Source organism: Peromyscus californicus, unplaced genomic scaffold (assembly GCF_007827085.1).
Source record: "Peromyscus californicus insignis strain IS unplaced genomic scaffold, ASM782708v3 Scaffold_12__1_contigs__length_115047231, whole genome shotgun sequence".
Lineage (NCBI taxonomy): Eukaryota > Metazoa > Chordata > Mammalia > Rodentia > Cricetidae > Peromyscus > Peromyscus californicus.
The window spans coordinates 108,149,822-108,221,910 of record NW_026294413.1 but is presented as its reverse complement, the minus strand read 5'-3'; positions in this window follow the sequence as shown (position 1 = coordinate 108,221,910).

Sequence of the window (72,089 nt, the reverse complement as noted above, 5' to 3'; positions counted from 1 at the left end):
CTTATAGTAATTCTCAACCAGTTAAAAGATTTCAATGAAGGGTCTTACCACAGGGAATGTTGAATAGCCCAATCCTGTGCCAATATTTTGTACAACAGCCATTGGAAGTGATACGTAAAAAATTTCCTAAATCTATAATTTATCATTATATGGATGATATTTTACTAGCTGACTCAAATGCAGATACAAATCAGATGAAAAGATACAAAGAGGAGATACTATTAATTATTTAGGATATAAAATAGAGCTACAAAAAATTAGACCCCAAAAGGTACAAATTAGGAGAGATCGACTACAGACTCTTAATGACTTTCAAAGATTATTTGGAGACATTTCTCATCTACGAACTATTGTTGGGGTAAAAAATGATGAACTGAATAATTTGTTCAAAACCTTAGAATGTGGCAAGGACTTAAATAGTCCAAGAGAATTATAATCTGAAGCTGAGAAAGAATTGGCCTTGGTAGAAAAGAAAGTACATGAAGGACACGTGGATGGTATTGATCCAAAGCTGGAATGCATTTTGGTTATTTTACCTTCTAGGCATTCTTCTACAGGATTATTAATGCAGAGGGAAGATATTATATTGGAATGGATATTTTTACCAAATAAACTAAATAAAAAATTAAAAATTTATGGGGAAAAAATCTCTGACTTGATTTTTAAAGGAAAATTGAGACTTCATCTATTAGCAGGAATAGACCCAGCAGAAATTGTTGTGCCTTTAACTAAAGAGGACATTGAAAATTATGGACAGAGAGTGAACCTTGGCAAAGAACTTGCAGTAATTTTTTGGGAGAAATTAACAGCAAATATCCCAAAAGCGATAGAATTGATCTTATAAAGAGAGCTGATTGGATCTTACCTTGAATTGCACGGGAAAAACCCATATCTGGAGTTCATACATTTTATACAGATGCCAACAAAGAAGGAAAGGCAGGTTACAAATCCGAAAATTTAAGTAAAGTGGTTCAAAGTCCTTATAATTCAGTTCAAAAAATCAGAATTGTATGTTATTCTGTTGGTATTTATGGATTTTTCAGAACCTCTCAACATAGTAACTGACTCTGAGTATGCTGAAAGAGTGGTATTACATATTGAGACTGCAGAATTTATCCCTGATGCTTCAGAATTAACTTCACTATTTATTCAATTACAAGATACAATCAGGAAAAAGAGTCATCCTTTATATATAACTCACATCTGATCCCATACTGGTCTGCCAGGCCCTCTAGCACAAGGCAATGATGAGATTGATAAATTATTGATAGGAAATGTGCTGGAGGCCTCAGAATTTCATAAAAAAACATCATGTCAATAGTAAAGGTTTAAAAAAGGATTTTTCCATAACCTGGCAACAAGCCAAAGAAATACTAAAGAAATGTCCTACTTGTTCCTTCTACAATCAAACGCCATTACCAGCAGGATATAACCCAAAGAGTATTCAGAGGAATGAAATCTGGCAGATGGATGTGTTTCACTTTGCAGAATTTGGAAAATTGAAATATGTACACCATACCATCAATACTTATTCAAGATTTCAATGGGCAACTGCTTTGAGTTCTGAAAAAGCTGATTCTGTAATCACTCATTTGCTAGAAGTTATGGCCATCATGGGCATACCTGCGCAAATCAAAACTGACAATGCTCCATCATATGTCTCTGTTAAAATGAAACAGTTTTTTGCTTATTACAATATAAAGCATATTACAGGCATACCACATAATCCTACAGGTCAAGCAGTTATAGAAAGATCAAATAGAACTCTAAAGGATATGCTAAATAAACAGAAAGGGGTAACAAAACCCCCCGAAACAGACTGCATAATGCTCTATTAACTTTGAATTTTCTCAATGTCAATGAGAAAGGAACAACAGCTGCAGAGAGACTTTGGATAATAGAAAAAAACTACAGAATTAAATCAGCCTATATACTTTAAGAATGTGCTGACCTCAGAATGGAAACCAGGATATGTGTTATGTTGGGGATGAGGTTTTGCTTTTGTTTCTACAGGAAAAGATAAGCTGTGGGTACCATTAAAATTGATAAAGGTTCGATTTGAACAAGAGAGACCTCTTAATTAGAGGAGGTGATAGTTCATCAACCAGCATGAACATCCAATTTAAGCTAACTTATACCAGTAACACATGCCTTTTCATTTAATCAGATAATAACTTGCCAAAAAGGAACATCCCCAAAATTAGTCTTGGGGAAAGGTTTTTGTTTTTGTCTTTTAGGAGAATGAAGGTTAAGGAATCTGAAGAACACTGGACAAATGAGACAACTGAAGAAAAGGGGCAAATCATCTATCCCAGGAAACAGAGTGAAATGGCATATGGGTATATCATCTAAAAATTTTATAAGTCCTCCTAAATGTTTGTTTCTGCTCTTCTCTAAAGACATTTAACAGTTTTGGTCTTCTAATAGTCCCAGTTCAATTAAAATTTAAAGCTGACTTTGGAGTTGGACAAAGGCTCTCTCCTTCTTTAAACTCAAGCATGTTGTTAAAAGGAAAATGCAAACTCCCTGTATGATGCCAGAAGAAAAGAGCCATCTTCTGCTATGGGACAGGAGAAAAGTCAAATTAATTAAGGGACTATTCTATTACTAATCTCAACTCTTTGATTCTATTCTGATTCTTTAAACTTTTCTTAAGGTATAAATTTTATATCAAGATTTACAAGATTAATATATTTATATACATTTTAAACTTTGTTAAGATATGAATGGTCATATAGAATACTAATTCTAGGAAAAAGGCTTCAATTAGCTGCATATATATGTCTTTGTGTTCAAGTCTCTTATCAGTTTCCTGCAGGAAATCACGGCCAGGCCTAACATCAACTGAAGTCTCCAGGAAGAAGATGGGGCTCCACAACAACAACAATTCCACGTGGACAATAATAACATCACTAAGCTGACAAACATCATCTACAGATCAGCTTTGAACTACAAAGTGCTCAGAGCAATTTTGAGAGGGCTAGCTGAGATGATCCAGTTTCAAAGACTACTTGAATAAGGACTTGAGATAAATCCTGAACTTTGGCATTATACACAGACTGGATAACAAAGGATATACTTACTTTTTCTAGAATTTGACAATTAACCTAAAATTTTTCCTTTCAGGATAAAGATACCTTCACCCATACCCAGCAGGAAGCAATTTTAAGAATACGATGCCCACATTCCCAAAGAGGTGATGTGGGGCAGGGGTTTTTTCGTCTTTTAATGGGTTTTGGGTCTGGGATAATTTTCATTGTTTAGGGGGGTTGGTTACAAGTTGTTGTCAAGGGTTAGGAAAAAGGCTAAGCAAAGGAGGTTAGATTTAAGGTTCTTGTTAAAAAGAAAAGAAAAAGACAATTACTAGTTTTAAATACTTTATATTGGATTGGATTGTACAAATTATATATATTGAAACTGATATTGTTAGAAAATGCTATATGTATATTTCTAATTGTACTTATACTGTTCATTTAACAATGTAATACAATTTGTTGATCCTTGAATGTTATTATTACCAACTATTAGGATATAAAGAAATGAAAGTTAGTAGTTAGACATTACAATCGAACTTGTAGTCATATTAGGTATGTTTTTAAGATTGAGCCAGATATATTTTAGATAGACAGGTCGTCTTCAAACCCTTCAGAGATCTACAGAATATGGCATTTAAAATGTTTTAATAACTTAGAAAAATTTTCTTTTTTGTTATGACTATGAGACATGTCGGCCGCTGGCAGTACCAATCTACTTCAGAGAAAATATGGGCATTGAAGAAACTGCATATGGAGTTAACTTTCATTGTGGCAAAAGTTAGCCACTGGACAACAAAGTATCCTCGAATCAACTGCTGACAAACAGGACAGACAGGACATGAAACAAAGGACTACCAATTCTTGCCAAAACAAGTGTGGTTATGACTTTATCAAAAGGCATCTTCTGAGGCCAGGACAATATGGCACCATCCCTGAAGTGGCCTTCACAATCTGGAAAAGGTACAGTGTCCTTTTCTTCAAAGGCAGCTGAACAGGCAATGGGCCCATGGCTTCTGATGTGCAGTGGAACAACAGCTGAAACAGTTATTCTTGAAGAGTAACTAAACTCACACCTCTCAATAGTAGACTGGCATTTAATAGAAGGATATGGAGAAGAACAGGATGCTGAGATGAAGCCACACACACATATACACATAGCCAAGAAGAATGGACAGCTGAATTAAAAAAACATCAACAATTTCCAGAATTTAAAATCCTGAATCATGACATGACACTAGTGGAATTCAGGTGTTTCTGGTACATGGACTGCTCTCACCCAATGTGAGATCGAACTATTGACCTTGTGTACATCCTACTTCACAAATGAGTCTGTCAGATACTCTAAGCCTATAGGCTGAAGATAATGCCCCAACACTGCAGAGAAACCTCAGATGACTGTCCAGGCAGCTGGCTGTTTCTGTCAACTCACATTTTTTTTTTGGAGGCTGCTTGCATGCACTTCCTTTTTTTATTTTTTATTAGGTAATATTATTTCCTTCTTGGGTCTCTGAGGGAGTTGAAGATTAGTTAGTTATAGCTGAAGATTAGTTAGTTATAGTTGAAGATTAGTTAGTTATAGTTGAAGATTAATTAGGATAGAAAGTGAATTAGATACATTTTGGACTTACCAAAATAGGATAGATAATGGAGTTATTTTCTCTGAATTTGTCAAATACAAATGGACTAGACATTGTTTAGGTATTTATTACTTGTATATATTGTATATAGTTATTGTACTTTTGTATATAGTGTTTCTTATGTTAGTTATAACCTTTTTCCTTTTTTCTTTTTATTAAAATAGAAAAGGGGAAATATAGTGATATTTTATTTGTACTGAAATGTGATTTGTATGTTAATAAATAAAGTTGCCCGGGAGTCAGAGCTATTAGCAAGCCATGGCGAAAGCTGGGTGGTGGTGGTGCACGCCTTTAATCCCAGTACTTGGTAGGCAGATCTAGGTAGATCTCTGTGTGTTTAAGGATACAGTCAGCATTGGAGACACATGCCTTTCATCTCAATACCAACCATAGAAGACCTGGAGGTCTGTACAGACAGGCAGTGACTAGGAGGTCATGTGGTTGGGTTTACAACCAATGAGAAGGCAAAACAGAAACTCTATAAAAAAAGACAGACACAGGAAGTAACTCTCTTTTGGAGAGGTATAGCGACAGTGAAGGGTAAGGTTTTTAGCTCTTAGCTATTGCTCTGACCTCTTGGCTTTCATCTCTGTATTGGCTCTGTGTTTCTTATTTAATAAGACGGTTGGTTATTTCTACACTTACATGCATTTTTAAGCACACTATAACCTGATTAGAGGGTTTTTTGTGGGGTGGGGGGTCTGGACCTGATTTACAGTGCACCTGTAGCATTCTCTGACCATGTGAGCCAAACCTTAAACTTGCCATGTTGCTTTGCACTGGGAGCTAGCTCCGCCCTGCTTGCGTTCATGACAGCTGAGCTTTATGCCATGGGCCTGGCTGAGAGTTGTGTTTAAATGGGAGCTGCATTTAACTGTCCCAGTTCTGGGAAGTTGGTGCCCACACTGTGGCAGGTGTTTTTACTTAGCTTGTTGTTTCTACTTAATGTGCCAGCCACTCAAGTGCTTGCTGTATGGCAGAGCTGTACCTCTGTACACTAGGAGAACTGGGCTACTAGGAAGCTATGTTGGTTTTTTCTTTCTTTTTCTTTCTTCCCCTGGTTTCTCAAGCCCTACTTAGAAATATGTGCCCCACATAGGGCACTATAACCTCAATTCCTAACTCTTAGTCTTGACACTCTAATCACAACCCTAAATCCTAATACTTTAACTTTATACCCTAAATCAAACTGCTAACCCAAACCTAGCCTTCTAACTACTAACCCTAAACCCTACCACTAACCTTAAGCAACCACAGCCCTAACCTTAACCTTAAATAAGTTAACCCTAACACCTACCTCTCAAATCATCTAACAGAACCCTAGCAATACCCTAACCATAGTGCCTAAACATAAATGTAAACTCTATACCTAAACCTTGCTCTAATCCTGTGAGTAACCATAAGAAACTCATTAATTCATCAAGTGAGTCTTCCATGTGATCATTATTTTGGTGCCAAATTTGGGGCCAACATTTTTTGATATTTCCACAAAGAAAACCCATATACACTTGGTGCCTGAACAGGGACCAACAGAACCAATGATGATTTGGGGGAAATCAATTACATCATCCTAGTACCTTATTGCTTCTTGCAGCTTAGACAGGACAAATGGTAAAGAAATACAAATTAACTCTGTGCAAAAGTGTCCTCCCTAGATTCCAAAAATTTGCAAAATCTGGCTATAATCAGAGCAAAGACTAGAACTTGGTAAAGGTGATAGAAAATACCCCTCAGACCCAACCTTTAATTGAGCAAAAAGGAAATTCTGATCCAGCATGCAGACGGGAGCCTTAAAAGTGAACCAATACAACAGAATCTGATAATCATGGGTATTCAGCACCTGGGATGCTTGAGTTGGAAAGATTTTTCAATAAGCAATGATATAGCCTATTACAACTTAGTTTGTGATATAAGAGAAAATAGGATCAGTCTGAACACTGTAGAACATAGTAAAAGAGCTATCTGTTCCTCCTTAGGAGAAAGGCTGTGTAACCTGAGTCAATACAGTGGAAAGCAGTCACTGGTAGACTGCTCATACAAGTCAGTAGGAATACTTGGTTAACATGACTGAAGTCCCCAAAAATATCAGGATATAGAAAACATTAGAAGAAGAACAGGCATTGAAGGAACAAGAAATAAAACAGATAATATACGAGTCTCAGTGCATGGGGCCAAACAGAACTATATTCAGAGGAGCAGTCTTTTGTTTGTTTGTTTTTAAGTTGATTTAACAGGAACTTTGAGACTGGTATTGGGTTTTAGTGGCTTTCCTGAGTCCCATAGTGTGGCATGATATTTACAAGTAGGAGAGGGTTTGACAGACCTGAACTATTTAGACTGGTGCTGGGGGATGTCTTTCTGTACACTGTGAATATATATTGTTCCCATTGGTTAAGAAATAAGCTGCTTTGGCCTGTGGTGAGGCAGCTTAGAGACAGGCAGGAAATCCAAGGAGAGAGACAGGAAAGAAAAAGGCAGAGTTGAGAGAGACACCAGCCACCACTGAAGGAGCAGCAAGACGCCAGCATACCAGTAATGCCATGGCCACATGGCAACTTATAGATTAATAGAAATGGGTTAATTTATAAGAGCTAACTAGCAAGAAGCCTGCCATAGGCCATGCAATTGGTAATTAATACAAGCCTCTGAATGATTATTTTACAAGTGGCCATGGGATGACAGACTGTCGTTTAAATTGAGTTCATAAAGTTCTAAAGCACTCAGAAGATGAGAGAGAAAACAGAGAATGGGTCCTGTCTGAAATACTCAAAATCACTATGGTTCATCTGGAGTCCCTGGGGGGAAATAATTAAAAGTCTAATGCTGTGTTTGTAAGTCTTGAGAAGGCTTTAGGGCCTGATCTGAAGGAATGGAGGAAACAAAAGACAAGGCGGTGCAACTGACCCCATCATACCTTCTGCTATGGAAGGAGATGTTCTAGGGTGGAAACCACCCAAGCTTCTCCTCTGATGGGTTGGCCAAGGTCACCTGTAAGTGAAAGCCACAAATACTTTATTGAATTACAGATTCATCAACATGCTATTAAGATCTAAAATACTGGAACTTTGGTAGACACTGGAGCCTAGGTTACCTTAATTCATGGGTACCCCAAGAAGCACCAGGGGCAAGGGAAACAGCAAACAAACATGGAAATAAAATCATACAGAAAAAAAGGACCAATGCTATCTTAGGGTTGGGCAATTATCCCATCCAAGAGTCTACAGGATGCATTTTCCACTGCAAGAGAACATTCCAGGAATGGATAGTTTGCTTAGGCAAACTATATATCACCATTTGGAAGTTGTGCCTCAGGATACAAATTATGAAGGCAATCATTTGTGATTGATCAAAATGAGAACCTGTAAAGCTTCCAGTAAGGTGAGGAATATCAAGAGACTTCATGCATGTGTAGAAAAGTAAACTCCCTGAGGCCATAAAGGTGGTTAAATAAAAATCCCAGTGCAAAGAATAAGATGCCTCCCATGACCTGTCAGCCAGGGAGGCTCTTTATACCACAAACCATAAAAAAATAAAGCTGTATGGAAATAGACCTTCCCTCATTATTGGCTGGCTTTTATTGTGCCAGAAAATGCTATGTGGGTTGCTGGAGAATTGTCATCAACAGCCTGTTCAACTATGGACCCTGCATCTTATACTACCACACACTATGTGACTCCTGGTGCAATAGTGGCCTGACTTTCCAATTAGACATAATGCTCATTCCACAAGAAGGAATTCACATCTGGTACTGTATTCTAGGACAAAACTCTGTGCTTGGGGTTATCATGGGCCTCATTAGAAATCACTGCTATCATTTCATTAAATTGTGTAATATGTCTGTCAAATTGCAAACTGCCATGTAAACATTTATGCTTATGCACACAGGTCTCTATTGCAGGCACCCACAGTCATTCAAGAAAATTTCTTCTTGCAATATATGATGTACCTGCAAATACAGGTGATGATTAATTTTTCTGAAAACTGAAACTGAGATATGGTTACTACTGCTGTGATGAAACACCATGATCAAAACAAGTTGGAGTGTTAAGGGTTATTTCACTCACAGTTCCATGTAACAGTTCACCATCAAAAGCAGTGAGGAAAAGAACTCAAGCAGGACAGGAACCTGGAGGCAGAAGCTGAAGCAGAGGCCATGAGGGATGCTGCTTACTGGCTTGCTTCCCTTGGCTTGCTCTGTTGTCTTTCTTAAAGAACCCAGGACCACCAGTCCAAGGATGACACCACCCACAATGGTCTGGGTCCTTCTACATCAATCACCAATTAAGAAAATGCCCTACAGTCAGATCTTATGGAGGCGTTTTCTCAATTGAGGTTGCCTCCTTTCATATAATTCTAGCTTGTGTCAATTTGACAAAACTATCCAGCACAGTGGCCCAATACCTAGCCATAGATAAACACTTGATCATCCCCTTCAATGCTCAAAAAAAAAAGCCACTAGTGGAGTGCTTATGTGAGCCAATACAAGGTTAACTGCACAAGAGCAAGCCAATCAAAACTCCAGCATGAATTAGGTGAGGAGCCAGGAGGCTGAAACCTGCCTATATTGGAGGAGCTACTAGCAGGTGATGGCACTAAGGGAGAAACAGTCACTCTTCTTTGAGGATGTGCCCACTGGTGCATTGCTCATGACCCAGTGGATGGCAACACACCCATGTGCATATGAGCAGCACTAATTAGACTCAGAGAGTTACTAATCATAAAAGGGGAGGACATGAGGCTGGGAGAGACATGGGTGAGGGAAGTTGGGAGGAGATGGTGGTGGGTGGCTAGATCAATATACTGAACTGCAGCACTCCCTGCAAGTTATGCAGAAAGCTCCAGGGTTTCAACTTTTATTTGTTTTCACTTGGGCTGGGGTGGGCATGCTGGCTAGTTTTAGATCACTATGACACAAGCTAATGTCATCTGAGAGGATGGAACCTCAAATAAGAAAATGCCTCCATAAAATTTAGCTGTAAGACATTTCCTTAATTTGTGATTGATGGGAGAGGGCCTAGCTTATTGTTGGCAATGCCATCACTGGGATGGTGGTCCAACATTCTATAAGAAAACAGGCAGAGCAAGCTAGGGGGAGCAAGCTATTAAGCAACACCCCTCCATGGCCTCTGCATTGGTGCTACCTCCAGGTTCCAGCCCAGTTCCTATCCCAATTTCCTCCAGTGATGGACTACAATATGGAAGTGTAAGCCAAATAAACCCTTTTCTCTTCAGCTTGCTTTTGGTCATGGTGTTTCATCATAGCAATAGTAACTCTAACTAGGACAGAAATTTGTACCAGAAGTGGGGTATTGCTTATACAGACCTGACCATGTTGTTTTGTGGAGAATTGTGAAAGGACTTTGGAACTTTGGGCTGGAAAAGCCATTTTGTGTTCAAAGCTTGTTGAGCTGTTCTGTGGGGGCTTGGAAGATAAGAGTGTTAAGAGAAATGCAGACCATGGAGGCCTGGCTTGTGGGTTCCAGAGGGAAGTCTATGAATGATAAGACTCTACTGGGGATGTTGCATATTTTGAATTAAAAATCCATGGTTCTGGTTAACTGGGGGTGAAGAATTGGATATGATTAAAAGAGATCAGACCACTGAATTAAAACTTTTGCTTTACTGGGACAATTGATGCTGGTCAGCTGGAGCTAGAAATTAGCAGCGATTAAGAGGAGAAGAGCATCACTGAGGTGAAATCTTCTGGGAAGTGTTTCCTCAGAGTCAGCACACAGAAGCTGTTTTCTAGAAGTGGCCAAGGTTGAACATGGCACTGTCAGTTCAACTTGGTAATTTGCAAGAGTCACCCAGGCAGGTGGTACTGGATTTGAAGACATAAAGATGTCATGAAGAGGAGCTGAGGCTTGGCACTGTGAGAGGCCAGAATAGGCCATTAAAAAGGAAGCAGCCTCACTAGACGTTAAAGCCCCAGAACTGAAGGGGTCATGGAGAAAAGTTAAGGCTTGGCACCATGAAGAGAGCCTATTGGTTAAAAGCGCAGCCTAGTTGCTTCAGAAGTCCCCAGCATTTTGGAGATTACCATACCATGAGATGAACAATAAGAAGAGCAGCAGCAGTGGAGTGGAATCAGCCAGAGGCTAGAAGGCAATCTATGTGTGCTATAGAGGGCAGAGCCAGAGAAGTGACTCAAGCCTTTTGGAGGAGCCCAGAAAACAGTGAGGGGATCCCAGATGTTAAACATTGAGTTATTTATAAACTTGGGAGTTTGGTTTTGCTTTGACTTGAATGTGACTGGGCCCTGGTTCTTTTTTCTTTAAGTAAGAGACTAACTTATTTTTGATTTTACAGGAATCCACAGTTGAGAAACTTTGAACTTTTAAAGAGATTTCATAATTCTACAAAGATTTTGGATTTTTAAAGAAACTGAATAATTTAAAAAGACTGGATGTTTACATGCTTGAATTTTTAAACACAGTGGAACTTTCAAAATCTGAAATGTTTATATTGCAATATTAACATTTATATGTCATCTTGTAGATGAACAAGAAAGGAAAGGTTATAGATTTAACAATGATATGGTTGTTGTCATGTTGGCAAGAGGCCAATTGTGCTGGCTAGTTTTATGTCAACTTGACACAAGCTAGAATTATCTAAAAGGAGGGAACCTCAATGCCTCCATAAGATCTGGCTGTAGACAAGCCTGTAGGGCATTTTCTTAATTAGCAAATGATGAGAAAAGGCCTAGCTCATTGTGGGTGATGCCATCCTTGGGCTAGTGGCCCTGGGTGCTATATGAAAGCAGGTTGAACAAGCCATGAAGAGCAATCCAGTAGGCACCACCCCTCCATGGCCTCCGCATCAGCTCCTACCTCCAGGTTGCAGTCCTGTTCTGTGCTGACTTCCTTAGTAAAGGACTACCAAATAAACCTTTTCTTCCCCAACTTGTTTAGGTCATGGTATTTCATCATAGCAACAGTAACCCTAACTAGGAAAAGTGAGACTTTTGCTGATACATGCCTCTGAGTCATTCTTGCTTCTGTATGTAACCCCTTACCCACATTTTGTAACTGATAAATTCACTAGTTTGCCAAACTAGACATTGGTATAATTATTACTATTGTTGGTCAACAATGTCCTATATGGTATGACTAGATATTTCTTCACATCTCCCCAGGAAAAAAGCCTCACCTCTAGCCCTAACCATAACCATAACCATAACTAAAACCTAACACCTAACACTGACCTTAATCCCTAGCCTCTCAAGGTCCCATACAAGACACTTAACTCTGTGCTATATGTGGGTATGGTGGTTTGAATGAGAAAAGTCCAAAGGCTCAGGCATTTGAAGACTTGGTCCTCAGTTGGTGTTGTTTGGGGAAGTTTAAGGGTGGAGCCTTGCTAGAGGAAGTGCATCACTGAGTTTCAAGTCTGTGCCACTGCCTCACTGCTCTCTTGGCTTCCTGCTTGCTGTGGAGGATGTGAGTTCCCAGCTTCCTACCGTGTTTTTTTCCTATCCTGATGCAATCTTACCCTCTGGAACCACATAGACTCTTTCCTAAGTTCCTTTGGTTATGATGTTTTATCCAGCAACAGAAAAACAATATAGTCGGTTAAATGCAAGAACACTGGCACTTATTATCAGTGGATAAGTGTGCAGGCCACTGGAACCAGAGGTCACAGCTCATGACACACCCCAGGTTCAAGCACAGGGTCCCACTGTGAGAAGTTCCTTCCTCAGGGTGACAGTCCCTGCTGCTCCAAACTGAGAATTCTCTCCTTGGTCTTTCAAGCTGGGCCCTACAAGCCCCCAGAGGCAAGTCCCCTCCTGAGAATGGTGAGAGGCCATGGGAGCACTATGGCAGGCATGTCCCAGCCCCAGCCTCCACTAGGCCTGAGTTTCAGTCAAGTTTCAGTTTGTTTAGGTCTCAGTTTCTGTTTCAGTTTTGGTTTCTGATAAGGCAGGTGGGGGAGATACTGCATACCAGGCATGATTCAGCATTTAGAGCCCCAGCCAATCAAAAACATGTTAGTGTGGCTGCTGCTCCCTTGGCCAATCATGTTTAGGATAACCTAATCCCCTCCTGGTTGTCTATCATAGGAGCATGCAAGTTTCTCTGGGGCTTGTCATTTTGTTGTGTGGCTGACCCCTGCATACAGGAATTCTTCTCTTGAGAAATAAATGCTTTTGCATACATGAGTAGTGGTCTTTTGTGGGGTAATCTGTGGACCCTAACATTTAGGGGCTCATCCAGGATCACCTCCCTGAGACCCTTGACACATTGAGCATTTAAGAAACCTGACCAGTAAGTGGGAGCTCTCTGTCTTTGTTCATCTCTGTTTGTTGTATGTGACTCTGTAAGGCTTGAGCCAATCCTGAAGGCCTGGGTGAGCCAGGTGGATAGGCTAGTGCCACCCGCACCAGGTGGGTTGAGAGACATCTCAGACACAGCAGAGGGGGACTGGGTCCCATTGGAAATTAAGGCGGGACAGAGCAGGTCCCTCCTGCCAGATGGGGCTCGCTTATAGTGGGAGAAGTCATCTGCCAGATGGGGCTTGCTTACGGAGAGAGAGGCCATCATCTCAATTTTGGTTCCTTTTTTGTATGCCATACTGGTACATTGTCTGGTGTGTTGTGTTGTCCTGTGTTTTTGTCTTGTAATCACTTTGATTCTTTTAGAGGAAATGGGGCAGACAATCTCAAAACCTTTGAAATTTTTGCTGAACCAAGGACTTCCAGACTCAGGCCACTAACCTGGGACTTGTTGCCTGGATAGGAAAGCTCCCTATCTCTTGCAGGAATGAGTGACTGACTCTCAATGTAGGATGGCCTGAGGAAGGGGTATTCAATCTCCCCACTATCTACTGGGTGAAGGACATAGGCTTTGGGTCATCAAGGCACCTGGATCAGGTTCCTTATATCACTACTTGGCAAATGTTGGTAGAAAAGCCCCCTAAATGGCTAAAATCTTTTCTGCCACCACCCCAGGTAATAGTTGCAGTGGCAACAGAAAAGAAACTGAAACCGGATAGGGAATCCAACCCTCAGCCCCTCCCTACACTGTCTTACCCTCTCAGGAGGAGACCTGGAGGAGGAAATTTTGTCAATACCACCCCCATCAACCTTAGGGACATGAGGGGGAGGCTGGTGGAGCCCCAAGAGGGGCCAGGAGTCCTCCTCACATGTGTGCCCATTTGCAGAGGAAGGAACCACTGGTGGAGGCTGATTCAAGAGCACTTCCACTGCTAACAGTGCCCCCCCATGCAGATGGCAGGCAGCAGCTGGTCCACTGGCCCTTCACCACTAGCAACCTCTACAATTAGAAGTTATAGATCCCTAAGTTCTCTGAGAAGCCTGCCAAACTAATTGACATGTTAGATTCTGTCCTCTTTACCTATCATCCAACATGGGATGACTGTTACCAGTTACTCCAGGTCCTCTTCACCACAGAGGAAAGGAAATGAATACTGGCCAAGACCTGAAAATTGGTGCTGGGTACCAACAGGAGACTCACCATGAACCTAGAACTTATCAATGCCGGGTTTCCCCTCACTCACCTGAATGGGACTTCAACACTGAGGAAGGTAGGGAGAGGTTGAAGGTCTACCACCAAACTCTAATAGGGGGTCTCTGGGCAGCCACAAGGTGACCCACAAATTTGTCCCAAGTAGATATGTCAGGGACCAAAGGAGTCACCAGGGGCCTTTCTGGAAAGACTTATGGAGGCTTATTGGACCTATACACCCTTGGATCCAGAGGCACCAGAGAACTGGTCTGCACTTAGTCTGGCATTTGTCCGCCAGTTGGCTCCAGACATCTGCCATAAATTACAGAGGCTGGAGGGATTCAAGGTTAATAGACTGGCAGAACTCATAGCCATGGCTGAGAAAGTAAACAATAATAGAGACATTCCTGAAGATAGGCAGACTCAGGGGCTGGCTAAGATCCTGCTAGCAGCTTCAGCCAACCCTGAAGCAAAAATATGGGATCTAAGGAAACTGGATTTTGGGGATCCAGCATGTAGTGGGAGGAACATGAAGCAGAGACAGGGAAATAGGTCTTGTCTACAAAAAGAACAACATGCCTACTGCAAAAAGCTGGGGCAGTGAAAGAGTGAATGCTCTGAACAACAGGGCTTGGGGACCAAGGTGCCAGAGCTGAGAGAACTGAGTGATTGATGGGCACCCTCCCTAAGCCTTGGGTAACCCTAAGAGTGGAGGTGAGGCCCATTGACCTCCTGGTGGACACAGGAGTACAATACTCCATCCTAAAAAGTACCTGTTGGCCAAATATCCCCAAAGCTATCATGGGTACAAGGGACCACAGGAATGAACCAATATTCATGGACTATCCAAAGATTGATGGACATAGGGAAGGGACAGGTAACCCATTTCTTCATGGTTGATGCCCATACGCCTTGCTGGGGAAGGACCTGCTGACCAAAATGGTAGCCCACATCCACTTTGACCAGGCTGGAATCATGGTGACTGACCAAAAAGGGGAACCCCTACGTGTCCTCACTCTGGCCCTCATAGACAAGTACAAGCTGTTCACAGATCTCCAAGAGTGGGAAAGAGATGGGGAGGTAAGGAGCTTGCTACAATAATGGCTCCAGGAAATTCCCCAAGCCTGATTGGAGACTGGAAAAGATTGGAGGGTCAGGACTGGCCAAACAGTGGTTCCCCCCCATGGTGGCACAACTGAAGGCCAATGCTATGCCAGCTTGCATCAGACAATACCCAATACCCAGAGACACTAAGCAAGGGATTGCCTTGCACATCAGACACCTGAAGGATGTAGGCATCCTTGTCCCCTGTCAGTCCACCTGGAATACACCCCTGCTGCTGGTCAAAAAGCTCAACTCCACTGACTATAGACTTGTCCAGGACCTCAGAGAAGTAAACAAGTGAATAGAGGACATTTATCCCACTGTCCCCAACCCATATACCCTTTTTAGCACCCTGCCACCTAAGCAGGTTGTCTATACAGTGCTAGACCTCAAGGATGCCTTCTTCAGCTTTCCTTTGGCACCAGCTAGTCAATACCTGTTTGCCTTCGAATGGTTGGTTCCAGATGACAGGTTCATGGACAACTGACCTGGACAAGGCTTCCCCAAGGATTCAAGAATTCCCCCCACTATCTTCAATGAAGCCCTCCATAAGGATTTGGGTGAGTACAGACAGGTCCACCTCAGTGTCAGTCTGTTACAGTACATGGATAACTTGATGATTGTCACAGACTCTCCAGAGGCCTGTTAGACTGCTACTGAGGTACCATGTATCTGCAAGGAAAGCTCAACTCCACCAGACTGAGGTAATCTACCTGGGATACATACTCAAGTCGGGTAGAAGATGGCTTTTAAAGGCAAGAAAAGAGATCATTCTAAGAATTCCCTGGCCCACAAACTTTTGAAAGGTGAGGAAGTTCTTGGAGTCAGTCAGATTCTGTATATACTTCTGGGGGGGTGGGTCCCTAGAATGAACTGAGCAAATGGAAAGGGCCTTCAATAAAATCAAAACAGCCCTGCTAGAGGCCCCGGCATTGGCCTTGTAGGATGTCACAAAGCCATTTTACCTATATGTGGACGAAAAGAAAGGAGTAGCCAAGGGAGTAATAACCCAGACTCCAGGACCCTGGAGGAGGCCAGTAGCCTATTTGTCAAAGAAGCTATATCCAGTGGCAATGGGATGGCCCCCATCCCTTCACATAATAGCTGCCACAGCCTTGCTGGTTAGTGACTCAGGCAAACTGACTCTTGGCCAGGCCCTCATAGTAACCATACCACATGCTGTAGAAGGGGTCCTCAAACATCCACCTGATAGATGGCCGACTAATGCCAGGCTGACTCACTACCAGTCTTTGCTCTTAAATTCCCCTCGAGTCCAATTTACCTCAAGAAGTGCTCTCAACCCAGCTACCCTGCTCCCAGGCTCAGATCTGGGTGGCCCTCTACATGACTGCAAAGAAATATTGAGCCACTTACAGGCAAAAAGGCTGGGCCTTGGTGACTCACTTTTAAAGGAGGCCTATGTGACCTGATACATGGATGGCAGTAGCTTCATCAAGGATGGCACCAGGTATGTAGGGCAGCAATGACTACAGAAGAGGCAATCATCTGGGCAGAAGCCCTACCCCCAGGTACCATGGTCCAAAGGGCTGAACTAATAGCCCTAACCAAGGCCTTACTGATGGGGCAAGGGAAGAGACTCAACATATATACAGAGAGTCAATGTGCCTTTGCCACTGTACATGTCCATGGTGCCATCGACAAGGAAAGTGGCCTCCTGATGGTAGAAGGAAGGACTATCAAGAACAAGCAGGAGATCCTGAATCTCCTGCAACCCTTATGGCTGCCCCCAAAAAAACAGCTGTCATGCACTGTCTGGGACATCAAAAAGGAGAGGACCCTGTTTCTATGGGAAACAAGAGGGCAGATGCAGCCACTCAAGAAGCAGCCCTCCAGGTGGTAGCCACCCTGATGGTCAACCTGCCTAAACTAGCAGCCCCAACCTTGCCTGAAACCGCCCCCATACCAAGAAGGAACTTCAGAGGGTTCGAACTTGCACCAATGCCTACAGAAAGGATAGATGGTATAGGATTCCTGACGGGTGGATTATCCTCCCTTCAGACTTTGCCAGCCAATTAGTCTGACAGATACATCAGAGTACCCATTTGGGGGAGAGGAAAAATATAAGACCTACTAAGAAGAACACACCTCAATGTGTTTGACCTGAGACAAAAAGGAGGAAGCTATAGTCCACTGCCCAAACATGTCATCTGGTGAACACCAAATCAGGCACAGGAGTATCAATAGGAGCAGAGAAAGAGGAGCATGGCCTGGAGTCATTTGGAAAATTGATTTCACTGAGGTAAGACCTGGACTCCATGGCTACATGTACCTATTGATCTTTATAGATACCTTTCAGTATGGACTGAAGCTTACCCTACCAAGATTGAGATAGCCACTGTTGTGGCCAAGAAAACTCTAGAAGATATCATCTCCAGGTATGAACTTTCTGCCTTATTAGGTTCAGACAGTGGACCTGTCTTCATCTCTCAGGTAACCCAAAAACTAGTTAAGGTCATAAGGGCAAATTGGAAGCTTCATTGTGTCTATCACTTCCAAAGTTCAGGCTATGTAGAAAGAATAAATTGGACCCTAAAGGAGACCTTAACTAAATTAACCCTTAAGACTGGCACTGACTGAGTACCTCTCCTTCCTGTCACTCTTTTTCAGGTTTACAATTCTCCTTATACCCTGAACTTAAACTTGTTTAGATAATGTGGGCCAGACCCCCACCCTTATTTTCCAACCTTAAGGCAGAATTGTTAGTTGAATTTGATGACCAAAGATTTCTTTCCTCCCTACAAGTCTTATTCCAAGAGCAGAAACAACTTTGGCCCCAAATATGTGCTGTCTATGAGAAGGCACCTCCACCTGCTCCTCATGGGTTCCAGCTGGGGGACTTGGCGATCATCAAAAGACACCAAAAGGAGACCTTGGAGCCTGGCTGGAAGGGACCCTACATTGTCATCCTGACAACAGCCAGGGCTGTCAAAGTAGATGGGGTCCCCGCCTGGATACACCACTCCCACATGAAGCCCGTAGATCCACACTCGGCTCCTGGACTGTGGAGGACCCTCACACACCCACAGGACGCTCTCAAATTAAGAATCCAGAAAGTCATTGAACAATCTAAGTGGTTTTCTTGGTTTGTTTCTGCTAGGGTTTTCTAACCAGGCCACCACAGAGCATCAACTCCCATTAGCCCGTTAACCTGACTTGATAGGTCATCAATACAAATTCAGGGGAGGTCCTAAATCAGACCTCCCATTCTGCCCCATTAGGGACCTGGTTTCCTGATCTGTACTTGGGGCCACTTTTCACTGAAATGGTGAACCAGGTGTTGCATGGGTGCATCTGCACTGACTCCTTTATTCAAAAATACTATTTCCATTTCTATGTTTGCCCTGGACATGATAGAACTAAGGCCCAGGAAAGGACCTGTTGGGGAGCAAGTGCCTATTTCTGTGCCTCATGGAGTTATGTATCCATGGGTCACCCCCGTGGGAGGCCCCCATTATCAGAGTAAAAAGGGCATATGAACGCTAAATCTAAACCCTAAACCCTAAACCCTAAATATGGCTATAGATGCTGATGTTGGTTTTAAATGTGGTGCTTTTACTCTGCGAGGAAAATGACAAAACCCAGTATCAGAGCTTTATTAGCAGCAGGGAAGGGACAGAAGAGAGTGTGGCCAGGCCTGTTGGAAAAAACACATGAGAAGGGAGAGATGGGGGATGGGGAGAGAACAGAAGAGAGAGGGGAGGAACCTGTGACCAGCTTTTTAAGATTCCCATGCACATGTGGCTTACGGAGCCATGCCATGCATGTGCAGATTGCATGACCACACTGCACACATTGCACAATCATGCAGCGCACAGATTATGTAGGACAGAAGACCCCTTGCTTGGCTAGTGAACTGTGCATATGCAGTCATATAGCTGGAGGAGTGGCCGGAACCCTAACAGCTTACACAGCCACTCTAGAAAAATCTACCACTCACCTAGAAGAGTCTCTCTCTTCCTTGGCAGAGGTAGTACTTCAGAATAGAAGGGGACTAGACTTGCTGTTCCTACAACAAGGAGGTCTCTGGGAGAACAATGTTGTTTCTACACCAACCACTCAGGTGTTATCCAAGACTCTATAACCCTCCTCAGGAAAAGACTACATGATAGACAGCTAGAAAAGCAATGAAATGAGTGGTGGTACTAGTCGCTCTTCAACTGGTCACCCTGGCTAAGGACTCTGGTATCTGCCTTAGTCAGTCCCTTGGTTCCTCTGATGCTGACCCTAACTTGTGGACCCTGTATAATCAATGTTCTGGTAAAGTTTGTTAAAAGCCAGATCTCCACAGTGCAGCTGCTGATCCTAAGACAGCAGTACAAACCACTAGGTCAGGACTCTGACACAGAGACGACATCTCTAGGAATTGAGGTGAACCACTACTCAAGGGACGGGAATGAGAGGCCACGGGAGCGCTATGGTGGGCTTCTCTCTGCCCCAGCCTCTTAGTTTTAGTTTCAGTTTCTGATGAGGCAGGTGGGAGAGATATTGCATACTAGGCATGATGCAGCACTTACAGCCCCAGCCAATCAGAAGCTTATTAATGGGGCTGCTGCTCCCTTAGCCAATCATGTTTAGGATGACCTAATTCCCTGCTGGTTATCTATGAAAAGAACCTGCCAGCTTCTCTGGGGGTCATCGTTTTGTTGTGCAGCTGACTCCTACTTACAGGAACTCTTCTCTTGAGAAACAAATGCTTTTGCATACGTGAGTGGTGGTCTTTTGTGGGGTGATCTGTGGATCCTAACAAATGGTAGTTCCCTATTGTATCTGAGCTCTGGTGAGGAGCTGGAGGAAGGCACCAGGACTTCAGGCCCAGCCCTACCCTGTGGATGCTGGACAGGGCAAGAGACATCACTTTTTTTTAAGTAATAATGAGTCTGTGTAGCCTTTGGCTAAGATTGAAGCAGAACTCTAGGCAGATACCGAACTGCAGCTGCCACCAAACAGGAAACTGGTCACTGACCCTAAAGACCTGGCATGTACTAGAGATGTCTACGGGGCTTCTTCTGGCCACCACGATGAGCAAGGGCTTCAAGCTGCAGCAGTGGTACAGACTGGAGCTGGTGATGGGCCACAGGTGGTGACTGGCTGCAGGTGTGACTAGTCCAGGCTGCAGGAAGTGGCAAGTGCTTGCAGTCTTGGAGATTCCTGACCAAACCGGTCCTACCTGTCAGGACTTTAGAGTCTGGGGCAGTCCACTTCGCTGAACTCACAAGCGTTTCTTGACCTTTAAAGGCTCTGACAGTGGTGGCATTAGAGCCTTGCCAGGGTGGAAACTAGGGAAAAGCAAAGCGCTTTTCTTTTACAGCCACAAGAACAGGTCTTCGAGTTTAGAAAGTAAAGTGTAAACAATTAGTTTCAAACTGTTAGTTTTTGTTTCGTCTTATAAAAACTAGTAGCTTTCATAGCATAGTTAGGGTTATGGTATTGGCCTACGGAGTTGAACATGTTTGGGGATGGTCCTTTGCAGAGTAAGTCAGCCGACCCATTGCCCTGGCCTTCCCTGGGCTATTTGCTTCCATGCTGCCTTTGCAGGGCTGGGTGAGCTTGACTTCTATTAAGGTTTCTTTTTTCAGTGCTATCAATAGCTGATCTTTAAACAGCATGGGTAGTGACCTAAGGAGACTTTATAATTCAATCTTTTCAAAACCCTTTTCAAATCATCAAGTCAGATGATTTTATTATCCTCATTCAGAAGAAAAAAATTGGACTGAAAATGGTTATTAGATAAAAAATACATATGCCTAGAGTCATTAAACTGTATATCCTCTGCCCTCTTTGGGAAGATTGGGAATTAGAAATGTTTCGGGCCATGTTGTGGAATTCTTCTGTACATCTACCTTTGTGCACAATGTTTTACAGATCCCAGCACTATGGGCCATACAAAGATGAATCTGTCATAGGGCCCTGCCTTGTAGGAACTTTCTGTTGGACAGGTGGGACAAGCCTGTGTCAGCTAATATCAGGAAATAAGGAGTATTGACTGTTGTCCTGGTTAATCATCTGTGTCTGCATGGAACCATTGGATTGGCTTTAGGGCCTCTTCTAAAAGTAGGAAGAGTGGTAGTTGTAAGTTGTCTTATGGAACCTGGCCTTAAAAAGGTGTCTATGTGGTGTGTGTGTGTGTGTGTGTGTGTGTGTGTGTGTGTGTGTGTGTGTGTGTAAATAAAAATATATGTGTAGTAAGAGTATTGAGGGTGTAGAAGTTCACATCTACTTGTTTCCATCCCTGGGCAAGTGACTAAATATTTAAATATTATCTTGTTGAGCTATACATGGGCTCACACCTGTAATCCCAGTGCTCAGAGCATCATTGTGAATTAGAGCCCTGTCTGAGCTACAGAGTGAGCTCTAGGTCTGTCCAGTATATAAGACACTGACTCTAAATAATAATATTGACAACAACACCCTGTTACTCTTCTCCAGAATTTATTAGCCTATAAAGTATTGAAGGAGATGCCGGGGACAGTTTCTGTCCTCTTTCCTCCTTCCCTTTCTTCTCCTCCATGACAATTTACTAGAGCTAAATTTTCATTTAGTTTATTCCAGGAAGTGAAATTTTATGGGCTGAGAGAAAACTTAACCTCAAATTCCTTTTGCCTTGGCTTTATTATGTGGACACTTGTCTCTATCCCATTAATTGTTCCATGGTCCTTAGACTAAAAGTTAAATCACATTATCATTATTTAAAAGATCCCATTACTTGGCAAGACAGAGAAAAGTTGCTCAAGCTTCTAAGATTCATGTGGAAATTGTATCCTGCAGCCCAGAGCTGGGGCTTGCTTTTGGTGTTTTGGTAGCATATTTTATAAAACTAATTAAATCAGAAGGTACATCCATAAATTGATCATGGCCATTAAGTGAGTTAAGTTGTTCTTTGAGTTAAGTTGTTCATTAAGTGAGCGTACATTTTCCCCACAAATGTTACTGTTTCTTTTCTCACTCAAGCAGCTATGTGCTGGCCTTGGCAATGCAAAGCAAATGTCTCCTTAGACTAGACAGAAAAGAATGGCTGTTGCTTCCAGATGCTGAGGGTGCCTTTGTGGCTTTGAACACAAGATGGCAGACATTCACCTTTGTAGACTTGCTGGACTGCAGAGGAGAGGGACTTCCTGCTGACAGCATTGAAGAGTTACATTAATTATACTAATCAAGATGCATGACACTTTGGCCAGTTTTGAGTCTCTGTGTTAATAACCATTTACTGAAAATAGAAGCATCTCACAGGAGGGTTGAGAAATGCCTTAATCTATGTGCATAACAGTAAGTCATTACGAGGCAGTTTAATATTATGTCCGTTGAACAGAATAATAGTGGTAGGTTATCCCCTGTGGCCTTTGACCAGTGTAACCACAGGTTCTTGGCCCAGTAATGGTACCATGTATGGGTTTCATCTTGTAGAGTAGATATAAATCCAATCAGAAAGCAGTTGATGTGAAGATCACAGCCTATGAGTTGTAAGGCTTTTGGCAATTAAGATGTCCACAAAAGATTTGTCTTTTGGATACACTCACTTTATTCACACAAACATTCCTTAAAGTATCATGCTAATATAAACAGACATCTCACCAAGCAGGGAACAGTTGTTTGGGCAGAAATTCTGCTACAGGGTTCGACTGGGGAATCTCCTCTGGTGAGGACATTTCAGAAACTTGCAGACTTGATCCATGTCTCAGATGAAGTCCTTCAGCTGTGGCAGGTAGGAGGATGGCACTGGTGGAGGACCAGAAGGTCCTTGAGAGTGTTGGCCAGTGGCTGTCACTGACAAGCAGGCCTGTGTGGGCCCAGCGACAGTGCTACAAGTTCAGTGGCCACTGAGGCCAGGGCTACGCACAGTCTCCAGTCCTGCCCATGGGAATTAACACTGAGGCTGTAGAAGCTGCATCTTAGGAGTATGGCAGTGCAATCCTAGATCACCCTCGAAGTCCCAACTTTTGTATCATTTTCATTGGACATTCATGCCGCTGTAATCATGGCTCACAGCTTGGAGCTGACTCACTAGCAATCAACAACACCTTGAGGGTAATTCATTAACATATTAATAGCCAGGTTGCCAGGTGTCCTGCAGGGTTTGCTTCTAAGACCTAGCTCTTATCAGAGCTGCCTAGTGGCAAAGTTAGGCATGGTATGATTTCACGTCATACAAAATGGATTTTTAAGTTCACAAAATGGTCTTTTACTTATGTTCCTGACACTTGGTTGCTCCTGTGATGTTCATGTCACTAATATACCAGTGGGCATCTTGTCAGGCCAGTCATTACTGAAGCTGACAGAGTTCACAGCTGGATAAAATTGATTACTTTTCTCCTGCAGTTGTGTGCACAGCATCTGCCAGCACTGTGAAAGCTAGCCAGTAGATGAAGCTTTCAGATCACTGCCATCTAGGTTTCTCCATGCTCTAGGACTGTGGTGTCTTCAGCAATAGGGTCCTATGGCCATCTTCCGGAGGGTGATCCATAGCACTCACCATAGCCTGTAATGTGTGGAGGTCTATGGAACCTCACTTGTCAACAACTCCAAAAGAGGTAAGCCATTCCTGGCACTGGGATTTTTATTGGCTAGCCTGTGGTGTCTAATGGGGCATTGTTTGTGTGAACTGAGGATCTGGAGTCACCTTGGTGGGGGGGCAAACCTACAGGCACACTTGTCAGGAATTATTTAGCCTCTGGACTTGGCTGTGAAGGATCATGTTGATTAGATTAATTGAAGTGGAAAGACCTACATTAAGAGTGGGCAGCCCCATTCCTGGTCTTGGGTCCCAGAGTGTATAAAATGGAAAGACTGATAAACACAAGCATGCATTACTTTCTGCTTCCTGATGTGGATGTCGTGTGACCAGGGCCCGCTGCTGTGACATACACCATGGTGAACTATGAACCAGAATGAACACTTTCCCCCTTAAGTTCATGTTAGAGCAGAGGCAGTTGAGATCGAGTATAAGGCATTGTTTTCTTCTCTAGAACTAAAGCGTTTCAGAGGAAAATTTATAAGAAAAGCAAAAATCTTGGAGACCAAATGTCCCATGCATTTTCATTTGCAGTCAGCATGAGCTGTAGACCCCAGGTACCTCTGCCATTTGAATGCATGTAGCACTTTCGAGACTGTAATTTGTTCTGAGACCCTGCTTCTCAGAACCTGCTTCTTGCTTTCTGGTGCCCAGTCCCACACCTTCACCCATTTAAAGACAGAGTTATGGGGAGAAATAGTTTTCCTCACAGTGAGTTCCTCATGAAGCAAGGGAAGATTCAGGGAATACACACTTCCGGGTAGAGTTTTAGATGATCTATAAACATCACTTGAAGCTGCTTATGTATACTTTGGAAAACTTGAGAGCCTGAGGAACCAGGCAAGACATTAACTTTTGTCCCTTCAGGGTACATCCTTCCAAAGGTTTCGAGCTAAGTCTAGAGAACAACTGTTTCTCTGGGTACTGCTTATTTCACAGAAGGTAAGCAACACAGACAAGATCAAAGTATGGAGGCAGAAAGATCCTGAGCTTCTCCATAGTTCCTACTGCACACTGTAATGTAAGAACAGATTTCCTCTAAACCTGAGAATGCTGATGCAAGATAGCCCACAGGCAAGGGGAGGCAGAGTGAGGAGCATGTGCAAAGAACTGCTGTGGCTTGGTGCATTATATGTACCCAGGCTAGCCACTCTGTTAGTGGTTGTGACCATCTACCAAAAGGAGATATGTTAGATTCCAATTGTGATGTCAGCCACTGCAGAAATCCCTCCCTCCAAGAACCTTTAGAAACCATTATTCTAATTATTATTGCATATAATTTATTTATTGTTATTATTATAATTTTTCCAGTATTGAGGATCAAACCCATGCATGTTGAATAAAAGCTCACAATGAGCTCCATTCCTACCCCTTTATGTTAATGTTTGTTTAAATTTGAAACTCACTCTGAAGTTCAGGCTGGCCTTGATCTTGTAGCTTCCCCTCCTCAGCCTCCCAGGTAGCTGAAATTATAGGCAGAAAGCACCATAAGATTTTAAAAAAGATTGTTTTCTCCTTTGGTGAAATCCACCACTACCCTTCTATTGAAAATAGATTATTTTCTCATTCAATGTATACTGATTATAGTTTCCCCTCCCCCTACTCCTCCCAATTCCTCCACACCTCCCCTCCATTCTGGATCCACTCTCTTTTGTCTCTCATTAGAAAAGAACAGGCGGGCTGGAGAGAGGGCTCAGAGGTTAAGAGCACTGACAGCTCTTCCAGAGGTCCCGAGTTCAATTCCCAGCAACCACATGGTGGCTCACAACCATCTGTAATGAGATCTGGCACCCTCTTCTGGCCTGCAGACATACATGCAGGCAGATCATTGTATGTATAATAAATAAATAAATCTTAAAAAAAAAAAAAGAAAAAAAGAAAAGAACAGGCTTCTAAGGGATAACAACAAAATATAACAAAAAATATATATGATAAATAAAAAAAATCACATCAAAGTTAGACAAAAGCATACCAACAGAAGAAAAAGAGCCCAAGAGCAGGCACAAGAATCAGAGACCCACTAGTTCCATAAAAATACTAAACTGAAAGCCGCAATACATGCAGAATACCTGGTGCAGACTCGTGCAGGCCCTGCTTCAGTCTCTGTGAGTACGCATTAGCTTTGCTGGTTGATTTGAAGGGTCTTGTTCTCCTGGTGTTCCCTGTCCCCTCTGGCTCTTACACTCTTTCTGCCTCCTCTTCTGCAGGGTTCCCTAAGCTCAGATGGGAGGGATTTGATGAAGACATCCCATTTAGAGCTGTATGTCCCAAAGTCTCTCTCTCTGAGTAAGTCTGCTGGCCTGTGACTCTCTGTATTTGTTCCCATCTTCTACAGGAGGAAGCTTCTCTGATTATGACTGCATAAGGCACTGATCTATGAATATAGTGGAACAACATTAGGAGTCATTTTATCACTATTTTTCTTAAGACCAGTAGTATTTGGTTATACCCTAGGTCTCTGAGCTATTTTGTCTCTGGTTCTTGGTCACTCAAGCAGTTTTGTGTATGGTTCCACCTTGTGGAGTGGGCCTTAAGTCAAATCAGAGGTTGGTTGGTTACTCACACAAGCTTTGTGCCACCATTGCCCTAGGATATTTTGTGGGCAGGACAGCATTGTAGATCAAAGGGTTTCTGGCTGGGTTGGTGTTTATATTTCTCTTTTGGTAGCCCGTAGAGTACCTTCCCACACCAAAGACTTTAGATCATAGACGAAGGTTCTATGTAGGCATCAGCTCAACCTCTCCATGTTCAATGACTTGTGTGGGTATTTTCTTCACAAGTGTGGCCTCGATGATGGTGAAATTCTTTAATCTGAGTTTAATATACATTGCCTCCCTTGTATAACTTTTGACTCCCATCAATCACACGAGCTAGAAGAAAGGGAAGAGAAGTGCTTGGCTCCCATTTGTTAGGTCATCATCAAATACAAAACCTCGTAAGAAAAGGGGAAGGTAAGGAATGGGGAAAGCTTGGTCAATAAGGTTGAAGCTGCATCTACTTGGGAGTATGAAGTTCCAGTGTGACACTGTGTGGGTGGGTGACTTTTAAAGAGCAATTCTGTATGGTTCACCTCAAAATACAGGAAGAAAATATTTTAAATGTGTTACAATAAAAATTAATGTTTTTATTTTATTATTAATTAAATTTATTCACTTTTTTTTACATCCCAACTGCAGTTTCCCCTCTGTCCTCTCCTCCTGTTCCTTTCCTCCACCCCCTCCCCCAATCCACTCCTCCTCTGCTTCTGTTCAGAAAGGGGCAGGCCTCTCATGAGCGTCAACAAAGCATGGCATATCAAGTTGAGGTAGGACTAAGCTCCTCTCCTTGTGTTAAGGCTGGGTAAGGCAACCCAGCATTAGGAACAGGTTCCTGGAAACCAGCATTAGGGACAGGCCCTGTTTCCACCACTAAGAGCCCCACAAGTAGATTAAGCTACACAACTGTCATACATATGCAGAGGGCCTAGGTCTGTCCTATGTAGGCTCCCTAAACTGTTGGTCCAGAGTCTGTGAGCTCCTATGAGCCCAAGTTAGTTGTTTCTGTGGGTTCCCTTGTGATGACCTTTACCTCCTCCACTCCACCCCCCTCCAAGGCTGGAAATGTGGTACATTTACACAATGGAGTATTACTCAGTTGTTAAAAACAATGGCATCGGGAAATTTGCTGGCAAATGGATGGAACTAGAAAAAACATACTGAGTGAGGTAACCCAGACCCAGTAAGACCAACATGGTTTGTACTTACTCATAAACAAATATTAGCTATAAAGTAAAGGATAATCATGCTACAATCCACAGCCCCAGAGAGGCTAGGTAACAAGGAGGGCTCAAAGGGAGGATGCATGGATCTCCCTGGGAAGTGGAAATGGAAAAGATCTCCTGGGTAGACTGGGAGCTAGCGCGGATGGGAATTGAAGGGATGGAGGAGGAGAGTACTGAAAGAGATATCTCGATGTGGGAGGTATTTTGGGGTCAGGTAGAAAGCTGGTGCAAGGGGAACTCCCACGGATCTACAAGGATGACCCCAGCTAAGACTCCTAACAATAGTGGATGGGTAGCCTGAACTGGCCTTCTCCTGTGATCAGATTGATGACTACATTAATTGTCGTCAGAGAGCCTTCACCGGTAACTGATGGAATCAGATGCAGAGACCCACAGCCAAGCACTGGGCTGAGCTCCAGGAATCCTGTTGAAGAAAGGGAAGAAGGATTTTAAAAAGTAATGTTTTTAAGAGCTTTATCTGTTTAACCTGACTACACAATGAGTGTATCTCTTGAGACATATCACTAGGTGCTCTATTCATGTTTACAATTTTTCCATTTTTATGTACCAGTTAAAAATTTTGATTGGAAACAAACAAACAAATAAGGGACAGGGCAGATAACTTGTCTCCATGAGCCCCCACTTCTCTGCCCTTTCCCTGGTGTCTTGGCATGAAAGTGTGATGGGGCAGAGGTCAGAGAATTGTTGGTGCCTGAGGAGGTAAACCAGGGCCTGAGTCATTTTCATTGCTATTAATATTCCCATCCACCTCGGGCTTGCTCCTTTCAACTCCTCTGCAGTTGATGTAAGGGTTTGTGCCTGAGGGAACCCGTGTCTCTGCTCTGACATGTACTCAGGATGCAGCAGAAATGCACCGCGGTTGAACTTCAGGAGGAGCTGGCAGCACATGTCCCAGTTTCTGTCAGTTACTCAGCCTGTCTCACTTTCTCCTCAGCATGAGTCGAACTCCTCACTCCTCTTTTTTCCAGGCAGGACTGGGTGAGCAATCCCAGAAAGGCTGTCTCTGTACCCATTTCATCACAAACGTGTAACAAACTTGGTTATGAGACTTGTCCTCGACCAAGTGGGGATTTGAAGGCAGCACACAGCTCATTCTGACACTGACTCAAATGGGAAGGCATGTTTGGGGTATGTGTAAAGGTTGGGCTGAAGCTGTATGTACGTGTTAGTTACTTGTTGAGGGTAGACATAATACAAACAAACAAACAAATGTGCAAATGAACAAAAACAAAACTGTACCTCAGAGAGGGTACCCTCAGTGATCATTTGTGGATACCCTATCTCCTCAGCATACTGAGAAAAACAGTGCATTGGGTGGCCCCTCATCTTGAGATCTGCTACCATAACCATGCAGAGAAGGGAGAGATTGTCTTAGTTAGGGTTTCTATTGCTCTGGTGAAACACCGTGACCAAAAGCAACTTGAGCAGGAAGGGCTAAAGTGGTTTATAGGTTACAGTCCATCATCAGGGGACACCAAGGTAGGAACTCAAGGCAGGAGGAAGAACTAAAGCAGAGACCACAGGGGGGGGGGCACTGCTTGCTGGCTTGCTCCCTATAACTTACTCAGCCTGCTTTCTATACAACCCAGGGCTACTTGCCTAGAAGGGGAATGGCTCCCACTGGGCTGGCTCCTCCCACAACAATCATCAGTCAAGAAAATGTCCCCATAGACTTGCCTCTAGGGAATCTGATGGAAGCCTTTTCCCAGCTGAGGCTCCACTTCCCAGACAACTCTAGCTTGCATCAATTTGACAAAAACACACACACACACACACAAAAAAAAAACAACAAAAAAAAAAAACAGTAAAGATCTGAATGTTTTTGAAACAAACAAGTAAGGATAAGAATTAACAATTGATAAATGTCTTAAAAATTCAGATGAGGAAGGTTTTAACTGAAGCTGGATGGTGGTGGTACACACCTTTAATCCCAGCACTCAGAAGGCAGTGGCAGGCGGATTTCTGAGTTCAAGGCCAGCTTTCTCTACAGAGCAAGTTCCAGGATAGCCTAGTCTACACAAGAACCCCTGTCTTGAAAAACAAGATAAAAAACAAACAATATTTTATCTGACCTTTGTGAAAAGGACTCAGTCTGTGGACCAGGCTAGCCTGGAACTTAGAGATTCGCCTGTCTCTGCTTCCTGAGTGCTGAGATAAAAGGCGTTCACCACCACTGCCCAGCCCTTTGTGAGAAGGAAGCAGGATTCAGTTGACTGGTGAGGAATGACCTAGGGTACCACAAATTTTGATAATTACCTCTGGGTTGTGTATGAGGATTGCCTAATATTTTGTTAGTATACTTCCAAGTAGCTACAGGCACCTCTTTAATTCTAGTACAGCCTTTACCTGATGGATATGAGACCCTCTAACAACTGCCCCAACATAGCTTCAACCAGCAGTGCTAGGGCTGCTGCAGCTTTTGGACAGAGGCTCTACTCTGATGCAACAATATCTTTGAAAAAATAGGTTGCAGGCCTCAGTTCTGTCCCTAGACACTGAGTCAACACCCTGAGGATAAGACCTTGCTTTCTGCCACCAATAACAAGAAGGGTTTTTCAAGACTGGGAATGCCCAGTTCTGGGGTTCTGTGAGAGCCTGCTTCACTTGGTTAAAGGACTGTACCTGTTGACCTTCTATCTTAGTTAATTTTCTATTGCTTTGATCACATGATGACCAAAAGAACTTATATAAGGAAGGGTTCATTTAGCTTACAGTTCCAAAGAGAGAAGAGTCTGTCATGGCCAGGAGACATGGCTGCAAACAGCAGGCTCGGCAGCTGGAGCAGAAGCTGAAAGCCCACATCTTGAACTGCAAGCACCAAGCAGAGAGGATGAACTCAAATGGACATGAGCTTTTAAACTCTTGAAGCCCACCTCCAGTGACATGCTTCCCCCATCAAAGTCACACCTCCTAAACCTCTCCAACAGCACCATCCATTGGAGACCATTAAGTGTTCAAATGCCCGAGACTACGGGGGATATCTGATTCAAACCATCACACCATCCCACTTAGGGACTCAGAGTTTGGGTCCTAGATGGCTCATTGAAAAAAAAAAAAAAGAAAAGAAAAAAAAGAAAACGCAAAGCCTGAACTATAGTTCTGCCAGTTGTGGAGAAGAGAAGACCATGAAGGACTTTGGCTTTTTTGTTTGAAATCACCACTTCAGTTAAAAGTCCATGACGGTGGCCCTCTGACCTCACCCCTTCTTTGCTCTAATGCTCAAGGTGCTCTCTGCCTGTGCTGAGGGCATCTCCACAATCGCATGGGCCCACCCACCATCAGGACACGAATTCCCCTGGGATCCATGCATCTCACAGATTAAATGTGCAGTTACCCAGCAGCAGCTTCCCTATTTTGCATTTCTCAGAGGGCCAGGCACACTCTCTTCTCCTAGCCATGGGGCACTGCAAGCCTGAAAGAGGAAAGAAAGAGATTGGATCTGATTTCCCTAGGCCATAACCAACCCCCTTTCAGAAATCGCTTCCCCCCCATTTCCAAGTACTCGGGGAAAGGAGAAATCTTAGCACCCGTGGTGCCCACCTCATGCTTGCCCTTCTCCTGTCTGTCTCACCAAAATGACATGGGCATGGATTTGAGCGTGGAGGTAGCTGCTGGGGTTTCCAGGTGTTTGTGCCTCTTCATATCGAGTTGCATAGAGACATATGAATAGTTACAGGAAAGTAATTCATTAAAGAAGAGATATAGATGATGGGAACTCAGATGAGACCAGGACCATGACCCAGCTCCAAGACAAGAAGGGGCAGGCTCTCATGACATTTTATGCCTCATTTACATACATCTGAGGCCTATACCTGAGATTTCTTCACTTGGCTGCACCCCACTCTGATGTTTCCTATTCATGTATTTAAAATGTCTTGATTCATGACTTCCTTTGCTCTGTTAATATAAAAACTTCATGAAACAACTTGCACATTGGCACATGGAATTTAGAGCAATCGAAGTCCATGTTCCCGGGTCATGGTCACTCATATTTGGCTCTAGAAAAATGATCTCTTATCCTCTTGGAGGTGAGAACTGTAGCTCTCTTGCATTGACAGTTGTGCCACATGTGGTGTTCCAAAAATAACCCACTTATCACCAGAGGGGTCACCTGGGGGAAGGAGAGGTACTGGCATGGACACATTGAGTCCATGCCTTCTAGTGTGGATGTCTATTTGCTCAGGTGAATTGTGGTGAGCTCCTTCTAGCTCCTTCTAGGCTCTCACAGACCTCCTCGCTTGGTCCCTGCTCCATTTATTTATTCTGAGCTGGTTATTTCAGGGTCCTATCTGGTAGATACCTTTCTGGTTTGGGTTTGTTTTTAGAGTTTTCATTGTAAGGTATGTTTTATTTGTTTCCTTTTGAAGTATTTTGGTCTAGACATGTGGTTAGTCTTTTGTTTGCTTGCCTGCTTTCAGAACTCTGAAGGCATTCCTGATCCAGTCTGCTCAGCTAGTGTTCAGTGTTTGCTCACTTTTAGACCTTTGAAGGCATTTTAGTTTCTGTTTGGTTTGTCTTGGTTTTTGCTGTTGTTGCTGTTGTTTTGTATTTTGCCTTTGAAATTTTTTGATTTATCACCATTTGACCTTTGTCTCCAGACACTCCTCAGATAACCAATTTTTGTTTTTTATGTGGCTTCCCTTGTTTATTGCAATCTTGCCAAGCCTTTTGCTTAGGAATTTTATGAGTTCCTAATGATAAAGACAGCACTTGTTCCTCTTAGGAAAACACAACAAACATACACTATTCATAGGTCAAAAGGAACTTTATTGGCTCATCCAGGAAGACATGTATAAGGATTTGATCACCCAATGTCTTGAACATCTTCATGTTTCCACAAACATGCAGGATCACCCTGAGACCCATTGGGAGAAGATGGTTTCAGGATGAAAACTGAAAAGTCAATCCCCAAAGAAGCACATAGACCTGATGTAAAACACATATCCCTAGCTGATAGAGAGTGGCTTACACATTTTCAGGGGGAAGAATGAGAAGCAAGGTTTTCAGAAAGGAGAAAGTGTTCAGAGATTAAGTACCACCCACATTCCTGGCAGCTTTATATGGTGATTAGAAATGGTGAACCTTTATTACTACAGCTCTGTAGTAGTGCTTGAAATCAGGGATGGTGATTCCTCCAGAAGATCTTATATTTTTCAGGATTGTTTTAGCTATCCTGGATTTTTGTTTTTCTATATGAAATTGAGTATTGTCCTTTCAAGGTCTATAAAGAATTGTGCTGGAATTTTGATAAAGATTTTGTTGAATTTGTAGATTGCTTTTAGTAAGATGGACATTTTTACTATATTAATTTTACTGATCCATGAGTATAGGAGATCTTTCCATCTTCCAATATCTTCTTCAATTTCTTTCTTCTATTGGCATAAAAACAGACAGGTGGATCATTGGAATTGAGTCAAAGACCAGGCATAAACCCACACACCTATGGACACCTGATTTTTTGATAAAGAAGGCAGAAATATACAATGGGAAAAAGACAGCATCTTCAACAAATGGTGCTGGTCTAACTGTATGTCAGCATGTAGAGGAATGAAAATAGAACCACATTTATCACCCTGAACAAAACTCAAGTCCAGGTGGATCAAAGACCTCAACATAAAACCAGACACACTGAATCTAATAGAAGAGAATGCGGGAAATAGCTTTGAACACATTGGCACAAGAGACAACTTCCTAAACAGAACAGCAATAGCACAGGCAATAAGACCGACAATAAATGGGACCCCATCCCAGCGATATAACCTTCAACCCACAACCTGTCCTGCCTGCAAGATATGCTGGGGCAATGATAGCTCAGAGCTTGTGAAAGTGGCCAGCCAATGACTGATCTAACTTGAGGCCCAAGCCATAAGAGGAAAGCCATGTCTGACACTGTCCAGATGTCCAGGAACCAGAAGCCGGAGGGCTCAGAAACCTAGGGTAGAGAATAATACCACAATTTTCAGCCAAATTTGAAGCAAGCTTGATTGTATTGAGGTGTACCCAAGAGCTGGCCAGTGACTGCCTCCTAAATTGGGTTAAAGAGAGCAGCCTTGAATCCATTTCTTGGGACCCTTTTAAGTAGTAAAGTCATAATTAGTTGCAAAGCAGTTTTACAGAAGAGAGACAATGGACACTACAGAAACACAGAAAAATCTCAAAAACACCATGTGGTTGCCACGCACCACCAGGGAGGGTGACTAGGGGAGAGGCTAGGGAGGATCAGGCCATTTTCCTTTGGGAAGCTGCATTCACACTTGGATATACCTTATATATGTTTCTTGAGTGGGTCTTTTTTTCCACATGAAAATATGTTTATTATATTAGCTAGTCCTAAAATTCCTGTCAGCATTGAAGCCATGACTCCTATTTGGCTAGGTTCCCAAAATGTAGAGATCTCCTCCTGTGATGCTGTCTCCATTCCCTTGCTGCTGATACTTCTGGGTTACTGAGATCATCGTAAAGCATTGCTGGTGGGCTGTCTGTTGCTTGCCTTAGTTGTTATGCTGAGCATGGTTTTCACATTATTTTGTATTTTTTTGCTTCTGCTTTTCTAACCAGAGACCACTAAATGTTTGCATGCCACTGGCCCCAAAACTACACATCCCCTAGACCAGTGGTTCTCAACCTGTGGGTCGTGACCCCTTTGGAGTTGCATATCAGATATTTACATTATGATTCATAACAGTAGCAAAATTACAGTTATGAAATAGCAATGAAATAATTTTATCTTTGGGGTCACCACAACATGAGGAACTGTGTTAAAGGGTCACAGCATTAGAAAGGTTGAGAAGCACTGCCCTAGGCACATCTGTACTCTGTTCTTGGGTCAGATGGAACAGTGTGTGGCTTTTCCAGGGAACATCACCAGAACTGATCCCCTAGATGTCACATGAAAGTTTCTTACCTCCAAGAGAGCATCCTGTGACACTGGAGGACCACTTCCCAAAAGCAGTGGTTCCCACCTCTCCTGCCTGTCACCTGCAACCTTACACAGTGGGGAGACAGCTGGCTTCCTTCTCCTGACAGGTTACAAGGGCTGACTTTTAAAGTCAAAATAGAAACATTTAGACTCCACATTATTACCACGCACTGAGAGGTTTAAAAAGCAGTTATGGTGTGTATCTATGTCTTTAAACTTTACTCTGGACAGAAGCATTTCTGACCCAATAACCTCTAGGGCTGCCTTAGAGGGGAAAGAAGCCACGTGAGTATTAACAATGACCAAATGCTGGGTACAGGACTGTATGAGACAGGCCAGTGCTGTCTGATCCAAGAGACAGACAAGCATTACCAGATCTAGGAGGAGAATTCCAGTCCAGATTGACAATAGGTCAGTAGATGATGCTTGCTGAACAGAACACACACACACACACACACACACACACACACACACACACACACACACACACACACATACCACACATGCACACACACATGAGCACACATATGTGCACACAAGCACACACACACACACACAAAATACAAACATAACCTTTGGCCTAAAGTAATACCAGGAAACACACTCTCATGAATAAATGCACCTCCTCAGTTGCTTTGTTCTTTTAAAGAGGAAAAAATGATGTTACCTTTAGTCTACAGGATAAACTTCAGATTTTGATCTTTATGCTATTATGCCTTTATCTTAAAGAGATGGAAATATAAAATTTCTACCTTTTCTCTAAATGGGTGCACCTAGATTCATATAATTGTGTCATGTGTAGCTAATATATCATAAGTGTTTCCACATGTTGCTTGTGCCAAAAAAATTAACAAAATGTGGGCATTTCAGTTTTAATTTCATTTTTTATTATGTGCTAAAATTGTTTTAGTTTTTGATATGCCCAATTAAAATGCAATTCACAGTTTTACAAATGTGAATGTTTCCATGATATATTAAGAGGCCTTATTAGTACATACTGCCTTATAAATTTGGATGCTCTGACCATTTTAAAATCTATTAAAATTATTTCTTTTGAGTCTATTAAATGTTTCATAAAACCTTAGAATGCTGTTTATATAAAATAATTTTCATTAGAATCATAAAGATAGCAATTTCATTAAGCTATAAATTTTGATTCATAGATTTTGTAAAGACTTTCTTCCAAACCAGGTTCTAAATAAATATATATTAATTGACATTTTATTTCATTTGTAAAATGTCATGGATAATGTAACAGGCCCTCACACATTAGCACAACTGACTCCATGATGGCACTCAGGCCGTAAAACTCAGCACATAGACAGCACTATCTGCCAACTTTGCACATTAGAGGCTACCTATCTTGGCTACCAGTTGAGGGGAGGCAAAAGAGGCCTGTCTCAGAGGATTGCTGACGTCCTTCAGATCCCAACTCCAAAGACTAAGAGACAGGTTCACGAGGTCCTGGGTGCAGCCAGGTATTGCCGCCTCTGGACACCAGAGTTTATGGAAACAGCAAGTCTTCTATACACCAGCACACAGTGGGACTCTGAACTGAGACTAAACAAAAGGCATTTGAGGCTTTACAGCCTAAGGTGGGATGTCTCTGCCAGATTCCAGAGTCGATCTGGAATGAGACTTTTGTGCTCAAGTCCAAACCAGAGGGCCCTTATCCAAGAAAGTGTCACAATGAGAGACCAATACTCTGGTGAACTCTGGGAAAACTGACTTCATCAAGATCTGGCCTGCTAGGGGAAGATACAAGTGCTTGCTAACTTTTATAGATACTTTTCCAATGGATGGAAGTGTTCCCCATCTGGACTGAAATTGCTCAAATGGTAGCTTAAAAGCTCCTCCAGAAACTGGTCCCCTGATTTGGCCTTCTCCTAGAAAAGGGGTCTGACAATGGCCTTTCATAGACAAAACTTCTCAATTAACAGAAATTTATTGTGCATATAAAACACAGAGTTCTGGGCAGGTAGAAAAAATAAACAGGATGTTTAAAAACAAAACAAAACAAAAAAACTCTTAACAAAAGTCTCATTGGAGTTCAGCAAGGGGTGGATAGACCTCCTTCCTTTGCTTTGCTTTGGACCTGCTGCACCCCATATAGGGAGGGATTTACCCACTATGGGATTAAGTTTGGAAGACCTCTTCCACTGCTGCCTTGGCTCAGAGATCAGCAATAGCCAGAACTCTCTAACCACTCCATTCTCAAGTCACTAATAGGCCCTTCAGTCCTCCACAAAGGCTAGTCATTATATTTCCCAAAAGACCCAGCTGACCTCTGAGTCCACCACCAGTTTCCCTTTGTTCAAGTCTCATGACACCATCTAGGTCAAGCAGGTAGCCAAGGGGTGCTGAAACCCACTTGAAAAGGACCCTACAAGGTGACTTTCTTCACTCTTATGCTGTGAAGGTAGCCAGCATTATACCATTGATCAACCACACCCAGGCCAAGAACGTAGAAGCCATGGATGATGATGCCAAATGGACTGTGTCATAGACTGTGGACCCATTAAGGTTTCATCAGGGCTCAGGCCCTTCTGCTCCCTGCCCTTCTACTTCCTCCTGAGTTTTATGTTTGATATAAATACAGGATCAAGGTTCAACCCCCACTGCCTTCAGGCCTGGATCTGGGAACTGAGAAAGACAGATACAGGAGAGGTTATAGTTAATATGGCTACAGACCAACAACCCATACTCCATCTTGACCTTTGCTCACTGATGCCCACTCTAAGTGTCTGGTTGTACTGAAGAAAAGAAAAAGATGCAAGTTTATCTTTTGAGATAGGAATACAGAGTTTATAATTCTATGCATGCCTCATAGCAGGGTCCCCCTAGTTGCCAGGAACAAGAGAATTTCCATTCCAAAAGTTGGGTTTGTAAAAAGAGACTTCCTGAGAACACTGGGGCCAGAGTCCCACCTCCTGCTGTCTGGGAAGCCAAGGTATCTACATCCCTGTTTTCCACTCTTGACAAGGTCTACCACTTAATCATTTCCAGCCATTGGTTGGCCACTATTGCTGGTTATGCTTAGACAACAGGCCCCACTCCCAGCCTCTATACTACGTAGGGATAGGAACTAACCAGGCTGTGAGCCCATTGACTAACAAAAGTCACTATAACTGGGTAGGGTGAGGGGTGCAGCCAAAATTAACCTTACAGGGTTACAAGGCCTGGAACCTGTCTAATAACCAAAACCTTTAACCTAGGCACTTCCCCTTATTCTGATGCCTGCTATTCTGCCTTATGGGTTAATTCATTTTGATATTATCAATATTACCTGAGGCTACCTGGCAGGCATGTATGAATGGATTGACTAAACATGCCTCTTCTGATGCTTTCCAAACTGAGAAACCCCTTTTATGTGACTTAGTACACATTCTGTACCAGGTATTTCTATATAATGGGAAAGAAAAGAAAATACATTTTAATATGAGTCCTGGACTACAAAAACAAAACAAACACAACAACAACAGAAGCTGTTCCTGTCCTCACCCCACTCCTGGTCAGAGCAGGCTGCTGACTCAATAGCTACAGACTCATTAGTCTTTATCATGGAAGATAAAAGTTTTTATAAAACTAGGTAGACAGGCTCATCAGGACCTAGAGGTAGTAAAAGTTTCCATTCCTGAATTAAAGCAACTGTTAGATTCCCTTGCAGAAATAGTGCTATAAAACTGGAGAGGCTTAGCCTTACTTCTCATGAGATAAGAGGGACTATGTGTGGCTTAGGAAAAAAATCTGTTGTTTCTGTGCTAATCAATCAGGAGTAATTAGAGAAAATCTTGCTATACATATAGGCATTTTAAGAATTTTAAAGACTTTTTAAATCACCACTGCCTCTTTGAAAACACACACACAAATGGACAAACAGGGTTTTTAAGGTCTTAGTTAAGCCTATGTAAGCTACAACTCTCTATATTTTTAATAATCATTTAAAAAACCTGCTTCAAGGCTTATAATCTTGTTAAAAGAAAGTTGTTTTGCTTTGTTGTTTTTACTTGGGGGTTGGTTTTGTTGTTATATTATATTTTTTGTTATGTTTCTCAAGACAGGGTATCTCTGTGTAGCTCTGGCTGTCTAGGAATTCACTCTGTATACCATGATGGCCTTGAACTCAGGGATCTGCCTGCCTCTGCCTCCTGAGTGCTGGGATTAAAGATGTGTGCTCTACCACTTAGCCGAAGTTGTTTTTTTTAAATACTATATTGTTATCTAATTTCTTCTATAATGTGTCTTTTCCACTTACTTTTTCAAACTAAATCTGGTAAAATTCAAATATAATAAAACAGATCAAGTCAGGACTCACAGATAAGAGCTATGATAATTTAAATATTAAAGATCAGCCTTGTTCTAGAGTTCTATCTGGCCATTCCTTGTAAGTTATAACTAGTTTGCTAGACAAAAGAAAGTAGAATTAAAAGATTATTTTAAATACATACAAATAAGATTGTTCATAAGCACAAATGAGTCTAAATACAAAGGGAAATGTATCATCAATCTAGCTTTTTTAATGTTAATTTTGGTTTCTTAAAATACATACTTTCTTGACCTGTTACCTTCACTCCATTAGGCCAAGCAGTATTTTTTATTATTTTAAGTATAATAATCCTATTGTATATCACATGCAAGTGTGGCATCAGACACAGGGAAACAAGTCAGATCCAGATCATGACCGATAGTTGTTTTGGTAAGATCTGAGAGCTTCTCTCTCAATGGCTTTACCATTGAGTCTCTCTCCAGAAGACTGCTGCCATGCCTACTACTCAGCCTCACCTATACCAGATCCCAGTAAGAATGCTTCCTAGCTATGTGGGATGTTATATTATAACACTAAATAAATAATATATTGTACCCCACAGAGGCAAAATGTGATGTTTGACCCACAAGGAGACGTGAACAAACTGAAAAGAAACTGTGTCTACAAAGGGTGGTTGACCAGTTGTTCCACGCAGAGAGGGTGGAATGTTGCAGGTCCAATTACAGTTTGCCTTGGGCTATGTTTAATCCACTAAAGAGCCATTCCTTGGCCCCCTCTGTGTTGGCCCTAACTAGCATCCTGTGATAAAAAAAAACCTTTGAAATGTATAAACTTAACAAAACCCTATTGTCTACCAACTAAAGGGCTAAGAATGCTATCAGCACTTGAGGCCTGTAGCTGAAATTGCCCCACTTGGCTGTACCCCATCTCTCTGATGTCTCCACCATTGTATTTGAAAAATGTCTTGATTTATGACTGTATTTGTTCCATTATTATAAAAATATCATGAAACAACTTGCACGCTATAACATGGATTATGGTGGTAATCTAAGTCTGTGTTACTGGGCCACAGGCACTTACATTTGGCTTCAGAACAAGGACCTTTTACCCCCTTTGAGATGAGAGCTGTGCTTTAGTGTCTAGAGAACAGCTCTTAATTGCAAACTGTTACAGACACCCAGTTCTCCCTCCTCTCATGGAACAATGCCAGCTGTTTTTGTAACCAGCCTGCCTGACAGAAATGAAGATATTTCAGACACACTGTGTCCTCCACACTTGGCCTCTCAGGCTGGTGAAACATTGGGCTCCCCACTTCCTCAAATTAGAATTCTCCAAGGAATCTCCTACTGAGAGAAGAGGCTGAGGCCCTGGGAGGCAGCCAGGGAGCACTTGTCTTTCTGAGAAGTACTCCCATCTTGGCAGATGACCTTGCAAGGGAGACAGACCTCCAGGAGAGATTGGAGCTGAGATAGTGATGGACGAGAGGGTCCTTGTCTTTGTCTTCAGACACATGAATCTGGAAAGCTTTAGTGAGTGCTCCTGAGCCTGGATCCAAATCTGTAGTAATGGTAGCACAGCCCTGTGACCCCAGGACTGGAGAAACTGAGTCAGCAAGGTTGTGAGTTTGAAGACACCCTATCTCAGACAGGAAGAAAAGGGGGGAAGGAGGCAGGGAGATATCAAAGAAAAAAACAGAGCACGGTCACTGTACCCAGAACCCTTGGCTTGACAGTCAATATCAAATATGTCAGGCAAGATTTTTAACTGCTCTATGCCTCAGTTTACTTGTATGTAAAATGCCAAGTACGTCTAATCAATGCAGACACTTTGAGGATATAAAACATGAAGTCCATAGGACAGGAGTAGAACACATCATATATGCCCCGGTCCTTGATGGGCTTTCTTTATAACATATTACACATGCACCATATCACATGTGCTTGTCATGCTTTCCTGTAATCTCCCTTTTATCCTTTTGATAAACATCTAAAAACCTTCCTAAAGAGTTTTTTTTGCCAGCTCTCAAACCCAACCCTAAGAATTAATTCACCTGTTTTTTAAGACAATGGGGCTTTGTATGTACATCTACTTGCATACTTATAATTTTATGCTATAATTAATTGAGGGAGGTGTGTGTGTGTGTGTGTGTGTGTGTGTGTGTGTGTGTGTGTGAACTGTGAATTCCCTGAGGGCATTTTACTCCTCTTGCTGCCTCAATGCCCAGTATAGTGGTTCCAACACAAAGAATGAGTAAGTGAATGGATGAATGAATAAGTGGGCAGGAATATCGGATAGATGTATAGGTGGATGGGTGCATGAATGAAAGATATGGATGGATGGACATGTGCATGAGTGATTGCATGGATGGATTTTCTGCAGGAGATAGGGTAGAAAATATATCTAGAGCCCAACTACCCTCCACTTTTCTTAAGCCTCTAGAATAGTGAAGGAAATCTCCCTCAGTTTTTCAGCAGTCTGTTTGCAGCCCTGCCCACCCTTTCTTCCCACCTTGTGAGCCTGGAGGACATAGGATGAACTGCTGGAAGATGCTGAGCACTTGATCTGACAGGCGGGGTTCCCATGTCAGCTGGAGGACATAGCATGAACTGCTGGAAGATGCTGAGCACTTGATCTGACAGGTGGGTTCCTGTGTCAGCTGGAGGACATAGGATGAACTGCTGGAAGATGCTGAGCACTTGATCTGACAGGCAGGTTCCCATGTCAGCTACTCCACACAGCACGACAACAGGTCTACTTCTCTTCAAGCCTTGGCTTCCTACCTGGTCACAGCTGGTGGGAGACAGCATAGAGACACTCAGTGGCATTCTCTAGGACAATGCCTCCTCATTGTATGGTCTTAGAAGCTGTGAAGCCTGCTTTTCTGGAGGGATTTGAGGTTTTTGTTTGTTTGTTTGTTTGTTTGTTTGTTTTCTTTTCTCTTTTTTTTTTTAGATTTGTGGTGGGATAAGAGGGTGAGAAATGAACAGAGGGAACCCAAACCACTTTGTCAATGCTCATTAGACCAGTCTCCAGCTCCTACTTCCTAGGCAGGTTTGAATAGTAGTGAAAGGAAGCCTTCTCACTAACGCTCTCCCCCCTTTAGTGCTTAGGAGCTTGGGACACAGTTTCACAGGTGTGCTGTGCTGAGTCCTTGGCTGGAGGACCTGGGCCCAGAAGGACTTGTCCTGATGGTTTAGTGCTTTGGGTCTGTTGTTTACTGGGTCTTTAACATGGGAGCTAGAGCTGCATTTCCTGCAGGAACAGCTCTAGAGAACTCTCATAATAACAAGCAGCAGTCTGGTGACCCATTCTTAGAACCTGGAGAAGTTTCATTTTCTCCATGGACCCTGGTTTGTTTTTGCTTGGTTGTTTGGATGGTTTTTATTAATGGACAGTGGGTGCCATATGGCTTTTGGTTACATATATTCCAAATGTAATTTTCCTCAGCCAGCACATCTTATTACAGTATTTTTCCAATATTCTATTTAATTGAGGTTTTTGAAGCTGTTACTTTAGTAGAAATTGTCTTATCTCTCTTTTGGTAACTAGAGTGAGACAAGAATGAAATAAGTATACCTGGCATATTGAAGAATTCCAACCAAGGCAATTTCCCACTGTATTTCTACTGATTGTACTAGTGCATCCCCACACATAGCAATGAAATAGTGCCTTTCCTTCTGGTTTGTGTGTGTTTCTGCACATGTGTGTATGTGTTTGTATATGTGCGGGTGGATTGAGTAGACACGCATGTGCAGGCCAGAAGACAATCGTGGTGTCAAACACTGCCCACATCTCTCTCTCTCTCTCTCTCTCTCTCTCTCTCTCTCTCTCTCTCTCTCTCTCTCTCTCTCTCTCTGTGTGTGTGTGTGTGTGTGTGTGTGTGTGTAAGAGAGAGAGACAGACAGACAGAGAGACAGAGACAGAGTCTCTTGCTGGCTTGGATTAGAGCTTGCCAAGTTGTCTGGGGTAGCTGGCCAGCAAGCACAGAGAAAGCCCACTGCCTCTGCCTCCCTGGTGCTGGGATTACAGGAGAAGGTCACTATAACCAGCTTTAAAAACAGGGTTTTAAGACTCTAACTCGGGTCCTCATATCGGCAAGGCAATCAGTTTAGCAACTATTTCCTCCTCCCTTCTTTTGTTTCTAGAAGTATCTTTTTGATCTAAACCTTCAGCCTGATTTTATTCCCGATTTCCCCTCCTTTTCAACCATTTTAACTTTGCATCTTGTACAATAGTCTAAAACTGTGAGTCTTTTTCCAGGAGTGACAGGAGGGTGGGAGGAGGGGAAAGAAGCCAAAGGGGCAGTTTTCTGAGGCATGAAGAATCCATGTTTGCAGCTCCTGGCACGGCCCTTTACCAGCACTGTGGCAGTGTGAGTACAGGGCTGAAGTAGCAGTTCTCATCTTCTCACCTTGGCTGGGCTCTGAGCAGAGGGAAAATAGACTTTGTAGATTACCCTGCACATAGTGCTGCTTTACACGAGCAATGTTTCTGGTGGGTCCAGGCTACTGTGCTGCCTCTGTGGATTCCCAGGTCAGGGAAACAAAGCATTCCATAATAGTGAACGGCATAGTTGATGGGAATTACTTTTTCCAGGGTGGTTTAAAACTTATTCATCTTTGCATGAGAGGGTATTGGGGACAGATTGGTCTTCCCAAATTTTGACAGTTGCACAGATGTGTGAAAGTATGAAATTGCATCTGTAGGTTCCTCCAGTCAATTTTACTGTAGGAGCAAAAATCCTGCGCCTATTAAGAGAAATGTCAAATACATATTTCTTGGCAATTTCTTTTTTTCCACTTCTTTTCTTTGCCTTGTCGGACATCCAGCCCAGGATCTCCTACATACTAGACAACATTCTGACACTGAGCTATGTCCCAGGGGCTTGGAGACATTTACTAGAGTAAAAAAAACCGTAAGTGACACTTAATGGGATGGGGTCAGCTTCACAAGATGATGAAGGTAAATACCAGGACAGGACCTCTCCTTTGCATGGGACAGTGACTAGTGCACTTCAGCAGAAGCTGTCCTTACACACTCTGCAGTGACTGGTGCACTTCAGTAGAAGCTGTTCTTACACACTCTACAGTGACTGGTGCACTTCAGCAGAAGCTGTCCTTACACACTCTGCAGTGACTGGTGCTGTTCTTACACACTCTATAGTGACTGGTGCACTTCAGCAGAAGCTGTCCTTACACACTCTATGGAAGAAGAAAGAGAAACTCTTTTCATTTTTGTGAATTTCTGGTAAATTGCAGTGACATCTCAAAGGAATGCTATGAGTTCTCCAGAACACTAGTAACTTGATGTAGAATATTTTAAGGTGTGTTACTTTTGTTTAAGCTGTATTTGTTTAACTCTGTGGAGCTGTGTTACTGTGCCTGTGTAAACACCCGATGGCCTAATAAAGAGCTGAATGGCTAATAGTGAGGCAGGAGAAGGGATAGGTGGGGCTGGCAGGCAGAGAGAATATAGAGAGAGGGAGAAATCTGGGAAGAAAAGATCAAGGAATGAGAGAAGAAGGAGGAGGACATCAGGGGCCAGCCACCCAGTAACCCAGCCACCGAGCCACCCAGCCACCCACACAGCCACACAGCCACACAGTCACCCAGCCACCCAACCACCCAGCCACCCAGCCACCCAGCCACACAGCCACACAGCTACACAGCCACCCAGTCACCCAGTCACCCACCCACCCAGCAACACAGCCACCCAGTCACCCAGCCACCCAGCCACCCAGCCACCCAGCCACCCAGTCACCCAGCCACCCACCCACCCAGCCACACAGCCACACAGCTACATAGCCACCCAGCCACACAACTACACAGCCACACAGTCACACAGCTACACAGCCACACAGCCACACAGCTAAACAGCCACACAGCCACACAGCCAGCCACAGAGTAGGAGTAAGAGTAAGATTTACAGAAGTAAGAGAACGGGAAAAGCCCAGAGGCAAAAGGTGGACAGGCTAATTTACAGATAAGAAAAGATGGACAGCAACAAGCCAAGCTAAGGCTGAGTGTTTATAATTAAGAATAAGTCTCCATATGATTTGGTATCTGGGTAGTGGGCCCTCCAAAAGAGAAAGAGTAAAAAAAAACAATGAACAACATTTTGGCATACCAACATGGTGCTCAGATTTCCATAGTGCCTGAGAAAGCTTTAGGAAAAAAAATTAAAAAGATACAGCTCCTTTAAGAGTTTCTGCTGGTTAGTGAGCCCTTGAGCAGCTAGAATGTTAAATAGGAAAAAAAAAAAACCTAAGTAAAAATGCCTGCCACAGTATAAGCATCAGCCTTCTGGAGCTCTAGGAAGGTTGAATGCAGTTCCTGGTCAGACAAACCTCTGACTGACCATGACTTTCACACTTGGTTGTCATGGCTGGAGCAGCAGGCTGAGCCAGCTGAGAGCGGTGTGCAGAGGACCCAGGTGTAGGTCAGCGGTCTAAAGGTTTGCTCACGCACTCAAAATAGGCTGAAGAAACACAATAAAAGAGGTCCAGACAGAAAACCTCTAAACAGGTTCCAGAAAAAAAGAAAAAGGGCATAGTCATAGAAAGAAATGAATAGTTTAAAAGTAATAATAAAGTTTTTAAAGAGAGAGTAAAAAAAGTAATATAAAAGAAAAAAGCCATGTGAGATGGGAAATACCCAGGGAATCTGTATGTTATTGTATTGATTTTGAATTTTATGATTGTTGAAAAGCAAAGGCAGCTGCAAAGAGACCTGGAATTGAAAGAAGGACTGTTGAAATAGATCAAAAAATGTATTTGTCAAATGGAAATAAAAAATGCTTTGGAGTTTTGTTCCCACAGGAGATGAAAGGCTGTGGATTCCTTCAGAGTTAATAAGGATCAGGTTTGATCAGGCAAGACCTCCTGAAACTTGACAGGTGATATCTATCAGCAAAGGTTACTACTGGTCTTCCCAGGATTTGGTCATTATCTCAAAATTTTCTCTCTGAGACCTTAAAGATACTTTGTCCACAGACAGCAGGAAGAAGTATGGAGAAAACTATGCCCACATCCCCAAGAGTTGGGGGTTATAGGTGGTTTTTGGTTATTTGGTGGATTATGGATGTTTGTTATCATTTAGGGGAATATAGAATATTGATACAAATTTAAAGTAATTTTTATTACACTGTATATATGTTTTTACTCTTGTTTAAAAGATTTTTGTATATTGATAAAAATTTAAGGTTATTTTTATTACAACATATTGTATGTATATTTCTATTTTTGTTTGAGGTATTGTGCATAAGCAGTTCATTTGGAAATGTAGGATGAAGTTCTAGTTTTTGAAAGCTATTGTTATAAACTATATAGGAGAATCAGGAAATATGTGTTAGTGGTTAGTCATTTATAACAAAATTGTAGATGTTAGGTATGCTTTCCAGATCATACAGAGATATATTTTAGATAGATAGATGGACTTCAAACCTTACAAAGGCCTCCAGAATATGGAATTTAAAATGTTTTGTTAACTTAAAGTTTTTCATGACAATGAAACACATCCATTCCTGGCTGCACCAATTTACTTCCGAGAAGATGATGGGCATTAAAGAAACTCCTTATGGAGTTTGCTCTCATTGTGGCAAGGTTAGCCACTGGGCAAAGAAACTGCTTTTGCCTTTGACTGCTGACAAGGTGCTGTGTAGACTGGACATGAAGGACACACAGGAAAAGACTGTTGAACTTTGCCAAAACAAGGCAGGACAGTCCTTCAAATTTCCTGCTTCACAGAAGAGTCTGTCAGATACTCTGCAGGACTCACAGGAAACAGACTGTTGAACTTTGCCAGAACAAAGCAGGACAGTCCTTCAAATTTCCTGATTCACTGAAAAGTTTGCCAGATATTCTGGGCCTGTAGGCTGACAATGGATGCCCCAACATTGCAGAGGAACTTTGGGTGACTGTCCAGACAGCCAAATGTCTCTGTTGTTAGATAATGTCACATCCTTCTGGGTCTTTGATGGAGTTGAAGACTAGATAGTTATGGTCGCAGTTTTCCTTAGTTATGATAGAAAGTAAGTTAGGTGTAAAACCTAAGATAGGATAGACAATGCATTATTTTCTATGAATATGCTAACTTCAAGTGAACAGAATATTATAAATGTAATTCCTACTTGATAATTGTTTTTGTGGTATACAGTTTTACTATATTAAAGTTTAAACTTCTCTTTTTGTTTAGACAAAAAGGGGGAAATGTAGAATATTTTAAGGTGTATTACTTTTGTTTATTTTGCATTTGTTTAACTCTGTGAAGCTGTGTTACTGTGCCTGCCTAAAACACCTGATGATAAAGAACTGAATGTCCAATAGCAAGGCATGAGAAAGGATAGGCAGAGAGAATACATAGAGGGAGAAATCTGGGAAGAAACAATCAAGGAATGAGAAAGGAAGGAGGAAGACTTCAGGGGCCAGCCACCCAGCCACCCAGCCACCCAGCCACCCAGCCACCCAGCCACACAGCCACACAGCCACACAGCCACACAGCCACACAGCCACACAGCCACACAGCCACACAGCCACACAGCCAACCATGGAGTAGGAGTAAGAGTAAGATTTACAAAAGTAAGAGAATGGAAAAAGCCCATAGGCAAAAGCTAGACAGGATAATGTAAGTTAAGGAAAACTGGCAAGAAACAAGACAAGTTAAGGCTGGGCATTCATAAATAAGAATAAGCCTCCATGTAATTTATTTGTGAGTTCAGTGGCAGGCCCCCCAAAGAATTAAAAACAAACAACAATAACTTGATGTTTTCACATTACAAATAAACATCCATTGTAATATAATATATATACCATGAATATATAATATGAATATATATATATTCATACTTAATATTCTTTTTCTTAAACATGAATCCTTACATTTCACAAGCTTTAGCTTCTGCAGGACCTGGATCCAGTTTGCTCAAGTGGAACAGAGGTTGTCTCCGATGTTTTTACAGCCCAGTCTAGTTGTCAGCGTTCCTGTTTCCCAGTGCTGGAGTGCCTGCCTGTGACAGTGTGACAGTTTCCCAGTGCTGCTTCCTTTCTGCTCATCTGCTGTGCACAGAAAACCACACAGTGATGCCATGGGACTACTTAATCATCGACTGAGAATTCAACAATTTCCTGCGTTTGACCATAATGTTTAGAATTTTTTCTCCTTGTTTCCCACCTCCCTTATCTACATTTGATAGCTAATGATCCTACCTAAAATTCTCAAGTTAGGTTTTTTTTTTTTTTTTTTTGGTTTTTCGAGACAGGGTTTCTCTGTGTAGCTTTGCGCCTTTCCTGGAACTCACTTGGTAGCCCAGGCTGGCCTCGAACTCACAGAGATCCACCTGGCTCTGCCTCCCGAGTGCTGGGATTAAAGGCGTGCGCCACCACCGCCCGGCTCAAGTTAGGTTTTTATTAATGAAAAAAATACAATCAAGTTAGGTTTTTATTGTATTTTTTTCATTAATGGATGAGAATTTTTCACTTGGAAGGAAAGATAGATGGCTGTACATAATTGAGATTAAATTCTATTTCTTCAAGCTGCTTTCTACAGGTTTCTTGGACTTAATGAACTCCAATGTGTGCTAGGCCTCCAGTGCTCGGTACCTATGAAGCGGGTTTCAGGAAGCTCCAGGGACACGGGATGCATCTCTTTGTTGTCTTGAGTAGCGTGCACTCAGTAACTCTTTCCACTAGATGGGCTTCTAAACTCAAGGTCTTCCTCCAGAATTAGGGTGGAGTGCTGAGACGTCATTGCAGCCCGTGGCCAGCAGGGGGCAGTGGCATCTAGTGGCCTCCCAGGTTTAGATTTCTAGGAGGCAGGATGCAAAAAAACAAGCAGAGGAAGTCCTTTCAACCTCCGAGCTTAAAATGGTGAGCATTACGTTCTCGCAGCCTTATTCTCCAACTCCAGCTTACAACTGATGTGCATTCTGGTGATAAGTCTTGCTGTTACTATTGACTACTATAGTATTAACATATTACCAGTGCTCATCAGGAACAATAATATGTCCTTTTTGTTTGTTTGTTTGTTTTTGAGCCAAGCTTTCACTATGTAGCCCTGGCTGGCCTCAGACTTGCTTTGTGCAGCAGGCTGGATTAACTCACAGAGATCCCCCTGCCTCCACCTTCCAAGCATTGGGGTTAATGGCATGCACCACCAAGTCTGGATAATATATACCTTTGAAAGACTTTGGTCCCAATCAAGATATTTCTTTTCTGACACAGCCAACCTTTGCTGATCGGTGGAATTACCAACAAACCGAAGCCAGGGAAGAGTGTCATTGTCTTTTACATTCATTACCTGGGGCAGCCCTAATGGGTACAGCATGACTCATGAATCTCATGCCCAGGCAGTCCTTGGGCCCATTTCTGCCTCTAAAGCTGGTGACTCCCATGATAAGTGACTATGAAATCTACTGTGTAGGTGTACTTTAACCCTGACCAGTTGAGATAATAAGACATCGAGTACAGGACATGTGAGACCCGCATTGTTTTCTGTGCCCGTTTAAAGGACAGAGGATGAAAGGCTTTCCTGATAAAGCATTGCTGCGTAAATGACAATGAAGTAGCAAATTCAGGGACAAGAGCTTGGGCTCCCAGTTTTGTCCCTTTGTTGTGAGATCTTAGCTTCTTCTGACATGACCAGACTGAGCTGGGCCATATAGGGAGAGGGGAGATGGGGGACCAGGTGCAGCAGCCAGGAGGCCCAAAGTACAAAGAGAGCTGGCCACCAAAATGATTGAATTGCATAGGGAAGGACAGACCAGCACCCCTAGACTGGAGAGTTCAGGGTAGTTCTGGTAGCTAGCCAGAAGGACTCTGTAACAGGTAGTAACTGAGGGATGCTGAGAGAACCTGGCTGCCAGGTCCTCTTTAATATGTTAAATAAGTGCCTCAGCCATTTGACCCAGGTCTGAAACCTAACAGATATCATCATGTGTCTCTCACACTGGAATAACTCTTGCCTTTGGAGACTGGACCCTTTCTATCCTTAGAGCCAGCTTGGTGTCCTTATCCCAAATGAGCCCCCCTAATCCAAGATATCTCGAGGAGAGGGCAAGGAGCAGAACAAAGGAGTGCACCGTTCAAGGTGCCATGGTCTCCACTGGAAGCTCCATGTACAAAGACAATGCACTAGTGGTTTGTGTCTCTCTCCTCCGTGGCCTTTGAACCACATTTAAAGACCCATGAAGCCTCTGGTACACCGTGGCATCTGCTCTGAAACTTCCATTTTAAGGAAAGCTTTGTATGTTTTGCTGATTTAGGCAGCAGTGGGGATTAATGACGTGTTGGGTGGAGTGTTTCAGCCCAGATTAAGATGTTGCCAAGATAACTGTTGCATCAGCTTGTCCTGAGATGGGACGGGCAGCCCCAGAAGAGAGTCACATGCAACACAGCCTGCCCAGACTCAGGACACTGCTTGTGAAAAGGGATCAAATGGTCCCCTTTCTGTGAATGAAGCCTGCATTTAAAAAATTCATATGAGTCTTTGATACCGTGACAAATACAGCTCTCGATACAAGGTGGCATCAGCAAATAGGACACACAGCTGCTGTTTTGGGGGAAGCTGTGACTGTCTGGACTACATAGTTGCGAGAGTGTGTGTGTTGCTGGTAGTGAAGGCTGGTGTGGTCTCCGATAGAGGCCTCTACCCAGTGATTCTACATTCCTATCATCAGCAAAGAGAAAATTTGAGAAGGAGGCAAAATGCAGGATTGGGAAGGAGGTATACAGGCACTCAAGAGAACCGTATCCCAGGAGCTTCACACAGCTCACCTTGGGAAGGTGAGAAATTCTAGGAAGGTAATTAGGATTTTTCCTAGGATGGAATTGATTCTCTATCCTGTCTGCCTTACAAGGGTTTTCTGGTGTGTCATGGTATCAAACACATGATGAGAACAGCCAATTCTGCCAGACGAATGATCTGGAGATGACAGTATAATGAAGCCAAGGTCATTTTCACTGGCTGTGTGGATTCCAGATGGTGTTGGTGATTTTTTACTATGTGAGTGGTTCCATAATGTCATAATACTGTTCTGCAGTCACGTCAGCTCTGTGTGTCTGCCTCTTTTGTCCCATATGTTTCTACCTCAGACTAGACTGAAGAAAGCAAGGTTTCCCTCTCACAGACATGTGGAGTGAATGAGAGTGTATAGAAAGAAGCCTGCAAAAGCTTACTGGCTGATGAAAATTTCAATGATGTAGAACTATTGAAATGTTATAAACTCAGAGCCAAATTGTCTTGGGCTAGCTTTAGCCCCCTTAACACATTTATTTCCCACCTCTGTGTGTGATCTAACATGCTTGTGATTATTAGGTAAATTCTTTGGAATATATGAAAAGACCCATACCAATCCAAAAGCTAGAAATAGCATCACATAACACGTGAGGCCTATAGCAAAGGTTTCTCCACCTTGGTATAAACTGCCTACCTGATATTTCTACCAATGTACTTGAAAAGTATCTTGATTTATTATTTTCTAGGTTCTGTTACTATTCTTTTTTAAGTTTCATGAAATTGCTATCATGCTGGGTCATGGAATTTGGGTTAATCTAAATCTGTTTCCCCAGGCCATGGTCACTCATCTTTGGCTTCCGAATAAACTATCTCTTATCCCCTTTGAAAAGAGAACTGTGTGTCTTGCATTGACAGAGACATGATTCTTGGCCTGTATTCCACCAAGCAACTTTTGGGACAAATGCCACTCCAGCGAAATAAAAAGCATCCGTTCTGAGAGCTGAAACATGACATTTACAGCAAGGCATGGAGAGAGAGAACACAGAATATTATTTCTGCACCATAATTGCAACCAGCTGCCAAGTTGTCATCAGTGAGCTCCACAGGACCTTGGAGCATTTTTACCTCACCAAGTAAGACACAATGACATCCTCCTTGTGGGCTGTAAACTTGGGGTTTCCTGGCAGAAGGTAGCTGATGTGGCTCGTCTCTGCTGCAGGCACTCTCAGGGCACTGTGGTTCACTCTGCCTGTGCTATGGACAAAATGGGAGAAACTGCTCCCTTAATTCCTATCATCTCTCAGAATAAGGGGTTTTCATACAAAGTTCAAAGTTGATTGGCATCGCTGAGGAGCCCACATGTCCCAGTGTACGCTATGTTGTCTCAGAGTTCCATGATACACTGCAATGTCTCAAGTCAATTATGTGTTAAAATCTTGATTGAGTTCCTAGGCCCCGGATTCTCAGGCTGCACTTCAGACCAGCCCGCTGAGGTTATTATGTGAAGTGACCCCAGGATCCATATATGGTGATATTTTAATTGTACTGAAATGTGATTTTATTTGTATGTTAATAAATAAAGTTGCCTGGGGGTCAGAGCTAATAGCAAGCCATAGCAGAAACTGGGCGGTGGTGGTGCACGCCTTTAATCCCAGTTCTTGGGAGGCAGAGCTAGGCGGATCTCTGTGTGTTCAAGGATACAGCCAGCATGGAGACACACGCCTTTAATCTCAATACCAACCATAGAAGACCTGGAGGTCTGTACAGACAGGCAGTGACGAGGAGGTCATGTGGTTGGGTTTACAACCAATGAGAAGGCAGAATAGAAAGTCTATAAAAAAGACAAACAGACGGGAAGTAGCTCTCTTGCTGAGAAGGACAGAAGCATCAGTGAAGGGTAAGGTTTTTAGCTCTTAGCTATTGCTCCGACCTCTTGGGCTTTCATCTTCGCATTGACTCTGTGTTTCTTATTTAGTAAGATGGTTACACCTACATCCATATGTATACAAATGTGAACTAAGGTTCCTGAAAAAAGGCTGCACCCCCAACTGGACCTTCTACCAAGGCTGATTGACTGACTAGAACCTCAATGGGGAGGCAGGAATATTACAGGTAACAGCCTTTCATTGTCTGACCTAACATGTTTGTGAAATACATTAAGGTAGCAGACCACCAGCTTCCATCCAAAAACTAATGATAGTATCATAGAGTACCTGAGACTATAACAGAGGTTATCTGCTTACCTGACATTTCCACCAACGTATTTGAAAAGTTTCTTGATTTATTACTTTCTTTGTACTGTTATGATGAAAAGGTCATGAAGCTTTTAACACAATAGTAAGACAGGCCCATAGGGTTGAGGAAATTGGCTCAAACCAGTTGCCAAGGCATGCATACAACGTACTTCCTTATGAACCAATCTGGAGTCTGCCTGAGGGCCTAGCAATAGGCACTGTCAGAGTTCCTGGTCACTGTTGGAGTTCCTGATCATGCCCAGCCAATGAGAGATGACCACACAATGTCACCAGATCAGAACACAGCCTGGGTGCTGGGAGGAAGATATATAAGGCCTTTCCTGTTATTGAATAAATGAATCTGCTGTTTGCCTTCAACAGACTCCTGGTGTCTGCACCTTCTCACCCACTCCCCCAAGGGAGCTGTTAGGATCCAGCATAGATCAATACAGCATAGAATTTAGCTATTCTGGTTTGTTTTCAGTTGCTGTGATAAGACACTGACCAAAGAAAGGCACTTTGGGGAAGGAAGGGTATATTTGGCTAAAATCCATCATCAAGGGAAGCTGAGGCAGGAACCTGGAGGCAGGAACTGAAGCAAGAGACCGCAGAAGAATGCTGTTTGCTGACTTGATTCCTGCCTCTGCTCAGCTGCCTTCTTCATACATCACAGGACCCCCGCCCAGAGGTGGCACCGCTCACACTGGGTAGGCCCTTCTCCATCAATTAGCAATCAATAAAATGCCTACAGACATACCCATAGGCCAATCTGATTGAGGCAATTCCTCAGTTGAGGTTCCCTCTTCATACGTGTGTCAAGATGACAACCAAGATCAACCTTCACACTGGGTAACCTGGATCTGTGCTCCTGGGCCATGGTCATTCATATCTGGCTCTAGAATAAACCATCATTTCTCTTTTAAGGTAAAGGCTGTGGTTTTGTTTGTTTTCGTCAGGTACATTCTTTCTGATGACAATATATAGCCTAGTTTGGGGATCAGCATTTAAGAGCCTCTGGTGTTGTGTGTGAGGTATCTACCAGAGAAAACCAGTCACACACAGGTTCAGGTTCTGTATTAGCTGGTCCACACTACACTGCGCATTCAGGGCCTGAGTGCAGTTCTGGGTCTTTCTCTGGTGAACTTTTAAGTACAAAAACCACATCCTGGGTTGATACACTTTAGTAATCAAGGTCAGTTAGTCTGAAATGGAACTACAGAAGTCAAAAAGCAATGTTAATACATTTAGGGACTTTCCTGAAAAACATGGACTTTGATGGAGTGGGTCTTTGTTCTCATTTTAGCAGGTGTTTCTGCCTGTGTGCTGGCTTCCATGGCCTAAATGTTACTTCTGTCAGTTTTGCTAAGATCTGCGGGTCTGGTACATTGGAAATCAGGTGTTGGGACCGTGCTCCATGTTCCATATCTAACTGGAGAGAGATACATTTTCCTGAAGTGAAGAAAAAGAAGTGAAGAATCACGAAATTGTAATCTTGATGCCCACAGACAAATGAGGCAGTGTGTCTCTCAGAGCCTCTATCTCTGCTTCAAGAAAAGCACAAACATGTCTCAGAATTGGAATCTTAAACAACAGGCTGAACAGTTATGGATCTTCTAGTTAGCAAGCCAGCATCAGGCTGGGATGCCATTGAGAACAGATCCCTTCCTTGTAGTCAGCTTTGGACCCTACCTCCAGGTTCCCTAGTAACGTCATTTTTAAGAAAGAAAAACATCCCTATTGCCCTCTTTGGAATTTAAAATGCCGTCCAAAAGGGAGGAGAATGAAGGTGTTGTTGCCTTGGTGAGACTAATTAAGGAAAAACTAGTTCTGGGTAAAAAATGGAGTTCTGTGCTCTCCTGCCGGCCCCGAGTGGACATGGCATTCTAAACTGTCAGCAGCATTACATACCGTTGTCCCCTCCCTTAAGAGTTAATTGGACCTATCAATCTCCTGACCCGGAGACCTGACGACATGTTAATGAGCAGGAGAAATAATTATCCCCTTAATGAAATAGCACACGTATTTGCCCCAGAGGGTCTGCCCTTGAGGCAGTTACGTAAAGATCTTCACTGCTAAGCCTGCTTGTCTTTCTGAATTCTAACTCAAAAGCACAGCTTCGCTTTCTCTCCCTTGTGTCTCTTCTTTGGGTACAAGACAAATCCTAAGCACACTTTCCTTACACACTCTCTCACTCTGCTGAACATGCCTGGACCCTGACTCAAGAGGTGTGGCTTTTTCCCTTCCTCTTCTCCCTCTCCCTGTTACAGGCAGCTGTCTGGACTGACAGCTAGCATGTCCCGTGCTTTCTCTCACAAGCTCTTATAAAGTGGGCCTTCAGCTTTCTTCTGAGTCCATTTACAAATTCCTTTACCAGAAAGATAAAGAGTCCACAGAAGAGAACCCTGGTTTTCTGGTAAGAAGTTTTGATGAAGCCGACACTTTAAGCATCCAATAGCCCGAACACATCCAAGTCAGCGGTTATTGGAGATAAATTTATTCTGTGATCATGGATAGTTTCTTTTTTTAACTGTATTTTCTTTTGTGAGGAGATGGTCTTGAGCAGACGAAAGAATGTTACAAACTGCACCAATGTGAGAGGGGACATTTTCCACAAATGTTGGAAAGCAGACATAGACCCTCCCCTTATCTCTTTGTATTTGATGCCTGGGTTTGTTGGCTGGGGGCAGGGAGCATACAACCCCTCCTATCTGTTTTAGTGAAACATTACATTACGTGAAAGGAGCTGATCTGTCCCTAGGTAAAACACGGGGGTCTCACAAGTAGCAGCAACTGATGCCTAATTTTGCAAAGTGAGGCCATGCGTGATGACCAGCCAAGCTTGCTAGACTAAGGAAATGGAGACGTCACTAAAATGAACTCTCAGTAGCTCTTCAGAAGACCAAGGTGTCACCTATAAAAACAACTTGCTGGGAGTGTCACCATCTGGGACTATACAGAAGGACAGCATGCAGGATGCAGGACAGGTAAGAGGTAGCATCGTTGAAAGTTCCTGATTTCTGATGGCACTCTCTGAAGAGCAAATGTTCCTAAACTCCCGGAGAAGAGAATGATGAGGAAACACTAGCAAGTAGTACTGTAAATCCTTGGCGAGGTGGCTGCCATAGATCTGCAGCCATGTACAGGAAGGACTACTTTGGTGGATTGTATCTTAATTTAGAATGTTTAGCTTATCAGCATGTGTATGTGTGTTTGCACACACGCATGTGCAAACCTGTGCGCCACAGTGCACATGTGAAATCAACATTTAATAGACAGTTGTCTTCTTCCAGCATGAGTTCTGGGGTCAAACTCAGATCCTCAGGGTTGTGTGACGGTGCTGTCACCTGCTCAACAACCTCGCTGACCCTTGTATTTAATTTTTAGTTCAGTGCAGCATTATAAAATAAAATTAGAATGGGACAGAAGGTAAAACAAACTGCAAATTCTCTGAAATTTCGTCACCCAAAGAAAACCATTGTTAATGTTATCCAAAATGTTTTCTAAAAATGCACACACACCACACACGTGCATATATTATACATATACAGATATTCAATGTAGCTTTGTATTTTCACAGACTTGAAACCTGATGCACAGTCTACTGTTTACAACTGACTGCCTTTCAGTCAACAATTCATTCTAGACTTCTCTGTGTCAGTAAATATGTCCCCACAGTACTTTTGGTGCCCACCGTTCCCCTAGCTGTCTATGTCAGCACAGATTCTTGAGAAGACTTGCAGAAAGCCACCTTATGACTGTGTCCTCGAATGCCAGAGAAGGAGCAAGCTCTCTGATGCCTGCTCTTACAGGGTTACTGACACTATTATAAGAGTTCCACCCTGTGACTTTATCTCACCCTGGTGAAATCCCAAAGCTCCTATTTCTGAACACCATTACACTAGAAGATAGTACTCCAATATATAACTTTGGCAGCACACAGGCATTCACCCTGTGTATGCTTCTGTTTAAGGACACTGTATATGACACATATTTTTTTTTTTTTTTTTTTTTTTTGGTTTTTCGAGACAGGGTTTCTCTGTGTAGCTTTGCGCCTTTTCTGGAACTCACTTTGTAGACCAGGCTGGCCTCGAACTCACAGAGATCCGCCTGGCTCTGCCTCCCGAGTGCTGGTATTAAAGGCGTGCGCCACCACCGCCCGGCTTTATATGACACATATTATTGTGGGGTTTTTTGTTTTTTGGAGGTTTTTTTGGCATTTACTTCAGCAACAACAACACTCTAACTCCTACCTTGGTAGAGGTTACCTGACAGCATTTTCTCCATAGAAAAGGTTCTAAAATGTAAAACAAACGAGCAAACAACAAAAAAAACCCATGGCAATGAATAGCCCACCAAAAGATATTTGTTTATAGTGTTTAGTAACTATTTGCAGAGCTGAAGCAAGAAAGCAGAGTTGCCACGCTCCTCTTAGCCTGGACTATATGAGTCGGACAATTCAAACTTTTCATTGATCTACACATATTCATGAATGGGTAAAAATGCTGCAAGGATTTTGGAGTTACAAATTTTAAGGAGTAAGTGAATTTGAAAATATTTAGGATTAACTGTATTGCTCTAGGATATATTTCAAGATATTGCTGGATAATAGAATATACTCCTTGAGTATTAATAGATATTGTCAAATTTCTACCCCCCACATATGCTCTATGAAAGGATCTGTTGCCTTCTTCTCTTTTTAACTAATAAAAATATGTGCTGATCTTCCACATCCTTCAACTTGGGTTGAACTGAACTTCTATAAATGAACTGTGTCCTATGGTGTCTGGCATACATACATACATAGATATGTCTGTATGTATAGATGTGTATATAAAGATAGACAGACAGACAAACAGACAGGCAGATTGATAGGTAGATAGATAGATGGATGGATGATATGGATGAAGAAAGAAAGAGAGAGAGAGAGAAAGTCTTACAATGTATGCCTGGCTGTTCTTGAGGTCTCAGAACCTTTCTGCCTCAGCCTCAAGCTCTAGTATGAAGCATCATGCCAGGATTATCTAGTATGTTCTCAGTGCTGACTTAGTGATTGTCCATTGACTGTCAGGTTAAACAAAAACAAGGATGACTGACACTCTACAGACTTTGCCCTCTCCCCCCTAGCTGAAGGCTTCCTAGCTTTCTAGATTTGATCTTGACATTAGTCCCTGGATCTCTTCTGTGTACTTTCCTCCTTAACACCTAATACAGCCAAGCAGTGCAGGGAAACAGAACTTTGAAAACAATTAATAACTTGGGTCCAGTTTTCCTTTACAAATGTCTGGAGGCACTAGCAGAAAGCATGGAAACCTTCATAACCAACTCTGCAACTGGCCTTTCGTTCCAGAAAACTATGGGGCACTTTGAAACCACTGATGACACCAGAAAGCATGTAGCACATGATCAAGTTTCCCACTTTCATCAATGAGTCTGTTGAGTTGCCTGAACATCACTGAGCAGTGGAGATTCGGGGACCGATATGTGCTTCCTAGCCTGTGGAGCGTGAAAATGAGGTGGCCGCCTCATTAGCAGGGAAAACATACTTCAGTGAGCTTCCACAGCAGAGGACGGAATGAATCTGCGCCCCATTTCCTCCCATTTTATTACTCAATCATTTTACAAATGAATGCAATTATAAATTAGCTATTCAACAGTGCACAATAGAATTCATGAGCAAAATTGGTTAAATAATTTCTGTGACTGAACTGTATGCATAACATCTTTAAAACAAGGACTAGATTCTTAGTTGAACCTCAATTAATCCATTCTCTTTCTTTGAAAAATTCCAGGTTGTTTATTGGTATGGTTGTGTAAACACTGTGCTGAGCAGCCCTGGTCACAAATATGAATCCCAAGAGGGAAGGAAAGAAAAGGCTTTTTGTTTTTTGATAAGATCCCCCTTTGTAGCCCAGACTAGCCTGAAACTCACTGTCTTCCTGCCTCTTTCCCCTGGGTGTTTTGATTAAAGGAATATGCCACCAAGCCTGTTAGAAGAAGAGATTTTTTTTTTGAATTTTGTCTTTTAAAATCAAAATTCTATCTTCTGTTGATAATAAAGAAAGGTAATAATAATGTGATTCATATACTGTTGTTTATGTTCAACTAGAGGACTCTAGAAGAAAGTATCTTAGATCCTTTTCCCATTACTGTGATAAAACACTCTGGCAAAAGCGAATTATGAGAGGAAGGGTTTCTTCTGGCTGGCAGTTCCAAGTCCAGTCCCTCACATCAGGTAAGGCAATGCAAACGGACACAATAGAATAAAAGTCCAGTATAAACCTATGGAGGTACAGCCACTTATTGTTTAGGGTTTTGTTTTGTTTTGAGCAGAGATACCAAAATACACATTTGAGAAAAGATGGCCTCTTCACAAATGGTTCTAGGAAAACTTGATGCTCACATCTAGAAGGCTGAAGCGAGATCCCCATCTCTCACAAAAATGAATTCCTAATGAATCTGTGGCCTTAACACAAGATCTGAAAGTCTGAAAGTGCTAGACAAAAAGTAGAGAAATCACCTCAAATATTCAAAGACTTTCTGAACAGGACCCCAGTCACTTAGGAAACACGGCTAGCCACCAGAACATGGTAGGTCATGAAATTAAAAGCTTTAAGAAGGTTCAAGTCTGTGTGTGTTGGGGGTATATGCAAGCACCTGTTTGCACATGTGTGGAGGTGAAAAAGAAAAGTCTCATATATCATTTTTCAGGAACCATAAATTTTGTTCCATGAAACAAAGTCTCCACTGGCCTGGAGCTGACCAGGTAGACTGTGCAAGCCAGAAAGACTAGGGATCTACTTACCTCTGCCCCCAAGGGCCAGGACTGTAAACCCACACCACTAGGCCTGAATTTTATTTTTAGCATGGGTTCAGAAGGTTTAACTCAGTTTCTTATGCTTGCAAAGCAAATACTTTACTCACTGAGTATCTCCCTAGCCCAGCTTCTATATAAAGTCATAGATTTTAAAATCAAAATCTGAGTGTCAGATATGGGATACCTCCCTGTCTTACTCACCGTTCTATTACTGTGAAGAGATACCATGACCATGGCAACTCTTACTAAAGAAAGCATTTAATTGGATCCTTGCTTACAGTTTCAGAGGTTTAGTCCATTATCAGTATGGCAGGGAGCATGGCAGCATGCAGACACATGGTGCTGCAGAAGGAGCTGAAGTTCTATATCCCTATCTGCAGGCAGTTGGAAGAGAGAGACTGGGCCTGGTTTGGGTTTTTGAAATACTTCTCCTATAAGGCCACACTTCCTAATCCGTCTAATCCCTTCAAACAGTTCCACTCCCTGGTGATTAAGCATTCAAATATATGAGCCTGTGGGGCCGTTCTCATCAAGACCACCACACCCCCTAACAGTAGCTGGCCAAGAAGGAGTGAGAACTCCAAAAACAGGTCAGGGTACTGCCAGAAAACTCCGAGCTTGATTTTTTTTAAAGAAGGGGGAAACTTGGAATGTTTTTGAAAATTTTATAAATAGTAAAGGAATAGATAAGTGTATGAGTATACACAAATAATTTCTAGACCAAAAGAATTTTAGTTTATATTTAAAATGAATAGCCATGGTAATTCCATTAACAAGACACCACTAATGACCTAAAATTGTGTTAATCTCACTTTTGCAGACATTTGCTTTGTTTTTGATTTTCTGAGACATCACTTCGTGCAACTCACACTGTTTTTGAACTTGTTTTAACGTTGGCCTTGGACTTCTTATTTTCTTCCCTACACCCCCAAAGTGCTGGAGTTATAGGCATGCACTATCATGTCCAGCTGACACTTGTATTTTTATATAATACCCTGTACATGGGTCCTTCCTGGAAATACAACAAAACATACTGAAAACAAACAAACAAACAACTACAAAAACAAAAGCACAAAACAAACCAACAAAAAACTTTGAGTTTAAATATGGCATAAAGCCACAATGGAATTTTAATTAGCTGTTAAGAAAAATAAAATGTGCAGATTTTATAGTGTATAGCAGCTTGAAGAGAAGGGATTAAAAACTGAGATAGAGTGGGGTGTAGATGAGGTAGACAATCTGGCCACATATGCAGGATTCAGAGGAAAGAGAACAGAAAGAAAAGCTCTCAATTGATCTGCTAGCATAAGCAGGGGGCTGGGGGCGAGTAAAACAGGGCCGAAGGAGATGAGTGGGGATTAGAAAGGGCACATTTGTCAGGAGACCCTGGTACTCAGAGTTGTGTCAATGGAGAACACAGAGTCATGACTCTATTGTGTATAAATGAGACTTAAAAATTCCCAGTAAAGAAAATAATGAAGCACATTTTAGGAGCAAGTGTTGAAACAGTCAGAAAGGACAGCTGTGGAACACGCTGGGATGATTGATCAAGGCCGGGAGGGAGCCCAGTCTGGAAGAAGTCCCATGAGGATGATGGCAGCTCTCCTCTCCCTACAAGAACAACCTGGGGAACTAGCTGTACAACCCCAAGAAACCAAGCTCCCCAAGGACTGTCTATACTATCAGTATTTTCCCCCAAAGGAAATCTGTCTGTGGACGTCAGATTAAGCATTACTTTGTTTTTTTTAACACTACAATTACAGTGTTCTGTGAAAAGCTTTGCATCAGCAATATTAGGCAAAAGAAAAGCAAGATCTTACAGAAACCTGAAGAACTGTTGATCCCGCCCGGGCTACTGGGAAAGTTCCTGACAGAAGTCTGAGAAAGTTAATGTCTAACCAAAATTTAATTTATGGTCCAAGTGTACAAACCACTTTCAGGACTATATGACTGACTAATGAATTCATTAGGAAGATTAATGTTCATTATCTTTCATTTTGAGCTGTATTGGTATGTGCTAACTTGATTGCTTTACTTTGGAACATGCTGAAACAGCCTAAGGTTTGACTGAATGGTAGGTGTGTTCAAGCCAAGTGCTTCAGTGTGCTTGAAGTGGGAGTGGAGTTGAGGGAAGCAGGACACTCCCGAGCTGCCTTCTGTATCTCATGGCCCTGAGCCAAGGCTGCTGCAGCACGCCCCCACCCATCCATTCTGCCCAGGAGTTGCCTTGGGTAGATGTAGAGATAACTGTCCTCACCTCCCAGCACCTGAGTGCCCACCTCCCTTTTAGAAGGCAAATATAGTTCTATACATATTCCAGTGCAGAATGGGAATATTGCCACTGTTACCCACCCCCACCTCATATACAGAAGCAGTCATACATACTGGATTACCAGGAAGAAATAACCCTTTTCTGGACAGTATTTGGTAAGTAGGACTCATTGGCTGAGTCCAAATCAAAGCACTTCAAATCTTAGTCTTTTCGGAAAGGGTCCAGTAGGTTATTCCTTGTTTAGACATGTGTTTTTCTTTAGCTCAAGGTCATATGAAAGTAGCCATGGGGATTAAAAGACTTTATCTGATTCATTTATTCTTTGTTTAATCTAGATCATGTAACTTTTTTATTATGGTATATGTGTGTCCCTTTCAGAGAGTTGGTTCTCTCCTTCTAACCATGTAGGTTCCAGGGATCAAATTGAGGTCCTCAGACCTGTCAGAGGAGACTTTCCATCTGCTGAGTCATCTCTCTGACCTTAGACCATCTCAGGATGAATCAGAAATATCCATATTATCACAAAGCACATGGTGTAGTTTCTGCTTATCTGGTCACAGGACACCAAGGTTCTAAAGTGACAGGAGATGTCGCCTAGGAACATGGTTAGGCTGGTGGAGCTGGAGGTACGAGAGCTGGAGAACTTTGAGAAGTTTCTGTTTCAGCGCACCAGTGAAGATGCCCTGACACCATGTTGTTGATGCAGAGGCACACACTGAATTGGAAAGCTCTGCAGGTGGCCCTCTACATTAGGATGCCAGCAAAGCCCGTGGGAACACTTCCTGAGTGTGAGGATGTTGCTGAGGATAGACAGTCAAGAGACAGGCCAGGAAAAGGCCGAGGGGGAGACTGAGAAGGCTGAGGAGAAGGCAAATAGGCTGAGACTGGGGGGATAGCGGAGAAGGTTGGCTAAGGTAGGGAGAATGTGGAGAAGGCCAAGGGATGCATACACACCTGAGAGGCTTTGCCGAAAGAGAGGGCAAACTGTCTTGAACAAGGTTCTGTTTCGGCCAATAGATTCTGATGAAGTGGTGGCGATGTGCTCACACCAGAAGAAACTGAAGAGTGAGAGCCTTTGTGTCCCCGAATTCTGCTGTTTTAGCCTCTCGTCGTCTTTCTTGTATGGTCTGAAATTGATGGCCTCAATTTGAGTTTTGCTTAATAAACCTTTTTGTTTGGGAAATTAATGTTTATTTGGAAATGTTTGTATTCATAGGAATTAGGACTGAGATGGAACACTCTTACAACAATAACATTTGTCTGGGAGGTTGTTTTCTAGTTTGTTTTGTTTTGTGTTTAAATTTTAAGGCACTGTGCTTTCTCTTATGACCCAATAGCTCCCAGGAACTTTGGGTGTGTATGTGACACAGGAGACTGGGAACAGCAGTTCACCAGCATGAGGTGTGCTGAAGGAGCTGCGAAGCCTACAAGATCCCTACACGTAACAACTGAAGGGGGCAAGGCATTGCGGGGAGGACTGTTGCGCCCCTTTGGCTAGAGTGAGGAGTTGGGAGGAGGGCGGGAGACAGCATTGTTTGTATGGAGGCTATCAATTACGTGAAAAGTGACATGTATTTTGTTCAGAATTTAAATTCTGCATGGTGCTCTGTCTGTGAAAAGCTGTCTGGTGAGTTTGAACTGCACAACTCAACTCTGTTTGACATAGAACCTGTAACAGATGAGGTCTGGGTATTTTGTACAAACCAATGCAATACCCCTTGCATCTGAGAGGATCCTGGCAACTAAATTAAAGGTGTTTGAAACAGCCCTTGGAAGGAAAACAGAACCACGGACCCTAAATTAGATAGAAAAGGGGCATCTTCAAGGTTCCTATGTTGTCACCTGTGAGTTTATTTAAGAATCAATGACTGTTTGAGGTCCAAATTCTATCATGTTTGAAAAAACATCAGAAGACAAAATGAGGGTAGAAGAGTACCACTGGCTTCTTAGAAGGATTGTTGTGGGAATTTTGATCGCACTGTGACACTCTGAGACTATTAAATAACGTTTACCTTGAATCTTGGGGCAGAGCTAGTGACTAGCTGACCACATTGGCCTTAAAGAAGCCAGGAATTTGGAAAGGAAGATGCACAGGAAGGAAAGGGCTGGGACTTGAGTTTGGGGCTTTCTGTTCTGTTTCAGGATGAGTGAAGAGACACATCTTTTGCTGGGTCTCAGAGCCAAAAAGTAAGGTCAGCTGGTTGCTTCTCAGCTTCTCTGATCTAGCAGATTTCTACTCTCATATCCTGACCTCCAAGTCTTTGTTGGTAAATAGAACGCTAGACACCTAGTTTAAATCTACACATTGTGGCTGGCTGCAGCAGAGCCGGGGCCATGGGACGGGAAGGCCTTACAGGCCTTGGCCTAAGTGGCCGGTGGGGTGTTGACTGTGAGGCCGTGGGCTGGCAGATGATAATTAAAATATCACTGGATTCATATGCAGTACTAAACCGACAGGAAAACTACAAAGGATTTCCTTCCTTCCTTCCTTCCTTCCTTCCTTCCTTCCTTCCTTCCTTCCTTCCTTCCTTCCTTCCTTCCTTCCTAATAATTTGGTACATGTTCATTGTAGATCTTCTTTGAAAGTCTAGTAAAATTCTGCTGTGACTCCATCTGAACCAGGGATTTTGTACTTGGGAGGCTTTTAATAGTTGTTTCAATCCCCTTTTTGTTATGGGTCTGTTTAAGTTGTTGATCTCATCTTAACTTTGGTGGTTCTGACTAATCTAGAAATTCAACCATTTATTTTCAGTTTTCCTTAATGGAATACAGCTTTTTAACATATTCCCTTTATAATATTTTGGTGTATGTGTGTGTCAATATTTTCCTGTTTGTCTACAATTCTGTTCACTTAAATCTCCTCTGTCTTTAAGAATCTTTTAATCATGTCTTCTCAAAGAAACAGCTTAGTTTTGTTGATTCCTTACACTGTTCTCTTTGTTTCTATTTTGTTAATTTCTATTCTGATTTTTTATTATTTCTTCCTATCTACTGAATTTGGATTTGGTTTATTCATGTTTTTTTTTCCAAATTCTTGAAGCCACCATTAAGTCATTTGTGTTCTTTCTGATTTAAAAAAAAAAAAAAGATTCTATGTATTTTTATTTGTGTGCATGAATGTTTGGCAAGCATATGTGTAAGTGCACCATGTTCCTGCAGTACTAGAGAAAGCTGGAAGGGGGCACCAGATGCCCTGGAACTGGAGTTACAGGCAGCTGTGAGCTGTCTCACGGGTGCTGGGACCAGAACCTGCATCCTCTGCAAGAGCAGACAGTGGTCTTACCCACTGAGCCTTATGTCAGTCCTCTTTTTGATTTTTTATTAATGTAGGCACTTAGAACTATAGATTTAGGGGTACTTTTAATATGTCCCATGGTTGTGTGTGTGTGTGTGTGTGTGTGTGTGTGTGTGTGTGTGTGTGTGTATGTGTGTGTGTTGTGTTTTACTTTCATTTAATTCTAGGCATTGTCTTATTCTTTTCTTGATTTCTTCTTTGACTCATTTATTACTGGATAATGTATTGTTTAATCTCCATGCGTTCATGTAATTACTAGAGATTCTTTTGCTGTTGATAGGAATTGTTTTACATTACAGTCAGGTAGGATTCTCTGCTTTTCAGGCACCATGCATTGAGCAGATTTCCTCTGCTCACCCTGATGTCCTGGCTTACCACTAGTCAAAATGGAGCCAACTGGTCACAGATACAAAACTCTGAAACCAAGGGCAAAAATATGTCTTTTCCTCATGAAACTGCTTTTCTCCAACATGTTGTCAGCAATGAAAAAGCTACTAACATTAGCTCGATGCATCTGGATTGTTTGATCGGGATCATTTCTATTAAATGTAGATTCATCTTCTGTTTTGTTTTTGTTATTTTTGGTTTGGTTGGTTGGGTGGATTTTCCTCTGTTGTATGATATTTTGTTTGTGTTCTGACAAATAAAGCTTGGCTGGAAAACAGAGAAGCAGAGCAGCAGCCACTAGAGACTTCTTACCTCTACAAAATCTTAGCCCGAATGTGGGGGATCCTGTCTCTAAGAATCCTCAGACTGAATAGGGACACCAAGATCCTGTCTCCACCTGCCTTATATTCCTGTCTCCACCTGCCTTATATTCTTGTCTCCACCTGCCTTATATTCCTGTCTTTACCTCCTGATGCTGGGATTAAAGGCATGAGCCTCCCAAGTGTTGGGATCAAAGGTGTGAGTCACCACTGCCTGGCTCTATTTCTCTTTTAGACTGGTTCAATCTTGTGTAGCCCAAGGTGGCCTTGAACTCCTGATCTTCCTGCTTCCTCCTTCCAAGTGCTGGGATAAAAGAAGTGTGCCACCACTGCCTGGCCTCTATGGTTAACTAGCTCTGCCCTCTGATCTCTAGGAAAGCTTTATTTGTCAGAACATAAACAAAATATCATACAACATTCTTGCAATTTTTGGCCAAATGACTTGAATTGTTTGAATTTTATCATTTCCTCCTACCTGTATTCACCTGGCTTCATCCTGTGAGGTCACTGAACACATTTCTATGACACTTATTTTTCTTATGAGTGTACAGTAGCATCAGAAAATTCGACTAGGGGTTGGAGAGATGACTCAGCAGTTAAGAGCACTAGCTGTTCTTCCAGAGGATCCTCGTTCAATTCCCAGCACCTATGTGTCAGTTCACAAGCATCTGTAACTCCAGTTCCAGAGAATCTGATGATTTCTTCTGGCCTCTGCAGGCACCAGGCCTTCCACAGACATACATGCAGGCAACACACCAATACACATAAAATTTAAATTGATTAATTTTTTAAATTTGATTAGCCTCAATTTTCTTTTTCTTTGTAAAACTACAACACAGGTGGTAGTGCCATGTGCTTCTCCACAGAAAGGACATAAGGTCCATCTGACTTCCTTGCATCATCAACACATAATGCTTCCTGCCTTGAGTCAGGAATTTTAAGGATGATATACTAGCTCTGTCACTCTTTATTTCAAGGTAAGGTCTCATATATCCCAGGGTGACCTTGAACTCACTGTGCAGCCAAGGATAAACTTAAATTTCTGATCCTTCTGCCACTGCCTCTGGAATGCTAAAATTACAGGCAGACACTACCACCTCCAGTTTAAAGTGATACTGGGGATGGATGGAACTCAGGCCTCTGTTCAGTCTGGGCAAACACTCTATTGAGTAAGTTACATCATCAGTCCTCACTCTCAACTTAATAGCTTGACATTTTCTAATTTAATTTTTCTAGTTCAGACACCCTCACAAATTAGGCAAGAAAAGCACTCACCCTGAGGGGTACCCTGCTGTGGGATGGTCTGTATGTCAAATGTGTTGCTGATTGGTCAATAAATAAATCACTGATTGGTCAGTGGCCAGGCAGGAAGTATAGACGGAACAAGGAGGAGAATAAAGCTGGGAAGTGGAAGGCTGAGTCAGGGAGACACTGCCAGCCGCCATGGTGACAAACAGCATGTGAAGATGCCGGTAAGCCACAAGCCATGTGACAAGGTATAGATTAATAGAAATGGATTAATTTAAGCTGTAAGAACAGTTAGCAAGAAGCCTGCCACGGCCATACAGTTTGTAAGCAATATAAGTCTCTGTGTTTACTTGGTCGGGTCTGAGAGGCTGTGGGACTGGCGGGTGAGAGAGATTTGTCCTGACTGTGGGCCAGGCAGGAAAACTCAAGCAATAGTACCCCTGGTGGTAAGTCACCTAGGCTGGCCTCAAACTCGTGACTCCCTGCCTCAACCGCCCAAGTAGCCTGATTTACAGTGTACACTAATTGGAATTTTTCTTTGAAAACAAAATTTTCACATCAATTCTTGAAGCCTTTTGCCTAGTGTGGGGCATTTACCCACCACCCCCACAGCTCCCCAGAGTTTTCTTGAGTGTGAGCAGCAGGAAATATTAGATAAAAGGATTTATTGCGGAGAATCTTGCGGAGATAAACAGATAAAAAATAAAGGATAGCCTCGAGAGGGCCTGGAACCTTTTCCAACGGGCCCTGACTGTCTCTGCCTCAGGGTATTTATAGAGACGCCAAGGGGTGGAGCAAAAGACCTCCCCCCCAGCACAGCCAAGTGCAGACCATCTCAGACACCTGCACTAAAGCCCGTGGTCCTAATCATCCTCTATGTGGACCTGCTGGGTAAAGCCACGAGAAACCTGAAAATGGGCTCTCACAGTCTAGTAAAAGCAGGATTAACAGATAATCTAATTTAAAAATTATTTTATTTTATGTATATGCATGTGCCTGGTTGCATGTATGTGAACCACAGTTGTGCAGAAATGCAAGAAAATTAAAAGAGGACATTGAATACCCTGGAAGCAAGTTACAGGCATTTATGACCTGGCACGTGGATTCCGGGATCTGAACTCAAGTCCTCTGCAAGAGCAGTAGCACTTTTAACCACTGAATTGTCTCTCTAGCCCCAATGGGTGATATATTTAAATCTTAATATTCTTCAGAAGGATTCAGTGTTGAGGGGTGTGTGTGTGTGTGTGAACTTCTGTATTTATGCATCTCTGGTAGGGTTAATTCATTATTAATGATAGATTTACCTCAACTTTGCCAGTGAAAAATGTCTTGTTACAGCACCTGAGTTTTTAACATGATCCAAGCATCCTTAAGCTGCCTTACTCTAGCTAAGTGGGGCAATCTCATGTTGAACAATGGAAATGAATAATTTTACAAATTGGAATCAAAGTCAGAGTCGGGGTGCCAGCAGTAAAGGTGATTAGTATAGTTAAGTCTTCTCAGTAGACAGATCCAAGAAATATAAACTTTTTTATACCATCTTTTTAGGTACCATTTATATATAATACAATTCACACATGTTAAACACACAGAATTTTGACAAAATATTAAGCACTGGTGCAAATTTTTAAAATTCCATAATTCCGTAATTTCAAACTTTCATTTGTACTTCTGAGCAAATCCCCTCCATTGGTCAGTAACTGGATCTGATCCAAGTCACTAGGGGTTGGTTATGACTAGTATAAAGTCCATATAAATTCTGTCATGCCACCAGCTAGAGACATTTCTCAACTGAAAAAAAAAAAATGTCACCATTAGATTTTCCTTTGGGAAAGCCTGTGGTACATTTTCTTAATTGGTGATTGATGAGGGAGGGCTCAGCTCACTGTGGGTGGTGCCGTCCCTGGGCAGGTAGTCCTAGGTACTATAGGAAAGGAACCTGAGCAAGGCTTGCAGAACAAGACAGTAAGTAGCAATCCTCCATGGCCTCTGCATCGGCTCCTGCCTCTAGGTTTCTGCCCTGTTTGAGTTCATGCCCTGACTTCCCTCAGTGATTGACTGCTGTGAAACTGTACATGGAAATAAACCCATTCCTCGCTTTTCTCTGTCCCTCACCCCTCAAAATACCCGCCATGCCATGTCTTTAGCATCTTTTCTTCTTCTTAAGAAATTATCACTGTGGTGGTTTGAATGAGAATGGCCCCCATAAGATCATCTATTTGAATACCTGGTCCCCAGTTGGTGGAACTATTTGGAAAGGATTAGGAGGTGTGGCCTTTGTTGGGGGTAGTGTGTCACTGAATCTGGGCTTTGAAGTTTCAAAAGCCCACTGCATCTCTCTCTCTCTCTCTCTCTCTCTCTCTCTCTCTCTCTCTCTCTCTCTGCCTCCAACTTGCAGATCAGATTGTAAGCTCAGAACTACTGCTCCATGTCTGCCTGTCTGCCTGCTGCCATGCTCAGCATGATGGATGGTCATTGGCTCTAACCCCCTGGAACCATGAGCTCCAATAAATGCACTCTTTTATAAATTGCCTTAGTCACAGTGTCTCTTCCCAGCAATAGTGTATGTGCACACATGTGCACACCGCCGCATACATGCAGAGGTGAGAGAACATTTGCAGTAGTCGATTATTTCCTTTCACATGTGAGTCTGAGGTACTGAACTCGGGTCACCAGGCTTGTCAGCAAGCACCTTCATACCCAGTGAGCTGTCTCACCGGCCCAAAGCATCTTACTGCTATTCAATATGCTCTTGAGATACATCCATGATAGGGTATAATTCATCCATTTATTAGTTATTAATGCCTCATTTCATAAATACATTCTAAATTGTTTTTCTATTCACCTGTTAATGAGTATTTTTGACTTGTTTCTATTTGGGGGTTATTATAAATAAAGTGATACATGTACGTGGCTATTATCCAGCATATTTTATACCTGGAAATAGAATTACTTGGTCATATAAGTGTATGTTTAATTTTATAAGAAACAGTCAGCTTGTTTTCCAAGCTGTTTATTGAATAGTCTTTAGAAAAGAAAACTATGAATGAGTGTCCTAGCTGGTCCATCTCCCATCAGCACCAGCACTATGAGAATCCTACTGTGGAGTTATCATATATTTCCCTTGTGAACACTTTATCATACACTAAGTATTTAAGGTTTTCAACTATTTTTTAATCAATGAATTAATCTGTAATTAGCTAATGATATATTAGCGTTATAGTGGGAGTTATAGGGAACAGAAATTTTTTATTTTTGTGAATCATCAGAATGCATCATTTCTCTCCTTAAAATTGATAAATTTCTAAACCACACTGTATGAAAATCTTTTAAAATTATAATTATAAACATTATAATTGTATTTTATGTGGTATGGCCAGTTTTTAATTGTACTGCTTATCCCATACTTTTTACAAAAGTTCTTTATATGTGAAAACAATTATGCCTCAGATACTGTGTTCTGAATAACTGTCCCCAGTCAGTGACTTGCTTTTTCCTGTTTTAAGTATGTAGTGGTATCTTAGAAAACAATATTTTAACTGAAAGAACTTGGGGTTTTTGTTTGTTTATTTGGTTGACGGGATTTTCTCATTTCAGTGCTGGAGAACAAATCCACAGTCTAGTGTGCAGGGCAGACACTCTACCTCTGGCATTCCCAGCCCCAAACTTAATTTTTGGCATATGGTGTTTTCATGACTCAACTTTTTTAAACCTTTTCCCACCTCAGTTCTACAGTGATCTTTTCCTGTGCTTTCTCCTACAGGGAGGAAAATTTTATTTTTTGCTGAGACATGAGCTCCATTTTGACTAAATGTGTTTTTGGTACAGGGTTCTTTTCTCTTTATAAGTCTGAGTTCTTCTATCAGTTCTAATTCTTAAAATTTTTTGTGTTGTTTGTTTTTACCTATTAGTACTTTGCCTGTCTATATTTGTGTGTACTGCCAGCATGCCTCATGCCCAAAGAGGCCAGAAGAGGGCATCAGATCCCTTGGAACAGGAGTTAAAAATAGTTGTGAGCCACAGTGTGATGCCAAGAACCAAACCCTGGTCCTCTGCAAGAGCAATAAGTGCTCTTAACTCCTAAGCTACCTCTCCAGTCCTAATTCTAATTGTTTAAAAGATTATAGTTTCCTTCGGTGACTTATATTAATCTCTTTAACAAAATCAATTGGCTATTATTTAAGAACACAGCTTTGGGCTCCCTCTTGCTTTATTGACCTATTAGCTTTGCTTAAGCTTGCACTTTCTTGATAACTAAAATTCTACTTGAAGTGCTGTTATGTATGTTCCTTTGTCAGGTTAAATCACAGAAGCAGAGCCACTTGAAGGTGACATGTGATAAATAAGGTATTTGATACAAAATTTTCACTATATATAATTGTAGGACCTGGTCAAATTGTGTCTGGTGGACTGTATTTGTCTGGTGTAAATTACTGTGATCAAAATACCTGACATCACTGTGATTGAAATACCTGACATAAATAATTTAAAGAAGGGAGTTTGTGCTCATGGTTTCAGAAGTTAAAGTAAGTAGTTTCAAGGCTCCACACACTTTAACAGATCACCACAATAGAAGGAATAGTTGATGGAAGACAACACTTCACATAATGGTGGACTGTAAGACAGCAAGTGACAGAGGCAATAGTGTAGCACAAATTTACCCAGAGCCAGATATCAGGGTAAATGCTAAAAGATCAGAAAAGCAGAGTAGTCAGCCACTAGTTCTTACCTCTACGAGATCCTCAGTTGAAAAGACTGAACTCCTTTCTCCTCCTGCCTTATATTCCTTTCTCTGCCCAGTCAGATCACTTCCTGTCTCAACCTCCCTAGTGCTGGGATTAAAGGTGTGTGCCACCATGCCTGGCCTCTATGGCTACCTAGTGCCTGGCTTTGTCTTCTCATCTTCAGGCAAGCTTTATGTGTTAAAGCATACACAAAATATCACTACACAATAGTGTCTGGTTTTATACCTCCAAATGTTTCCCTCCAGTTTCCTACTATGGCCAGCTAAGACCCAAAGTTTCTACAGCTTCTCAAAATAATGCTACTAGCTTGG